A 72,089-nucleotide genomic window follows, 5' to 3' on the forward strand; every position below is an offset into this window, starting at 1 on the left:
TAAAAGACATTTTCTTAAATCACAATAGCTCTAATTTAATGTAATTTAAAACCACAAACTGTACTTTTGTACATTATTATCATTCTTCATAGTCTGGACTTTAAAGTTCAGGTCAGAAATAATAATAATAATAATAATAATAATAATAATAATATGTCAGAACTTAAAGAAAGTTGAATTAATTCTGTTTCATATTCTTGAAAATGAAACAAGAATTGGAAATGGTTATTTGGCTTTTCCCTCTGTCAGTGTAGAACACTACAGTACATGGTAGCCGTTTCACAGAAGGATCTCCTCAAACCGTTAAGAAACCACGGAACCTTTGTGGAACCTTTTTTCTAAGAGTACAGAAACTCTAATTTGCAATCTGTCTATTCAAAGCAAGTGTTGGTATTTTTGAGAAGAACGGTTCCCATTAAGAACCGACTCTTTTATCTTTACAACGATTTTCACTCGAAAGATCCACAGAAGCCGGAGTCGACTCGTCTCTCCTCGGTTGACTCCCAGCCGGAGCCGAGAGGCAGCTACAGAGTTTGTCCCTGTGGCCGCCATTAAAGGATACAGACCCATGTAGCTATTCAAACAGAAAAAAAAAACAGCAAGACATTGATGAGAAAGCGGACAATGTTTCGCCTTTTACACGATTTTGTATTTCGGTTTTTTATTTATATTTAATGAGTATTTTCTAATGTGAACACCTTCTTTTGAAGACCGCGAAAATAGTGCGGATTTTTTTTTTTTTTTGTAACTGAACACTTTTTTTTTTTTTTTAACTGGACTTGACTGCCTGGGCTGCCAATCGGTTAGCCAGCTAGCTAACGTTAGCTAGCTTGTTAGCTAACGCTAGTGGGTTGGCTAGCAAGCCGTCCAGATACTCTAATGCTAAGTGAGGGGGGGAGGGGGAATCACCTCGAACAATTTGGTTTACGTTGTTTTTAATCTTTTTTTTTTTTCTTCCCCAGATAGAAAACGGAACCGTATTTCGCAGAGCCGGGTACTCTTCTTTTAGCACCGCTTATATTTGTTTTCCACCGCGACTAAGTAACTGAGCGAATGTTTGTGAGTTCAACAAGAGACTGGAGGATTTGAATAGTTAGCTCGCTAGCAGCTAAACTTGCCCGAGACGCGTCTTGACGGCTGATTTGTTTGCGGAGCTGCTCTGCTGGAGTTTATTCTCAGCCAGCCTCAGAACGCTCAAACACGCTCCGAAAAGACAAATCTGTTCTGTTGCTGTGAAATGATGGCGCGATTGGCTTCATCCTGAAGATGAATTCTTGTTTTGTACCCAACGGGGCGAGCCTGGAGGACTGCCACTCTAACCTATTTTGTCTGGTAAGAGATTTAACCGAGCTAAAGCTAAACTGCGGCTAAAGCCAGTTCCAGCTAGCTGGCCAGCTACTGAAGATTAGCTTCTTCGAAGTAGCGGCCCAGGCCTGTTGAGCTACTCAGTGCTGTCTGAACAAGTACATAGTGTTGGTTGGTTTGAAAATAAAATACAGCTCTTTCTGTACAGGTTATACTCGCAACATATACTTTTGTTTTTTAAGTTTGGAGATTATTGTTTGTATTACGTGTAAAGTTAGCACCGCTAATCTAGCTGTTGCTAGTCTGTCGGTAGTAAACAATGTCACAACTATCTGGAGTTACAAGTTGACTGTTGTAATTACTCATAAATAACAGTATGACAGAATAATAATTTTAATATGTATGTCTCTGTTCATTATTAAAGCAGATTGAACGTGTGTTATTTAATATCTGGATTTATCAATTTGGCTAGTTGTCTTTCCTGTTAAAATCTAGATGCATGATTTTTAATATATGAAAGACACTCAGAAATGGAATTTCACATTAAATATTTTTGAACGTCCACCTAAAATGCGTGTTGTGAAAGCTTAATAATGAGCTAGATTAAGTATTTTTCTGTTAATCTTCAAATCAACGCTAGTAAGCGAGCTAGCATAACTAGCTATCAATCAGATATAATACGAATAAGGCCTACATGTGTATTATCTGCTCTTGCTAACCTGATTACCTCTATATAGCATTTTTTGTTGTTGTTAATTTCATGTTTACATTTCATGTGATTAGGCAGCATTTGATTCACAGTAAGTTTCTTTTCCGTCTATTCCTCTCGTCTTACAAAGTTGGGTAGTGACCTCTGCACTGCTCAATATAATACCGATGATCTGATCTGATTACTCTGTTGATATTTACATCCTTTCCCAGATAGAAAAAAAGAAATGCATTCTTGTCCAGAGTATTTCCTGGAGATAATTGAAAACTTTTCCAGTCAGATGGTCTTGTATAACTGGATTTAGGCCCTGGCAGGCAGTGGTATGATGCTATGGGTTTCAGGAAAGTATAATCATCCTAACTATAGGGCTGTTTTTTCCCCCCTCTGTGTAATCTCATGCCTATTTTTATATTACTAAATGTTCAACTGCTCATGCACAACCTCCTGTTCATGCATGTTTACTTAAAGTGTACTGTTAGATGGGAATGCATACTTATACCAACAGTCGATACTAGTTGCAGGAGTATGTTTAAATGTTATTGCATGGTGCTCTTGAAGGGTGTCTGGTTTTCAGTGTGTGTTTTTTTTTGTTGTTGTTTTTTGTTTTTTATGGCATTGTCGTTTACTATGTTGACTGTCCTGAGCTAACAGTATGTTTTTCTGTCTCTGACCTCAGGCTGACCTCACAGGCATCAAATGGAAGTGCTTTGTATGGCAAGGCCCCACATCTTCACCCATCGTCTTCCCTGTGACTGAGGAGGACCCCATCCTGTGCAGCTTCAGCCGGTGCCTGAAGGCAGATGTGTTGAGCGTGTGGCGGCGGCACCAGACACCCGGACGCCGAGAGCTCTGGCTCTTTTGGTGGGGCGATGATCCCAACTTTGCTGAGCTCATCCACCACGAGCTTTCAAGTGGGTTCTCTAATGTTCTCCATATCACAGCTCCTAATAATTAACTCACAATATCTCGCGTAAAAAAACACACACACCATCAGTCATGTACACGTATATGATTGTGAGCATTTGTCGTGATTTTAAAAACTCAAATTTGTTAAAAACAAGCTAAAATAAAAAATATTTTGCTGTTCCTCTTTAAATCAGTGTTAGTTAGCCTTGCTCACTATCCCATGAGAAAATCATGTGGCTTGCATCATACTACAAGGGGTGGGATGAGCAACGTGTACATTTAAATAGATGTTAAAGAGGTTACAACATAGACAAGTCTGCAGTTGTAATCTGTGAAGAACTTCTCATTGAGTTTAGCTTGTGGGTATTTGTACTCGCTTGCTACAGTAGTAGGATCACATTTCTCATTGCAGCTGAGCACAGTGACTCCTTGTGAAATGAAGAATATACAGATGCTGAGTGGAGTTATCAGGGACTGCTTGTTACACAGAAGCTCTGATTATTAAACACTTCTGCGTCCACATATTTGTGAACACATGAGGGCGTTTTACATGGGCGGTTACATAGGTGCCTGTCTTACACTTGAAGTGGATATGTCCACTAGGGGGCAGAAAATAAAAAAACCGAATCAAGTTTCACATTTCACTACAGAGCAAACTGAGTGAAGGATAAAGTAGTGTGTGAGAGAAAACTGAGGATTCCAACTACTGGGGGTGTTTAAGTTACTAATAGGTATTAAATGTGACCAGATAGGGGACAGTTGGCAGCTTTTCATATATATTTAAAAAATAAAATAAAAAAAAAAGCGTGGATATCATATATTAAAAGAGAATATATTGCTTAAGTGTTTCACCTTGCATTGATAGGAATTATTTCATGAAGTAATAGCCAGCTGCAGCCCTGCACCACCAAAACATCATCTTGGCCAAATAAAGCAATATGGCATTGCTTAGTTATGTGTAGGCATGCTTTGGTGCCCTCTGCTCGTCAGGCACCCCACCCCCTTTTTTTTTGTGTGTTCATGTTCTTGGCAACACTTTCCAAATGCTCAGTGATCATTTATAGTGCTGGGTTTCTAGTCAGATTTAACAGTAGAACCAAAGAAGCAGTTTAAGAGCATATTTTTGCTATGCAGGACTGTGAGACATGGCATGCAATTTGTAAAGGTGTGTTTAGTTATTTAAGGAGTGGAAACAATTCTAATACCATTAAAACGGTATATCAATTTCATTTATTCAAATAATCATCCTGACACACAGTGGGATGATTTTAATCTAAGACGCACAAAACTATACATATGTGCAGTGGGCCGTTAGGATTTGGAAGGTGCGTGTGTCAGCCTCTTGGTGCATCTCTGACGTGGTACGTTGGCATTTTTTTTTTTTTAAACCATAACCCTTCTCTCTGTTGCATCACAAATAAAGAGAAACAAAACCCCCAAAATAAACTCCTTTATCCGGACAGATAATGTCCATAAAAGACATAAACGTTAGTACGTTTATACCATGTACAGATTTTATTTTAAAAGAAAAATGTTCTTGGGCGCTGCCATATTACTCTCTCCAAGGTTCAGATATCGTGTCCGAGTACAAATCATGACGTCATCTACGTGGCTTACAGAGGCTAGAGGATCTCGTGGACACATCGCTTCTAAATTGTTGTAAACCCTAAAGGTGCCGAGTGTCAACCATTTTTGGTGTAAAAATAAGCCTAGTCGTATTAGGTGACATGCTTTGGTTTGTTTTTATTCACTGAGAAAAGCAGTATTTTTAGACAGCAGTAAGCGTATGAAAGCAGGATTTTTTTTTACTAGTATCTGTGTCAGTGCTGCGTATGCGTAATCTAGCCGAGTGATATTTAAACTTCATAAAAGTCTGTTTCATTCATGTATTTTGTTGCGAGTAAAAATCTCATTGTTACAGAAAATTTCTGATTAGATTTTTAGAATTAGAAGCCTTGATTTGTTCCCTAAACATTACAGCACAGTGAAGTTCTTTCTCTATATTTAACCCATCTGAAGCAGTGAAAATGCACATGTATAGTGTGTGCAAGAGGTGGCGGCGGCGATGTTTTTTAGAATTAGTAGCCTTTATTTGATGGCCCTCTGTAACAAAGGTAAACAGTGTCCTAGGGTGCCGTTAACATCACAGCCAGATATCTGGTTTCAGGGTAAACGATCGTATCCAGGTAAACCTATTTTTTGCAATATCACAACTTTTTAAAATGGATAAATTGTTAGTTTTATTTTGAATTTAAGCATGAAGAGGGCAAATCAGGGCACTTGCTGTGATTGGCAAACAGCATTTATTTTTGGGTTTTGTTTGAGTTTATGTGCAGAAGAATAAACCAGCATTAAGTTAAGCTAGTAGTGTTTTTAAATTCCTTTGTATTGCTGAACTTTACCACAGGAAGCAGGGTGGTGGGTTATTTATTTATTTATTTTTTAAACACATAAAGAGCTTGTTTTTTATATGACCTTGTTTCCAAGTTTGGGCCACATTTTTTATTCTGTTTGTCAATTGCATTTACAAAACTTTAAGAGCCTGGGGGCTGTGTGATTTAATAGATTCTGGAATTGCAACAGCATTGGCACATCTAGTGTGTTTTTCTTTTGTCCAGATCATGACAAAAGTACATGATGTAATGTTTTGGTGGTTGTAATCCTGTTGCGTTTTTTTTTTTCTTTTCCCTCTCTGTCTTTCACACTGAACATCTTGATTAGAATTGCAAAGACATTAACCATGTGTTCACACGAGCAGGTGATGAAGTGACAGATGGCCATACCTTTCCTGTGGGTTTGGTTCACAGCCCTGCAAATTCTGGAGACAACAATCAATTTATTTACCTAATATTACGCAAATTATCTGCGATAGGATAAAGTAGCAATCCAAATAATTGTCAGAAATCCCCAATTTTCAACTAGCACAACCTTCCATATGATGATTTTTGTTGGAATAAGAGCTTATAATCACATCCGATCATCTTTAACCTTATTACAGTATGTGTGTTTTATATCAGTTTATCAATCAATTGATAAATAGACATCTCACACACACACACACGTGTTTTTACTAGGAAAAACACTCGTATTTTTCATATGAACTACATCTGGGACATTGAGTGACATATTTAAATAATATTGGCTGGCTTTTTTCATGGTATATCAGATATATTCCATTCAGCTACTCGTCTTTGACTCATTCAATATCATGCTAGCTGAATTGAATATATCTGATATACCACGAAAAAAGCCATTATTATCATTATTATTATTATTATTATTATTATTATTATACTACACATTCCTTTTGGGTGTTCCACGCATCTTTCTCTTTCAAAATTCTCTCAGAAATTTTCTGTATTTAATGAAGAAAACTTGGCGGCCATGTTTGTTTATAAATTGTCACAGTTAATCGCTAGCATGGAAGTTTTGCGTCTCTGACGTGTGCCATCATGTTGTCTTGACAATATTGTAAACCATATTCAATGCTCATTCTCTATTGGGTAGAGTGACGTAATACATGTAGCATAAGCGATATGCTAACAATATTGCAAGCTATCAAACCAAATGAATGAAACCCACTAGAAGGGAATAGAACACATTTTTATTCCATCGAAAAAGTGTCTTGTATGTATAATTCTTGATTTCTCACTCATGAGGAAATCAATGAATTGTTTTTGATAAATTTGGGTACTTTTTGCTTTTTATATAATAAAAAGAAAGTCACATGTTGGTTTGAAGATATGAAGTTTATCTTCATGTTGAAATACTTCACTCGTTCACTTCACTCACTCATGATGTATACATTCACCATTTGAACATAAACTTCATATTTTCTCACCCTTTCATATATAATGTATAAAATATTTTTTAATGGTGCTTATGTTTTGGAACCAAACTTTTTTCATATATACATTTATTTTTTATTTTTTAAATTATTTTTTAAAGTTCCCACCAAAAGAAGTTTGAAATTTGATCGCTATTCAAAGTTCCAAAATCAATTTTATGCAAAATGCGATATCTGCCACGGTCCTCTGCATTGTATATCCCCTTTCTTTCCAAAACACGACAAGCACCGCTACTGATTTTCCACAGATCGCACCATCTCTGTCTGACCAATCACAGCACACCATTCAAATATGGAAACTGTAATGGCAGCTGCCACTGATTGTCGACATCGTGGAGAATCACCATCTTTTTGTGAGATTGTGAACAAAATAAATTAATAATTTTGATGTGTATGTGGAAGGGTATTATTTTCGCTTTGTTATTGTTGCAGTAGAGAATGTATTCTAATTTGAGTGCACCTGATTTCTCCTGGGATCTTGACATGCCACTTAATAAATAAAATAATATGTGTATAAGTACATAATTAGACAGACACTGCCTAAAAGCAGAGCTCCCAACGAGTGTAAAATGTGCTGGTAAATAATTCCACCTTATTATAAATAAATAGGCGCTGGATAAAAATCCATCTTTCTTTTTATATAAATTTATAAAGATATAAAATTTTTTTGTCTGGTGGTCAAGTGTTTGAGATGTGTTGCCTTGCACTTGTGATCGCGGTCGCAAAAGCCATTAAAAAAAATCAGCTCGCTGCTTTACCATGTTCACTTAAGTGTGGAACTTCGCTCTGTGCCTGGGAGCTCGGCTATGAATTTAACCGTACAAGGTGTCCAAACTTCTGAATTTATTGTTCACAATAAAAAGTTTGTCCTTTCTTTTAAAAAAAAGACAAGTTTCCATGTAAACTTCTGACGGTTTATTAACCTTCCTCAGAGCTTTGTGTATAAAATATATTGGGGCTTGATGAATGTAATTTGGGGAAAATCTGTGGTTCAGTACGAGAGTCCAAGTTCAGAGGCTGCCCTGTGTGTAGATCAGTTTTGTTTCTAGTTATATTTCACACACAAAAAATATATATATATATTGCTGTAATTGACATCAATTATTTTTTAATTTTTTTTTTTTTGGGGGGGGGAGTGTCGTGTGTGGGGGGTACATTGGGGGGGTTAAATCAAAATCTCAATTTGCATATTTATTTATTTATTTATTAAAATATCACAACCTCACAAGGTTATATCAAAGTGAAAATAGTGGTTTACATGTTACCAAATTTGGTAAAGAAAACTGAAGAAAAAAAAATACATTTATCATGGTGGATTTATTGTGTTTTAGATTAGATAAAACTGTATTGATCCCTTTGGGAGGGTTCCCTCAGGGAAATTAAGATTCCAGCAGCATCATTACAGATAAACAGAGAAAAGAAATGGAGAAAAACTTCTAGATAAATTAAAATAAATAAAGTATTTACATGTACAAATATCAAAGAATAAGATATGGGGGACCTGGCGACTTGTCCAGGGTGTACCCCGCCTTTCGCCCGTAGTTAGCTGGGATAGGCTCCAGCTTGCCTGTGACCCTGTAGAAGGATAAAGCGGCTAGAGATAATGAGATGAAGATATGGGGACGAGAGGAAGGGGGGAGAAGTGGGGTTAGGGTAAGTGCGTGTGTACACATGAGTTTGGTTTTGGGACCAAACTCATGTGTACACACACACTTTAGGTCTTTTTTAATTTAAATCATTCTATTTTTTCCAGTGTTTTTTTTTTTTTTTTTTTTTTTTTTTGTACAAGTAAGAAAAATTTTTGCACCATTATACACATTTAGACAAACCTCACAGCAATATGTATAAATTATAGAGTTGATTGTATATAGCAGATTATAAAATGTATTTTATGGGAACCTAGAGGACTGGACAGTGGATATTTGTAAGTGATTGCTACAAATACACGAGGCAAACTGGGTGCAACATGAGACTTGTTGCTGGTTAATGTTAATTGTTTGTAATAAACCTCCCTAACTTATGATTTCCAATGATTACCCACTGCAGTTAAAGAAGAAATGGTTCAATGTTGAAGTTCCCCTGGTTATTTACGTGGCACTAAATGGCTAAACAATTGTTCTGATGCAGTGAGGGGGAAGTTGTGTGCTAAGGTTCAAGCATGTAGACCATAATATTGTGCTGGGCGATTTTCACAATTTCAAAAAAATGTTGTAATTGTGTGGTGTGTTTTATTTATTTATTTTATTTATTTTCATATTTTACCTTCTTCAAAGTAGCCACTGTTTACCTTGATGACGCTTTGCACACTATTAGCATTACCTCATGAAGCTGGTTAAGATGGTCACCTGGAATGCTTTTCAATTAAGAGATGCGCTTTGTTAAAAGTTAATTAGTGCAATTTTTTTCCCTGGTATTGTTTCAACAGCCATATGCACCATTTACATCTTTTTCATCCAGAATTGCATTCGTCTTTTTACTGAGATCTTGTATTGACTAGATTTATGTGTCGTTTGTTTTTGTTTGTGCAATGTCGCCCTGCGGTATTAGGAGGATTGTAACTATAAAGCAAGGTTATGCAACATGACAAAATAATTATAACAAGCAAACATCAGTGAAACAGTAAGTCACTTGTCAGAGTCAGGATGTTTTGGAAAAACAGACAATGAACTTGTGGGCTTTCTTTGTTAGGTAATGAAGACGGTGTGTGGGAAAGTGGTTTGACGTACGAGTGTCGCACACTGCTCTTCAAAGCCATCCACAACCTGCTGGAACGCTGCCTCATGAACCGCTGCTTTGTGCGCATCGGCAAGTGGTTTGTCAAGCCCTATGAGAAAGATGAGAAGCCCATCAACAAGAGGTAACACATCTCTCAGCATTGGGGAAATAACTTTTTTTTTTTTTTTTTTCCCCCTTTCTACTCAGGCTGCTGTATTAAGCATTATGCCCAAAGAAGTCAAATTACGTGAAGCTAATTCACACAGTAGGGCAGAGTTTCTTGTCTGGAAGCTATATCTATATCTCTGTATCACCCCTTTGATCACCCACTTTGTTTATCTTGGTTTTCTCGCTGGACTTTTTAGCAGAATCATCTGGTTTTGGTATGTTAAGTACATGGAATCTGTTAAACCCTGACTCTGGTCAAATTAGCTGGGGAAGCAGGGTTCAGTGTTCGGTCTAAATCAACGAGAAGTAATTTGCTCCCTCAAGACTGAGCTGTTGTGCTGTGTTTACAGTTTTGACAACGTGTCAAAAATAGCCCCTCGGCTTCCCGCTCTGCTCTGGGTGTACTCACTGGGCCACAGTGGCTGCTAACTATGCATGCAGTGGAAAATGTGACTGATTTCCCTGTATTGCTGTTAGTGTACTGTTCTTTGTTTTAAAATAAACCCCATAAGGTGGGTGGTTTTTTTTTTTAAAGACCTTTTACACATTTGCTTATAATATTGGTGTCTTAAGTTGCCTGGGTGTGAGTAATTGTAAGTTTTGAGAATGATCTCCACTAGTACCTTAGGCTGATCACTTGAAGTGGTTTGCTTTCTTGAGACAGACAATGAACAGATGACATGGTATCATGTCAGGCTGTGTTACACACCACAGGGCTGTGCGCAGGCTTTGAAGTGCCATCTGTTGGTGTGGAGTTTGATGGTGAGTTGGTAGTGTGCCTTAATGACACTCCACTGAGTGCTCAGCAGTCATATGAGGAATGCGCATACTTTTCCCATTCAGCATAATCTCCCTGCTCCCTCATTACCTAGGTTATGATTCATGGTCTTATTTTGTGTCTCTTGTGTAAGCAAGGTGGCACCAAGTAGCTTTGCACCTTTTGAAGTGTACTTCTTTGCATTTGACCTTTGATGTAAAAAGAATTCCTTCCATGTGTAAAACAGGTTGTGACGAAGAGTTCAGAATCGTGTGGGAGCAGTTGTTGTGCCCTAGGCTGTTTAGCCTAATATATTACAGGAATTGTAATGCAGTAAAACTGGTTGAGGCTTATAGAGGTTTTAGGACAGTTTTCTGGCCCATTGTGACTTAAATTAATTGTGGGGATTTTTTTCTTTTGATGACATTAATGCCATGATTTAACAAAACAATGACCGAAAACCAGGAAGCTCTGGGTTGTTTTTTTTTCTTGGAAGGCTCCCAGTAAACCATAAACAAAATTGTGGTTTGGATGGTACATTTTCATATTGCAGGCTTCTGCAATATTACAAAAGGTCTGTAGTGCACGAAGTATTAGCAATATATTGTGTAACCTTAACTTGAATTAAGCCCTCAAATTAACCTGAATTATGCACCTAAAAACATATCAAGTCAAGGAAAAATTTGGTCAGAGTTTATCTTTACAAGTTACTTATATAGATTAACTCCAGTTATTGGCACCTTACTGCTTAATGTGTAGGAGCATAATTCACTTTCTCACTGTGGCTATAAAAATTCTAGGAACTTCAGATGTCAGTACTAATTCTCTTCTCTTTTTGTTCTCCTCCTCTTCAGTGAGCATCTGTCCTGTTCCTTCACCTTCTTCTTGCATGGAGACAACAACGTATGTACCAGTGTGGAGATCAACCAGCATCAGCCAGTCTACCTGCTGAGTGAGGAACACCTGACTCAGGCCCAACACAGCAGCAGCCCAGTGCAAGGTGAGATCATGCATTTCAGCTCGGCAAGTTAATGCCAAACACCACGTTTCTCCTCGGCAGGTCAGCTTAAGCCAGTACTTTTTGGCAGAGCATTTATAGCATTGTTTAAAAAAAATGGAAGTGTGTAGGCTGCACGTGGGAATTGCAGGAACTGATAGATAAGCGATTTACACCACATGGTTTAAAACATTTATACTAAAGTAAGAACTTTTATTTCTTGCCCAAGTCTGTCCTTATACATCTACAGTATTTTATTGTTCTATTATGCACTGTTTTGTTTTTAAGGCATTTATTTCTTGTACAGTTTTATTTTACATAGTGTGTGTTTGTTTGTTAATCCTGAAGGAAATTCTTGTGCCAGAAATCGCTCCATAACAATACAGTATGTTAAAATACAACAATACAAGCTGGGGGAAAAAAACAAAGAGGGACATGTATAAAATTTTAAACAACTATTCCATGGTTAATTGGCTCTCACTTGGGGCAAAAAATACTGGTTGCATATCAAAAATAAATGCTGATTGGGAGCTATATTTCATAAAAGCAGTACAGTCTATAAAAGCAATTAATCAAAGATCAAATCGCACAGCTTGTGATTGTCACAGTAATTTGTTGTTTTCAGGTTAATGTAAAAAAAAAAATGAAATAGAAAGGCTGTTTTTTTTTTAAATAGAATTATTGTCTTGCTATGAAATGTGCTAAACATCTAAACACTAAAATGTATAGCCTTCATCAACAAGCAGCAGGCAGTAGATGTGTGTGCAGAGACACTATATAGACAAAAGTATGTGGACTCCCTGAGTATTGAAAAACCCCTTCCAAACCCATGGCTGCTGATATTGACTTGTTCCCTCTTCAGTACTATAACAGCCATCGCTATTCTGAGACAGGGTTTTTTTTTGCTAGATTTTGTAGTGTGGCCGTGGAGATTTGTCCATCAGTCATGAGTACAATATTTCATGCACTGATGTCAGGCAAGAAAGTTTGCATTCCGGTTCATCCCAAAGGTGTTCAGTGGGGTTGAGGTTAGGGCCCTGTCATAATTTGGGGGATGGCCCATATGTGTGAGATGGTCAGGTGTTCACACACTTGTGCTGTGCATCCTAAATCTAGGTGATAATGTTTCTTGGTTCTTTTTGTTGTCTCCTTAAAGGCCTGCAGCTGTCAGTGTGTTGGCAAGCTTGTGTATGTGTTTTTTTTTTTTTTTTTTTTTTTTTAAAACCCCTGAGTTCAAGGGCGTAGTAATGACAGTTACAGCATCCTGCTGATTCTTCTGGGACTCTTTTTTTGCCTTCCCTGCTGCTAGTAATTAACTTGGTACAGGCTCACTCTAGCACTGATGAAGGCTTTTCCAAATACACACAACTGCACTACTTCACTGTTACCTTTGGCTGAGGCTCATTTAACTAACTAATGAGACTCATGCCAATTTGGTTTTTGCTGAGCTTCAGCTTTGTTAGCATGTTAGAATATCTTGCAGCAAGACAATGTATAAGCATGTTTGGATATTTTTCATATAAAAGCACTCTGCATTGGTGATTTGAGGTTTGTTCTTCATTTCAGTAGTTGCTTGTGCATTAAAGTCAAACAAAACCCCCAAAATAAATGCCATTTTGCTGATCATGGCAAGTACCCTGATATAAAACAATATATCCATTTTAAAAGTTATGATATAGCTAAAAAGACTTACCTGGCTGCAACCATTTGCACTGAAACTGGATATCCGGTCGTGACGTTAACGGCACCCTAGAACGCCATTTACCTTTGTTGCACAGAGCCATCAAATAAAGGCTACTAATTCTTTAAAAAAAAAAAACCCTCTCTTTTTCTGTCTGTTTTTTCACTGCTTCAGATGGGTTAAATACAGAGAAAGAACTTCACTGTGCTGTAATGTGTGTCAAAGGCTTCTAATTCTAAAAATCTAATCAGAAATTTTCTGTAACCATGTGATTTTTACTGGCAACAAAATCTGCAAATCAACAGACTTCACCTTTTGTGAAGGTTAAAACTCACTCAGCTTGATAACGCATACGCAGTACTGTCACAGATATGAGTAAACAATCCCGTTGCCATAGCAACATGATTCTTGCCTTCTAAAAAGAGAGCTTTTCTCAGTGAATAAAAACAAACTAAAGCATGTCACATAAGCCTGATTATTGATCATTTTATTTTACATCTAAACACTTGGGTGGTGTAGTGGTTAGCGCTGTCGCCTCACAGCAAGAAGGTCCGGGTTCGAGCCCCGTGGCCGGCGAGGGCCTTTCTGTGCGGAGTTTGCATGTTCTCCCCGTGTCCGCGTGGGTTTCCTCCGGGTGCTCCGGTTTCCCCCACAGTCCAAAGACATGCAGGTTAGGTTAACTGGTGACTCTAAATTGACCGTAGGTGTGAATGTGAGTGTGAATGGTTGTCTGTGTCTATGTGTCAGCCCTGTGATGACCTGGCGACTTGTCCAGGGTGTACCCCCCGCCTTTCGCCCGTAGTCAGCTGGGATAGGCTCCAGCTTGCCTGCGACCCTGTAGAACAGGATAAAGCAGCTAGAGATGATGAGATGAGATCTTGACACTCGAGCATCTTTATGGTTGTTTACAGCAATTTAGAAGCAATGTGTCCACGAGATCCTCTAGCATCAGTAAGTCATGTAGCATGTTGGTGACGTCACGATTTGTACTCGGAGCGCAATATTTGAACCTCAGAGAGAGTAAGATAGCAGCGCCCAGGGACATTTTTCTTTTAAAATAAAATCTGTACACAGTGTAAAGGTACAAATATGAACAAGTGAGTATTCAAACATGTCTTATATGGACATTATCTGTCAGTATAAATGAGTTTATTTTTTGGCTTTTGTTTGGCTTTAACTCCCTAACAAGGTTTGTCCTCCTATAGTCACCCATTCATCATTCGTCTCCCTGGGGGCATTTTAGGCAGTTATATAAGCATTTTATGCTTATAGGCTTAGCCAAATGCAGCTTAGGTCATATCCAATCAAAACAAATTCAATCTCTCAGTATTAACTTCCCACCTTACTATTGCCAGATGCTATTTGGAATGAACATTTAGAATTCTAACAAAATGTGCTGAAGTTATCAACACATCAAAATGCTAATTGAAAACACTTCAATACATATGCCTTGGTTTAAAGCATTACCTACTTGTGTGTACTTAAATTATTAACACTCTTCATGAAAAGGGCAAAACTTATCACATAATGTGCAGTATAGAGAGAAACTATACAAACAGGTTTTAAGAAGTGTAGTGTCCTTTTTGAAATTAAACGGGTTTCAAAACTATTGGAAGTTTCACAATGAATATTTTGTGAGATCTGACCTAAAGAGAGTAACTTTAGAGTCTCTTCCTGTCAAGTCTGAAAAGGTTGGGGACACTTGTAAAAAAGATCTTGGTCCATGCCTCCATGCAGCACACTTTAAGCTCCTTTACATTCTTAGGTTCTGTGCGAGTTACAGTGACACTTGGCAAAGTTCTGGCTCTGTATTTTGAGATGCTTTCAGACAGATGTGTGCTTTGAGACAGGTTATGAAATTATGAGCGTTGAGTTTAACAATAGATTTTGAAGCCTGACAGACACGAGAATTAACTGTACTGCAGTTCTAAAAACTGTGTTCTTTGGGCTCCTTTTCTCTCCTTCACCAATTTCCAAACTGTGTGGGATAGTGTGCTATGTCTCTTGTGTTGAAAGTTTTAAACACCCCCCCCCCGGTAATGGGTGACAAAGGGATTTTGCATGTGTGAAGCCCAGTATTTATACCACAGGGAAACCGGAAATGGTAAAAGGCAGAAAAATGTGTTTCAAGAATAAGGAAATTGTACAAATTGTCAGTGAAATGCGAAGCCAGCCAACTCCCAAATACCACACTTGTGGCCCTTTTCCGCGACCCTTTTTCAGCTCACTTCAGCTCACTTCACCCCGACACGGTTCGCGTTTCGACTACCTCAGAGCAGCACGACTCAGCTCGCTTCAGCCCTGCTTAGCACCCAAAACTCGCACGGTTTTGGAGTGGGGCTGAAGCGAGCCAAACCGAGCCGAGTGGGGCTAGGGGCGTGAGGAGACACTCCCCTGTGCACTGATTGGTGAGGAGGAGTGTCCTCACATGCCCACACACGCCCCGCGAGCATGCTGGGATCTGTAAACACCACAAACCCGGAAGAAGAAGAATTACGAATTACGAGAATTTCTGAAGCCTTATGCGCCTCGCCTCATCTATACGCTCTTGCCAGTATCTGTTGGCGTTGTCGGTGACAACAAGCCACAGCACCAAGACTAGCAACACTAACGACTCCATGTCCTCCATGTTTATTGTTTACTATCCGGGTCGTGAGACTACCGCTTAAAATATCACTGATGTCACTGTTTGCGCCGCCTAACGACATCACGTGACGTCCACCCACTTTCGCTAACTCCACCCAATGTGTCCACCCACTTCCAGCCAGCACGATTCAGCGCAGTTGTAGTCGAAATGCAACTCCAACAGCCCCACTCAGCTCGACTCAGCTCAACTCGGCACGGCTCAGCCCAACTCAGCCGCGTTGGTAGTGAAAAAGCGGCATTGGATGAAAGCAATATCTACCCTCTTCTGCATACATAAGTTAAGGCCCTGGTCACACTACAGCTTGCGATGGGTTTGCGAATACTTGGCGATGGAAAAATTGGTAGCATTACCACCAGTCGTGCAATACATGGCAAATGTTCTCCGAGCTTCGTGAATTGTTTTTTTTTTTTTTAGTGTGTCTCTGCCTTGTGAGTGGACCAAAACAGCATGAAAAATTTCCGTGCATGCACTGAAATTTGGTGGCAATGATTTTGTTGGCAAATTAAGCAGCGATGGGTTTGGGAATACTGCCCGAAATTCAGGGAACCTTCGTCGAGCCTCTTGAGATGTATTTGTCTTGAATCGATGTCCCTGATGCTCGCGGGAGCCTCGTCAACACAGTGGCTTGGCATAACGTAACCTTCCCTGAGACTTTAAAAAGTGCATTTACATTTGGGGATCCTTCAGAGCATGTTGTGCACGTGCTTGGGACCCGTCATTATGGGAAACACCTGATGCTGATTTGAGCTCAATCAGCACATGCATATAAGGATGCTGTTTTCATAGAGACTTTGCAAGTATTCTGTCAGATATGCAGCAGTAGATGGATCTAAGTGCAGGAAGAGAGTTTATTAGCAGACATGATATTTACAAAAACGAAAGTGAAAGCAGCGTCAAAATCATGGCTAGAAACAGCCATGACAGTGATAATGATAATACTCTGCAAAGCCTCTGTGTCCTTATATGCACATGCTGATTGCGCTCATATCAGCATCAGACGTTTCCCATAACAAGTGGGTCCTGTAAGTGAGCGTGGCTGCGCGAGGGCATGACAGTCAAGTGTTCGCCTGCTGTGTGACCACAAATTTTAGCTTGCTTGTACATCACCGTGCATCACCACCAAAATGCCTCATTTTCATCAATAAAGAATCGCAAGCTGTAGTATGACCATAGCTTAAGTCACCCACAATTGGCTAGCGTCACTGATTTGACAGGGAAGAGCCAATATGCCATCCATTCCAACCAGAGAGCATGGCTAATTTTGTTGAAGCCAAGCTAAGAAGCCTTTATTTGTCACATGTACAGTTGAGCACACAGTCACTACGTTTACATGCACATAGAGAGAATCGAATTTCTGCCGTTGTTTGACTGAAATCGAAGTTCAAAATGCCATGTATACACCTTAATTCGGCTGAAATTGAACCGAACTTGATTTCTCGGAATCGAGCTACACGACCTAGTTTATGCGATTTCTGCCGAGCTTCTTTGTGCATGTATACCCTATCAAGCTACTTACTGCCCCTTCCGGAAGTGACGAGTGACGAGACCACAAGCGGGAAACACAACAGCCTCGGTCGGCATGACAACAGTAGTAGCGAGCAGCAGAAGAGGTCAGGAGGAACAAACGAAGAAGAGAAAATGGCGATGTAGAGCTCTCTGAAGTGTGGGTGGAGCACAGAGAACGGCAGGACAAAGCTTCTGGTACTAATAGGCTTTTTATTGTCAGACTTTTCAGTTTAACAGCCTACTTTTATTCTTGAGAGAAAACCGCACGCGCGCGCTGTGTTCTAGTCCCGGGATGAGCTCTCCCCTCTGCCTCCTTAAATAGGGCGCGGTTACTGGGAAGACACACAAACACAGGTTAATTACCGTCAGGTGTAGTTATTCTGCCACTCACCTTCCCTGGCTCCGCCCTCCTGTCACAGACCGGCGCTTGACCACGCCCCCACTGCCACAGGCAAGCAGAAACGTGCACTTCTGGAGCAGTGAGGAGAAAGAGTTTATGCTCATTCAGCTTAAGGAGTTGAATATATTAAAATTCATGGATGGGAGAAAAACGCGCAATGGAGAACACGGAACTGATAACTTTGTTTACACTCTTGAATAGCTCTTCTTCATGACGACAACCGGAAGTGTACCAACACGATGGGGCGTGTTGCGCCACCTGTGGCTCGGGTGCACAATGCACCTCACACAATAGCCCGATTTCATTTGTGTGCATGTAGGATTGGATTTCTCTGGCACCCTGCTGGGACCTTCAGCTCGATTACCGACAGCAGCTCGATTTGGATGTGCATGTAAACGTAGTCATCGAAGTTTAACCTCTGCATTTAACCCGTCTGAAGCAGTGAACACACGTGCGCACATATTGCTGTGGCATCATCAGAATTTGAATTTGCAGTTTCACAATCAAGAAGGATGCTTTTGTTGTACTACTTTCCCTGCCTTGATGCGTAGGTTTTTGAGAGAAAATACTATTATCTGAAAATATTTTCTTTTTTTGTTTTGATTGTTTGAATTAAATTATGGTGCTCCCAACATAAAAGCATTCACCCTATCATCCAGAGATTGCAAGTTTGAATCCCCACAAGTAGCCCAAGAGACCAAAATTTGAGTTGTGCACTCAGGGAGGGAGAGATGGCATATGCTTGCGCTCTCCTGTCAATTACAGGAACACGAGCCAATCATTGGTGTCTGTGAGCTCATATATGCAGAGGGTGGGTGAGTAAAGCTCAGTGTTACGCTGCCCCTGGTGCTGCATGAGCAACAGTTCAAAAAGATGTGGTCAGCTGGTGTGACATACCTCAAAGAAGGCAAGTGATGGTCTTTGCCATCCTTGGTTGGTAACTGGTGTGTTATATAGGGTGGGAATTGGCCAGGGAGAAAATTGGAGGAAACTCAAATTTTTTTTTAAATTTTTTTTTATTTATTGTACATGACTTTTAAAGCTCATCTGGCCAATTAGGATTACTGTTCCGATTGTTTTGTTTGAAAGAACTCCTTAGTCTGCAAAAAACTTGGTGGTTGTTTTGTCAAATTTTTTGCTAACGGGTTAGTAATTAGGCCAAATTAACGGATTTTCCAGGCCTCTCACTAGAATTGTATCTTCTCTCTCATTTCTCATCCGATTCCAGTTCTGATCAATGTTTTGCGTCAATCTTCCCTTGAGGAACAAAACTTAGTCATTTATTTGTTGATTTTCCTGTTGTAAGCAATTTGTTTACAACTTTGTTTACTTTTCACTTAAAGGGATAGTTCGGGATTTTTGACATGAATCTGTATGGCATCCCCATCAATAGTGTCGTGCAAACACACTGACTTACCCCTGACAGCATCCTGTGAGTCCAGTTCTTGTCCAGTTTTGGTCCAGACGAAAGTAGTCCGGCAAGTTTGTTGGGGTCACGAAAGTAAAACGTTTTTCGTCTCAAAACAGTATGTGTTCAAAAGAGTGATATATTTGCATCACAAAACCGTTGTCAAATAAAAAGTCAGACCTCGAAATCGCTTGGCACTATTTTCTCTCCCTTCTTATCACTGCGTGCTGCCGGCTTCATCCAGCTGCGGCTCCAGCTTCAAGGATAAGCTGGAGCCGCATAAGTAGGAGTCCCGGCGGGTGGTTTGTATTCGATTCGTTTATATCCCGACCTTGTTAGCTGTCAGATTTATGTTCATGGACCCGGTAAGCTGGTAAATAATATTTATTTTTTTTCTTTCTTTACCAAATCCTAACAGAAAACGAGAGCGCCCGAAAGGGAAAGCTGAGCCGAGCCGCCTCACGGCTGTAATGCAAATTGCTTTCCTCCTCAGTAAACTACCACTGCTGCCTATGTAGTGCCCTATTTATACAAATAGGAGTCCTATTTGTATAAATAGGGCACTACATAGGCAGCAGTGGTAGTTTCTTTTTCCCTGACATGGAAGCGCACTTGTATACTGAGGAGGAAAGCAATTTGCATTACAGCCGTGAGGCGGCTCGGCTCAGCTTTCCCTTTCGGGCGCTCTCGTTTTCTGTTAGAATTTGGTAAAGAAAAAAATAAATAAATATTATTTACCAGCTTACCGGGTCCATGAACATAAATCTGACAGCTAACAAGGTCGGGATATAAACGAATCGAATACAAACCACCCGCCGGGACTCCTACTTATGCGGCTCCAGCTTATCCTTGAAGCTGGAGCCGCAGCTGGATGAAGCCGGCAGCGCGCAGTGATAAGAAGGGAGAGAAAATAGTGCCAAGCGATTTCGAGGTCTGACTTTTTATTTGACAACGGTTTTGTGATGCAAATATATCACTCTTTTGAACACATACTGTTTTGAGACGAAAACCGTTTTACTTTCGTGATCCCAACAAACTTGCCGGACTACTTTCGTCTGGACCAAAACTGGACAAGAACTGGACTCACAGGATGCTGTCAGGGGTAAGTCAGTGTGTTTGCACGACACTATTGATGGGGATGCCATACAGATTCATGTCGAAAATCCCGAACTATCCCTTTAAATAGTATCTCCTCCCTCAGTTCTTGATGCATTTCAGTTCTGATTGTTTCATTTGAAAGAACTAGTCATTCTGCACAACACTTGGTCATTGTATTGTCAAATTTCTGCTAACAAACTACTAATTAGTTCAACTTCACAAATTTTGGAACTTCTCATTAGAATTGCATCTCCTCGCGATTCTCATCTGATTTCAGTTCTGATCAATGTTTTGAGTAGCTGTTCCCTCAGGGAACAAAACTTGGTTGTTTGTTGATTTTCTTGTAAACAATTTGTTTACAACTTTTGTTTACAACTTTTTTTCATTTAAATCATGTTTCCTCCTCAGTTCTCAATGGATTTCAGTTCTGATTGTTTTTGAAAGAACTAGACCTGCACGAAACTTGGTCATTGTATTGTCAATTTTTTGCTAACAAATTAGTAATTAGGTCAACTTAACCAGTTTTCTAATGACTAGAATTGTATCTCCTCTCATCATGTGAATTCAGTTCTGATCGATGTTTTGGGTAGATCTTCCCTTGAGGAACAAAATTGAACAAAAATCCTTTGTTGATTTTTCCTGTTGTAAACAATTTGTTAAGGAGGTTGTCACATTTCAGTTCTGTTTGATGTTTTGTAGTCATGATTGTTTTTGATGGCAGGCCAGATGAGCTACTACGTTCTTGACGTTCTGGTATATGGTTATTTTTGCTAAATGTGGACGTGTTAACCAAGATGTTTTTAAATCTCCTTAGACAATGGGGGGGTTGTTTTTGTTTATTTTATTTTATTTTTATTTGTGTTTTGTTTTTTATTTTCTTTATTTTTCAGTTATTCTCAGTCCATATGGTCTGAATGGTACACTCACGGGCCAGTCCTTTAAGCTTTCTGATCCGCCGACACAGAAGTTAATAGAAGAATGGAAACAGTTCTACCCCATTGGTCCCAACACCAAGGAGACCCCAGAAGACAAGTTAGATGACTTGGACTGGGAAGATGACTCTTTGGCTGCTGTGGAGGTTCTTGTCGGTATGGCACAAATATTACTACAAATTGAAGATTCGGGACATCTCTCATATGAGTTTAGCTGAAATTGGTTTTGATCTTGTTTGTGATTTCTTTCTCAGCCGGAGTTAGGATGGTGTACCCGGCGTGCTTGGTGCTTGTAGCCCAGTCGGATATTCCAACTCCGGTTGCAACGAGCTCCTCTGGCACTATGATTACCTCAGGAGGACATCATAGTCACGTCATAAACAGAGAATCTGCCCTCTCCTCAGTTACGCTTACTCCTCCAACTTCACCAGAGGAAGCGCAAAAAGGTATGATTGCAGTATAGCCCGAGAAGACGTCTCTGTTTGGCTGCAATTAGTAAGCATTGTTTCCTTTGATTTTAGCCAGGATGATTTTTTTTTTTTAATTATTTATTTTTATTTTTTTTGTATATTTAGTTTTATTTTATTCCTTTGCTGTAGTTCCTAACCCTGCTCCAAGATGGACAAAAATGTCCTCAGCAGCTGATGGCTTCAGTATGGACAGTACTAGTCATCATGGGGGTAAAGTCCCTCGCAAGCTGGCCAGCCATTTGTTGGAAGCAGTGTGGCAGGAATGCAATGTCAACTGTGCTCAGAAGTATGACTTTTAATTTTTCTGTCCTCTTATTCCTGCTGGTTTACATGAAAGGAAAAATCAGGTACATGCTTCATGATGTGTGTTTACCTTTTCACAGGAGAAAGTTCTCAGCTATAGCCAGTGGTCTATGTGAGGAAGAGCTGGACAAAGCTGGTGTTTGGGATTTTGTTGAACGCTATCAAAGGATGCAGTGCAACTGCTCAAGGTATATTCTCAGAGAAATATCAATCCATTAATATTTGGGTTCTCAACATTCCAATATTCATTTTTAATCAACAGGATACAAGAATGTGGTTGTATGTGGGTTTTTTCCATTTATTTGGAAGTGGAAATGTTAAGAAAAGTTAACTGAAGTACAGTTTCAGGATTCCTTTATTTCCAACAGACATAAGAACCTGAAGCAGCGTACAAGTAACGCTCCTGGACTTCCCCTCCCTGCTGGCCAGCCCTCTCAACTCCCCTCCAAATACAAAGTGGCAGAGAAGCCAGAGAAGGCAGAGAAACAGCAGAAGAGGCCTCAAACACCCTTCCACCACCGCAGCTCTGTGGGTGAGGATTTGAGCCTGGAGCCAGATGAGAGAGGCAGCCATTACCGTGCTCTTCACCATGGGGCTGTTGATGCAGGCAAAACTCAAACCTTGCACACATCATCCAGGGACATGGTTGGCTCGCCTCAGCCTCCACCGCTCAGCCCACATCCCTGTGAGCGAGATGAAGAGCCACCAGCAGAGCTGAAACGCTCTTCCACCCCCCTTCATCAACAGTTCTACCCTCCCTCTTCCGAGGCCTGTCTTCTACCTTCAAAAAGCCCTGATCGTGCTTCCTTTGACCCTTTGACCTCAGAGTATGCTACAGCTTACCCAGACTCCCTCGAACCCACGGTGTATGTTGGCTCTGCCATCAGCCCCAACGAGGACACGAGCCACAACCCCTGGAAGTACTTCAGACTCCCTGGCAAAAGAAACATGGACCTACTGCCTCCTCAGCTTCCTGTGGACAAACTGAAGCAGGATAGCCTGGACAGTGCTGTTTCTGTCACAGAGTAAGCACAAACTAATTCAGGCGTGACTTTGCTATGTACTTCTCCATGCTGTTATTACTTGCCTTGTTGTAAGGCAGGTCTACTTGGCTTTGCTAACAAGTGGCCCAGTGACTTTCAATGAGTAGCTCTTGCAGCTAAATGTTTAACCCTCTGGGGTCTGAGGATATTTTCTGGCACTCTGATGATTTTGGCATGCTCTGATTTTGTCAAGTTCAACAAATCTAAGCAGTATTTTCAAAGTCATATGACTTTTTTTTTTTTTTGTATTCAGCACAAGTTTAGTTACAATAATATCAGTGTAGTATGTATGTCATGATTGTACTTTAAAAAAAAAAGAAGATAAACAAATGTTGTAAAAAAGTAGTTTTAGAACTGTGTTGGAATGTGTGAAAAAACATTACCTTACCCATTCTGTTGAACTGTTTTGATCACTTGAGGTGATTTCTGTTCAGTCTTAGGAATATATCAAGCACAAAAACTTAAATCTATGCCATTTGATTTGGACAAATAACTGGCCATCAAAAAATTTGTCCTATTTGGGATGAAGGGTTGGCAGTGGGAGGGGTATTCGATGAGAAGAGAAAAAATTTCCATTCACTGAGAATGGAGTGAAAACCCCTCTCACTGCCAACTCTTAACCCCATCAGGCCAAGTCACAATGGGTAAGGTAATGTTTTTTCACACATTCCATCACAGTTCTAGAACTGCTTTTTAACAGCTTCATTTATCTGGTATTTGACTCTATTCAGTGTGTCTTGAAATTAACTCTTATACCATTTTAATCACTTCAGAGCCACAACCTACTCTGTTACACAGTTACTCTGTAATTTTGCTCCCACTCCAAATTTTACTGTCTAAACTCAAAATGGAGTAAAATTAATTATTTTTGAGGACGATACTTTTAACTCTGGAAAAAATTACTTAGTCATTTTTCCTGTGTATGCACTACAGTGCATGCATATCAACTGATCTGCTTGTAATAAGTAAAAGAAACATTTACACTTACTCCTTGATCTTCGGCTGGATCGAGTTGAAGTTTAAAAAGAAAAAAAATCAGTTAATTATCAGTGTCGCAGTTCAAGATTGAATTGAATCGCTGTTCTGAAATTGAATCGGTGTCCTGAATCATTCGAAGCGCATAAAATCTACGTGCCATCTCGCAACAAGTTTTACCTCCAAATAGCCTAAGCTATGTCTGACAGATTTTATCCTGTTTACGGTGGGTGTTCCCGCCGCGAAAGAGAAACCAATCGAAACAGTGTGTGAAAGTGATTTATCATGCCGTTACCATGTGAATAGTCTTTTATGAATGTGTAAGTGGGCGCTTGGCGCTCCGACTCTAGTGTGACTGAGTAAGGTGACAAGTTTTATGTTTCATCTAATTTAGGCAATTTAAAAACTATATAATTTGGCCATGGGCCAAGTATAAAGTATAAGGAAAGTATAAAGTTTGTCAATATGTTTATCGTGCTTGTATGACGACAAACTCGCGAAGATATTTATCTAAATACATGACCGACTCATTCTAAACCTGTCAAGCTTCACTGGCAAAGTTCTCGACCCCAAAGAGTTAATAATGCACCATAGCACTCATAATGTATTATTATTAAGTGGCTGGTAACCTCAGATAGGCCAAAATGGTTTTAATGTATTCTAGAAAAAAAATTATTTCAAGCATAATTCACATGTATGTTTTGATTCACAGGATGATGGCCTCCTCTGCGACTCTGAAGGTGTCAGAGGAGCGGGTGAAGATGTATATTCAGAAGAAGAACCAGTATCTCTCAGTATCTGTGTGTGATGGAGAGCAGGAGCTGGATGCAGATCCCTATGATTTTGTGGAGGAAGATGAGGAGTTCTCCTTTACTGATAAGGAGAAGAGGCCTGGAGGGGAACCTGCAAAGAGAAACAAAGTTAGTCATGTAACTCTTTAGTTGCTAGTTTTCATTCAGTAATGCAAATCACGAGTAACTCCTTTCAGAGATGCAGCCTAGTCATAGCAGAGTGAGTAAATCTGTGTTGGCATTCTATTAATGTTTTTCAGACCTTAAGTTGTTTCCTTACTTACTGCCATTTTCTTAATTTGTTGGCCCTCAATTTTTAGCCTGAATTTTTAGTCCAATATTTTAGATTTGCCCAAATTCCTTAGAAGTAACGCTATTATTTCTAGATGGGGAGCTCAGTCAAAACTAATTAGTCTCACATGGTAGAGAGCTGGTGGTACATGCATGAGTCAATATTAAGCCTGTAAATCTTGCTCCAGATTAAATGGAGGTTGATATTTTCAAATTCTTATACATGCAGGCCTAAAATTAGCGATTTTCTAAATTACAGGGGTCAAACTAAAAAAAAACCTGTTAACTTGCGAAAATATTGAAACAACCTATACAATGTTTTCACAGTGGAGTATTGCATAGCGTCTGTGAAACATTAGGGACGTTGGGCCAGCTATATTTACAAACATGACATAAGGCAGTGGAACAGTGAATAAACCACACATGGTTATGTTTCACTTTTACATTTAATGTAATTGTTCAACAGCTGTGTAAGATGGTGAGTTAACTGTATGGGATGGTTAACTAGGTAAGTTAATTGTCTCTGACCATACTGCCACACAGTTGCAGAATGATAGTTACTTCCTACCACCGAAGTTTTCCTTTAGAGAGAGAGGGAGGGTCTGACTTTGAATTTTAACCAAACTCAAATTTGACCCCAGTGACTTCTTACTATTCAAAGCTCTTGTCTCAAACCACTGAGACAAACCTCAGTCTGATATGTGGTATTAAGCATCTCTGTTTGGGCAGGCATGGAGGTAAGATTGCAGCACTGAATCATTTACACTGGGCTAAAAATATTGCATGGCGATGTGGTAGCAGTGTGAAAGATGTGGCATCGTTCCCTGAGGAAGGTGGCAGTGTGTGGTTTCAGTGCATTTTGATGTACCCAAATTCATTCTGAAACAGATGCAACAGGGCATGTGTGCCATTATGTTGATATTATGCCAGCTTAACATTTGAGCATAAAGTAATTACTAAAAAATATCAATATTGAGGGATACTTCAAAAATAAACTGTGACAAGATTTTTGATAAGGGCAGCTTGATTGACACAAGTCTAAGCTGTTCAATAGTACTGCGGTCAATGAATAATCTACATATGGATTATATATTTAGAATATTCTAAAAATAGATTTTATATATTTGAAATGTGTCTCAAAAAAGACATTTGATTGTGAAAATTAATATTCAATTGGGGGAAACGAGCAGCACTACTGCGGCTGTCTGCTTTAAGTTCTCGCGTGGGCCTGGGTCGCGTGTGTGTGTGGGGGGGGGCAACTGGGAAATCTCATTAATATTCATGAGGGAGGCAAAGGTGGCTGGGGGAAATCTCATTAATATTCATGAGGGAAGTGCTACCTGATTGGCCAGTGAATGATGGCGCTACCTGGTGTTTAGGGTAAGGGTTATCACAGAACAGCTCACTCAGAGCATTGAGCGGACATTCTGTATACCATGATTATTATAAACCTAATTTATAACCTAACCTATAAACCCAATAATTTGTTTATTTTGTAATATGTGGGTATGTAGATCTTTTAAAAGGCATGTTTATATTGTAATTATACCTATACAAGTAATTAAATCTCTTGTTGTATTGGTTTGCCCTCTTATGGACATAATGCACAAAAATAGGTTTAAACCATTTAAATGTGTGTGTGGGGGGGTTTCTAGAAAGAATAATTATTTTTGGCACATTTTGACAAATTTTACTCTCAACTCAAAATGGAGTAAAATTAATTATTTTTGAGGACGATACTTTTAACTCTGGAAAAAATTACTTAGTCATTTTTCCTGTGTATGCACTACAGTGCATGCATATCAACTGATCTGCTTGTAATAAGTAAAAGAAATATTTACACTTACTCCTTGATCTTCGGCTGGATCGAGTTGAAGTTTAAAAAGAAAAAAAAATCAGTTAATTATCAGTGTCGCAGTTTAAGATTGAATTTAATCGCTGTTCTGAAATTGAATCGCTGTCCTGAATCATTCGAAGCGCATAAAATCTACGTGCCATCTCGCAACAAGTTTTACCTCCAAATAGCCTAAGCTATGTCTGACAGATTTTATCCTGTTTACGGTGGGTGTTCCCACCGCGAAAGAGAAACCAATCGAAACAGAGTTGTACTGTTTTCAACAGTACAATTGGGCACCTGATACAGGTATTAGCCATTGACAGAAATGGAGTAGTAAGTACAAGTGGAGGATAAGCCTTTTAAGGTTTCACCTCTAAAAAGTAGACGGCCTTTCAATTTTATAAAACTGGTGAAATTTAGTTCCTTCTGAAATTTGGTCATTGTGATGTGTTTATTTCTGTAGTATCACACCAGGCCATTTTGTGGCTGGGAAGTTATTTAATTTGAGGGGATTCCCTTGCAGTCAAGCAGACAGGGAAGGCCAATGTGCACATGTGCAGGTTTACCTTTCGGCAGCGTCTTGGGTTTTAAAGCAGCTGGCATCCAGTGTTTTATTACTGCCATCTACAGGTTTATCTTGACCGTGCACTGATAGTTACATCATTCTGTCGCTAAATGAACAGCTGATCACACTGAGGTGCTCGCTGACCGCCAGTATTTATTAGTTTGGTCCTGTGTTTCCTTTCCTTCACAACATCTTTTCTTCTTGCTTTCCGTTACTGTAGTTGGTCTTCCACGTTTCATTCGCACACTCGGGTCCTCCATTTTCTTCTCCTGTTTCAAATTTGTATCCCACAATGCCTTGTGCGAGTGGGGAAAGACCATCATGTGATGCATGATGTAGTATCTTGTATTGTGTCACGGTGAAGCAAGAAATAATGGCAGAGAATTTAGGGCCACATGGCCCTATATTCATTAATTGTTCTATTAAAAAAAAACGAATAAAATTGGAAGTCTGTGATTCTAATTCAGTGGCTTTTGGTCCACTAAACAAAAATAATTGGGTATCAGGGAAAAATTCTTTTTATGACCTAAACCTGAAAAATCTGAGTCAGTCTGCCTTTAATCCACAGTTTGTACTTTTTGCTTAATGCTGCTCATGCGTGTAAAAAGCACTAACAAGTGGGACAAAATACATTGTCCATCTTTCTTTATCAAGTGACTGAAGAGAAATTGCACAATGATTGAAGAAGAATTGACAATTGACACAGTCCATTCTGTAGTACATTGTCATGTGTTTACTCAACACAGCACTGATAAGCTGTAACTCAAGGAGATTATTGTGATAGAAAAGAAAATGAGAGCTTCTTGTTTAATTGCTAGATTTCAGAAATATTATTCATTGTTTGCAATGATTATATTGTTGATGGATTTTAATTTTACTCTTTCAGAGGGATGATGGTAGTACGTCTTCAACTGATGGTGTGTATAGTTTACATTTTCTTATAAATTTAAGTCAGTTTTACACTTTTTTTATTTATTTATTTTTTTAACCCTCCCAATATTTGTAAGCATGCCACTACATTTGATTCCTATTTGTTTGTCACCACAGACACTCATGGCTCAGCCTGCAGTAAACCTCTCCCATCCACCAGCCTAATACATGAGACCGACCTGGCTGTGTCAATAAATGATCTGGATAATCTTTTCAACTCTGATGAAGATGAGCTTACGGTCAGTAGGCCCCTTGCACATTTCTTGTGAATCATAGTGCAGTTTGCCCAGTTAAGCTTTTCAGATCTGCCCTGTTATTAAACATTCAGATTGCCCTTGCTTATGTAATGGATCATCCTCATAAGGGTATGCATAATATCTGTTCTTTTATGTGCTGCAGTGTCATGCAGGTGAGCAATTGTTTTGTGTGCATTTGTTATTCCCAACAGCCTGGAGCCAGGAAAACTGGGAGTGGAGCTGAGGAGAAATTTAGTGGCAAGGAGCCCAAACCAGCAGCAACAGACACGCTGTCATGTTTAAGTATGTCTATTAGACAATGGCAATATTCATGGTCTGCTGTCAAAAAAAAATTACCTTTTTATAAGTCTAAGGTCTGAACGAAAACTACGTGTTTGATTATTTGATGAAGCAATTTAATTTTAATTAAATCTGAAGTATGCCTAAATTCCATATATAGAAAATTAAGATGGAGCAGATATTGCTTTGAAAAGGCATTTGCTCAACATCGTGGTCCTCCCATTCAGAAATGGAGTAAGTGTGTCTCTGTGTCTAGGTGCTGCAGATCTGCACCAGATGTTTCCCACACCTCCATCTTTAGAGCAACATACCATGGGCTTCTCCCCCATGAACATGGGTAGTAAGGAGTGTGGTTCTATGGAAACTGGGCCAGGCTTTACTCTGGCAGATGGGCCATTGCTTATTGGAACTTTTAAAATGGAGGTGGAGGAAGGTCTCTGCAGCCCCAAGCCCTCAGAGATCAAGGTGAGGATAACTGGTGACAGTAACTGAAAACAATATTTATTATTATTATTATAATAACCTTGTGTGGGTTTTTTTTTTTCTTTCAGGATTTCTCTTTTGTATTTAAGCCAGAGCCTAGTCAGGTTTTTGTGGGCAGCTCTCTGTACGCTCCCCTAAAGACACTTCCTAGTCAATGCCTGATTTCCCTCAAGCTGCCAGAGGAGTGTGTGTACCGGCCCAGCTGGACTGTGGGCAAACTGGAGATGCTGCAGCCAGTGCCTGCCATGTCTTTCCTTGGCAAGGACAGGTAAATTACAGTACAGAGAAGTTAGCAGTTGCATTACAAAAACAGTTGGTCAGTTTATTCATCAAAATTGTTTTCAACACAAAAGTGAAATGTTGTGTTACCCTTGTGTCAGAAAATGCACAAGTTAGTTCTTACCTAACTAAGGTCTGAACGAAAATGGCCTGGGAAAAATTGGGGCAGTGATTTAAAAAAAAAAAAAACAGTGCTACTACCCAGCAGTCTTGCATGCTTTCTGTACTTGTTAATAAGCAGCATGTCTGATGTTTATTTTCCCAGTAACATCCCTAGTGTGGGCAGTGCCATGGAGCTGCAAGACTACACACAAACCTACACCCCTCAGACCAACACCCCCTTCCAGACCAACAGTGCCCCGCCTAGTAACAGCGGTGCGGGCATCCTACCTTCACCTGCCACTCCTCGCTTTTCAGCACCCACACCAAGGACACCACGTACCCCCCGGACCCCGCGTGGCCCTGCTAGTGCCCAGGGCTCAATGAAATATGACAACTCTGATCTGTATTCTCCCGCCTCCACCCCCTCCACCCTCAGGCCTCTCAGCTCGGTAGAACCAGCTACAGCGCCTTCAGTGCCTGAGGCCCACAGCCTCTATGTCACTCTCATCCTGTCTGATTCAACCATGAACTTGTTTAAAGACTGTAATTTTGACAGTTGCTGTGTGTGTGTGTGCAACATGAACATCAAGGGTGCTGACGCAGGTGTTTACATTAGTGACGCAGGCCTGGATTCACAATATTCCAGTACAGAAACCTGCTCCTGTGGTTTCAGTGCCGTCGTCAATCGACGCTATGCGAATGGTGCTGGCCTCTTTCTTGAGGATGAGCTAGATGTTGTGGGTAGGGGTACAGATGCTGGCCGAGAAGCAGAAAAGCACCTGGAAGCACAGCGCCGTGCTTCTTCAGTGCACCTCCAAGACGAACTGCTCCTGCTACTACAGGAGCAGTGCTCCAATCCCTTTCCTGCTCTGTGCATGCCAGAGCCCAGAGTCAGCTTAGTACCACGGCCACCTCGACGCCTGGAGGAGAGGGACTACTGCAGCGACTGCTATCTGGCTCTGGAGCATGGCCGTCAATTCATGGACAACATGTCTGGAGGGAAAGTAGATGAAACGCTGGTCAAGAACTCATGTTTGCACCCTTGGGCCAATCGCAACGGTAAAGTTTTTTTGTAATGTATTAAAAATCTAGTTAACATTAGCAGTTTACAAATAATACCATAGGAGTAGCTTAAAATAGAAAAGTTTGTGTGTTTTCGTAGTAGAACCTTGATCTAAATGGTCAAAATTCAGTTTGTTATGAAAGTGGTCAGACCCTTTTGTTTTTTTCTCCTCCCCCCCCAGCCACGGACGTGAGCTTGCTGTTCTCTCAGGATGTGCTAAGGATGTTACTGTCTCTGCAGCCTGTGCTGCAGGATGCCATCCAAAAGAAGCGATCTGTGCGCTCCTGGGGTGTCCAGGGTCCCCTTACTTGGCAGCAGTTCCACAAGATGGCTGGCAGGGGATCCTATGGTATGCTAAGTGTACATCACCCCTTGTGACAAATCTGTCAGTCTGATTGACTGACTAAATTATTTATCTCTTCATTCAGGTACCGATGAATCTCCTGAGCCATTACCCATACCGACTTTCCTAGTTGGTTATGAGTATGACTTTGTGGTTCTGTCACCTTTTGTCCTGCCATACTGGGAGAAGCTGTTACTGGACCCCTTCGGTTCTCAGAGAGATGTTGGCTATGTGGTGGTGTGTCCTGACAACGATACACTGCTGACTGGTGCTAAAACTTTCTTCAGAGACTTGACTGCAGTATATGAGGTAAAAACAAAGTGTTTGGATAATGATTGATGTAACTGCATTTCTCATTTCGGTGGAATTGTATGTGACATTAGTTTATTTATTACTCCTCGTGTAGGCATGTCGGCTTGGTCAGCATAAGCCCATCTGCAAGGCCCATGCTGATGGGATGGTAACAGTGAATACTGCTGGCTTGAAGCCTCAGGCAGAGCAACCACTCAGTGACTGGTTCTTCAAAATGTGCAACAACATCAACAGTGACTCCATAACAAAACTTAAACTCTACGCACAAGTGTGCCGGCATGACTTGGGTATGATTTCTTCATCAAGGGGGCCCCCCTGCTTTGCTTTGTGTAGTTGACTTGTAGAATTTAATGTATCTGATAATTTTCTATTCAAGATGAGCATTTTCCTGGCTCAAACTAAGGCAGAGGTGATGGGTAGAGGCCCCGAGGCACACCAGTATTGTGTTGTGCTGATTACAATATAGTGATGCTGGGAGGGCAGCGAACTTGCAGAATTGCATTGAAGAGAGCAGCATAGGTTTACTGTCTGTGTAAAATAGTAGTAGTAGTAGTAGTAGCAGCAGCAGCAGCCAAAATGTGTAACCTACAGCCTGCTATATGATGTATACGATTACATGCACACACCACAGGCACCATTAGTCCTTCCAAGCTTGAGTTTTCTTCATAATGTCTCTGTACACGTTTTAATGATTTTTATACATGACAGAATGACAGAAACAAAATCTGATGTTTTCTGTATTTTTGCCCCAAGCAATAAAACTAATTTTGTTTGGCATAGACATCAGGCCCCCTCACCACAAGATGAATAGTCAGCTGTTGCCTTGTTGCTTGCGAGTGTGAACATGAGGCGCACACAATTTGTAATATTTGTATTTCCTTTCCTTTAGCTCCATACCTGGCAGCCCAGTCTTTAGACAGCTCTTTGCTCTCTCAGCGGAACCCTTCGTCCTCGTCATCCTCTTCCTCCTCAACATCATCACAACCTGCCAGCTCCAGCAGCACCTCCGCAGGCCCTCAGAACACCTCCACTGCCACCAGCACCTCCACAACCAGCAGTAACAGCAACACCCCAGCACCCACCTCTGCTGCCTCTTCGAGCTCTCAGGGTTTGGGAGGCTTGGGTTCTAATAAGCCCAGTTCTCTCCCTTCCTTTGGAGCTCAAGGAATTCAGCATGCTGGAGCCCAGAACACAGGCACCATAGGGGACAGCACATCCGTCACCAGCCAACCACAGGCTCATCCTGAGCCCCCAGAGAGGTACACTATTCTCATAAAACATTGCTGATTAGAGAATATCAATCTTTGATCCTCCAGTTGATATGAGCATTGACTTTTCACAGCACTATGGAGAGGGACAAGGTGGGAGTGCCAACGGATGGAGACTCCCATGCTGTCAGCTACCCTCCTGCTATAGTGGTCTACATAGTGGACCCATTTAGCTATGAGGAGACGAGCAGAGGCTGTAACTCTAGCATGTGGAGTCTGGGACTCCTCTATTGCTATATGGAGATGCTGCAGTTTTTGCCTCCACATATAAGAAATGCCGTGTCTGTGCAGGTGAGTTGGTCTGTATAGGGTTTTGTTTTTTGGTTTGTGACTATTTATTTTTAAATAAACACTAACATCAAATAGAATTTATTCAGTAAAAATCCCATGCAAATCAGAAATGGAGTAAACAAATACAAAAAACTGATAAATTAAACCAAGGATAACACAAAACACCTTATGTCCATTGTAGTCCCAGTATAGTTTCAAGATGGCAGGAACAAATAAAAAATAAACTAGATTTACCATCAATGGAAAAATAAAGACCATACTGAGCGAATTATGTACATACCAGAGAAGTTACAAACTATTTAAAAAGTGCCTTTTAACAGCTTGTCAAAAGCATTGGAAGGTTTGAACAGACTGTACATGAGGTGCCAGACTATTCCACTGTTTTACAGTATTGTACAGAGGATTTTTGGCCATGGCTTTTGAACTTGGGGATAACACAATTTGTATTGACTAAAATGAGTATTATAAGAGTGTACATCAGTCACTCTAGTAATGTCAAATGAGAGATAATGTGCAGACAGCCCATGAAGAAATTTATTTTATTTATTTATTTATTTATTTTTAAAAAATGATGACATGCTGTTTTGTCTTACAGGTGGTTCCTTGCCAGTATCTACTACAACCGGTACGGAGTGAGGAGAGGCATATGTATGCCCAGCATTTGAAGTCCCTGGCTTTCTCTGTATACACACAGTGCAGGCGACCTCTCCCAAACTCCACCAATGTCAAAACACTAACAGGTTTTGGCCCTGGACTTGCCATAGACACTGCATTACAAAGCTCTGAGGTACGTTGCTCCTTATTTCCCACCACAGCAGATTTTTAGTTTGGCTGGCTGCAGATTTTAGATGGCTTATTTACAGCGTCCTTTTATACTTGACCACATTTGTCCTGGGGTAATAATGGTCTTTTTTGTTTCCTGTGCTAGGTTTCTATTATTAGTGGTGCACATTTAAATCAGGTTCAAGTTGCTTGGCTTCTTCAATATTTTATGAAAGATAATCAATTATATAATTGGCTCACATTACATGTGCAACGCTCCCTGTTACATATACAGTGCCTGCCACGAGTATTGGCACCCCTTATCAAGGTTAGTAAAAAGGGTTAAAGAAAAAAATCAACCTTTTTAATTGAAAATTTGTTCAGAGAAAAACAAATCCCTCATCAAGAAATAATTATTTTCAACAAAACATGAACCACTATTATTGGCACCCCTGCATTTGTCCAACCTCCCTTTGCCAGTAAAACAGCACTGAGCCTTTTCCTATAACATTTTGGAGAAGGAGGTTGGAGATAGAGCAGGTCATCTGAGACATTTCTCTTTACAGAATCTCTCCAGATCATCCAGGGTTCTAGGCCTTCTCTTGTGCTCTTTCCTCTTCAGCTCACCCCACAAGTTTTCAGTGGGGTTCAGGTCACAGAGCTTGACATTTAAGGACTGCCCGATTGCTCGGAGCAAGTGAATTATGTCCCCGACATGCCCGACTGGGCAAGTTGGAATGAGCATATATTACGAACTAGGACCACAAAAATTAGGCTTTTTGATCTTTTATTTCAGTTCCTAAAAGCTGTAACACTTCTCTCTTATCTACTAATAAGCTGGGGTGCCAGGCAGTAGAACACTGCCAAATTTGTCAGGGATCATGGAGGTTGTCAAAGGGGGGGGATGCACAAGAACGCATGTATCAACTTCAAGTATCACATGAATCCTTAGTTTCAGTGGTTAATTAGTGTAGTGTACTTTTAATCTAGGACACACTTAAAGAAGATGTGCAGAACCTTTATTTTTAAATAAATTTCTGAGTGGATAGTATCTTCATCCTTGACTCTTGTATGCTGCATAAATGGGAATAAAAAAGTATATATATTTGAGAGTTAAAATCCGACCGCAAAGTTGGCATTTGAGCTGCCCCGCTGAGCTAGCATGCCTGAGTGCATGACGTCACTGCCGTAACTGGTTTTAAGGCCGAGGTCTTTTACAGCTATAGACCAAAGTCATAAAAATTTATGGTGAAAAGTAAGAAATACCATTACTGACTTGCTCAACTAAGACTGATTTGACTTCATTGATTGTGGGTTGACTCTCATTAAAACAGGATAGGTGTTATAACTTATGCAACATGCATGCATTTTCACTGATAAAACATAAAAGGCTAATTAAATAATCAGATGAACGGAAACAATCACATTCTGAAGCAAATTAAATAATCATATCCTGGTAACTTAAACACACAATACAAGTTACATGTATTAACCTAAATGCAGGTAAACAACGTGTTGGTTTTTTTATCCAAATGAGAGTCGGCGCTTACCCGTCCATGTTCTTGCTTCTTGAAGGGAGATCTTGTGGTCGATTTGTTTTGAAATAATCTGACTTTCAGTTGTTTGTTCAGTTCTCCATTCATTCACTACTTCCACGTAAGGGCAAAATGGTAGCAATATCCAGTTTAGAAATAAGACCGCTGCTCCACTCATTTACTGTTTTCTTCATACTGTGTATTCTGCTATTACTGCTCGGCTCAGGCAATTACTAAAACCTGGGACGGAACGGGATATCACCGGTTTTAGCAACAACTGCAGGGAGGTCACTGCCCGAGCGCTATGCCCCGTTCCATCCCGGGTTTTAACAACCCTCAGCTCACTCTGGGAGGACTGGTGCAACTGAACTCGCTTTCCTTTTTTAAAAAAATAATAAAATAAATACTTTTCTTGTAGTTTTCTTTTTCTTTAATTGTTGGTACTGCACCCTCTTTCAATACGGGCTTATAGCCAACACTCCTCAACAGATCAGAGGTCTCGTATGAGTCTTCAGTAAAATGCACAGAGCAGAGGAGAGACCACTTCATAAGCACCCAATGTGCCTGTTAACTTCTCGCAAAACGCGTCCAAATCTTTGCAGTTTGAACATTTTTGGGCCATGAATGCAACGTAAATCCAGCTTCTGTCATGTTGCTGCACCGACCAGCAACATATCTATGTGGCATGGCGTTAAATTAGCTCAAAATGGAGGATTGGAGTTGCAGTCAGCTCTGTGTTTTAGTATAGCGGAAATAGTGATGAGACCGATGGACTTCCTGCTGTGAAGTTGCGGATGTCAAGGTCCTTCACTCAGACCGCTACCGATATAAATCACTTTAATCTTAAAAATTACTATATTTAGATTTATTGTTAATGCTTAAAACTGTTCCAGTGCCATTATTGAGGTCTCAAGGTATTTATAAATGAAAGTGAGGCCATGGCTCTGCGTATATGCTTTAAGGTTTAGTACTGAAATCATAGGCAAGAATTAAATTACCAGCATCCACCACATCTCACAATGAAAGAGCCCAAATAATTCACAAAATCCATCATTTGTACATTTCGTAAAAATATTGTTCACCACCAGATCAGTCCAACACCCATAATCACAGTTCAGAAAACCCACACTACAGTTCAGCTCTATTCAAATCCAGCAATGTAGTTCACTAGTTTGCAACCTCTTCCCGTGATTTTATCAGAAGTAAACAAAAAAAGTAAACCTTTTAAACAACAAAACCAAAAGTTTAGTCAAGTCAGTTTTGTTTCATTACTCACAACTCTGACACTCCCCCAAACAATCGCGAGTTTGTCGCGATGATGGTTCCAGTTATCCCCTAGCTTTTCCACTTCTGTCGGTGTTGGCATCGGCTGATGGTTTTTAACAAGGAGGTTATGTGATCCGGAGCAAAGTTTCGAAGACGCTGGAGAAGGGGATCCGCCTTAGCATGGTGAAATCGGCGCTAGTGACACTTCTGTTTTTTTCCAGCTGCAGACAAGCGGCGAGAAACGAGTAAACCTTCTTTCCTCCTCATTTCAGCAATGAGGGGTTTGTCGGTTCCTTTCTCCTGCTGATGACCATAGACGACTCCTTTGGTTTGAACGTACGGTATGACTATGGATATTTTAGCTAGCAGGAAAATGCAAAGGCACATAGCAACAGGAACTCGAAGAGTAGCAGACCGACCGACACCTTACAGCATGAGCCATCTCCCTTTTAAATGGGATCACGTCATTTCCACAGAAAAAGGGGCAATCTTTGTCGCAGTGTGATTGGCACATTGAAACATGGGTTGGACATGAGTGTATGTGACAGTATAAGAGGAAGGAGGAAAAAAAAGATGTATTGCATTGCTACACTCTCCCCCTCCTACAACAAGCTGACCTACAGGGGAGGTGTAATCATGGGAACTGAACTAGCAGCTACTCATGCTCTGGAAATCCCAAGAACTCATCCTCATCACTGTCTGCAGTAAAGATCTCCAGTAAGTGCTTCCTCTGGTCTGCAGCAATATTAAGTGAGGCGGCAATACTAAGTGAGGCATCAACTGCAGAAGAATCTCCTCCCTCTTTTCTGTTGAGACCTGGTCATTGACTTCCTTTGTCAATCATGCCATCTTCCAGGTCTTCCAGAAGAAACCCAGGAAATTCCTTGTCACTTTCTTTTTTGAATTTTTTTTTTTTTGATGCTCTTCTGCATCAAGCTGTTGGGCGGAAGGGTAGCAAGGTTTGATGTTACAAACATGAACAACTCTGAGATCTTCCCCGGTATCCTCTTGGACAATTTCATAGTTCAGAGGGCCCAAACTCCTCACTATTCGATATGGGCCTTGTCATTTTGGTGCCAGTTTGGCAGAGAAAGCCTTCTCCGCTTTGGAGTATGGGTGACTTCTCAAACAAACTCGGTCTTTATTTACATACTGGCAGTCCCTCCTCCTTTTATCAGAGATTTTCTTCTGCCTTTGCCGAGCCTTAGTTAACTTCTCCATCACGGTCTTTCAGATCACTTAACTCTGCCGCTGTTTCATAGGATGGATCGTCAGGGGTCACCATTCTAGGTCGAAGCAGTACATCCATCGGTCCACGGAGGGGACGAAGGTGGTTCAACTCCGCTGGAGTCACCCTGGTGGACTCATGGACTGCAGAGTTCAAGGCAAATCAAAATTCAGGGAGATGTTTATCCCAATGCTTGTGATTATCACCTACATAAGAGGCCATCATTGTCTTAAGAGTGCAGTTGATCCTCTCAGTGAGGTTGGTCTGTGGATGGTAAGTGGTGGTCAACTTCTGAGTTACACCCAACTTCTCACACCTTCTCTGAAACACAGAGGAGACAAACTGACTGCCACAATCGGATAAAATGTAATCGGGCACACCCCATCGAGTCAATTTCTTGAACGAGCACCTGGGCAACTGACCCTGCTGTGGCCTTCTTAAGGGCAAGTAATTCCACCCACCTTGAATAATTGTCAACAAAGACCAGCGCGCATATATATATGCGCCCAGATGAACTCTTGGGGAATGGACCCATCAGATCCACACCGAGCATCTCCCAGGTTCTATGGATCAGTTTGCTCCAGTCTACTAGACATTTGTCAACTCTCAAGTTTATTACATTGGCACACTTGACAGGTTTGAACATACTGTTTAACCACCTGATTAAGCTTAGGCCAGTAAACCAAATTCTGCAGCCTCTTAGAAGTCTTAAACTGTCCAAGATGGCCAGCCATTGGGTCCTCATGAAAGATGTTCAGGAGCTGAGGACGCAGAGAAGTAGGAATATACACCTGGTAAATGGTCTTAAATGGAAATCTGACCACTCTGAAAACTTTGTCCTCCAAGATAGTGAACTTTTGATGTGGAATTGATGATGACACTTCCTGATTCCACTATAGACTGATACAGCTGTTGGATCTGATCGTCTGCTTGTTGGGCCTTCCATACAGCTTCATCTGTGATGGACAAGTGCAGATGATCTTTTGGTTTCTCAGAAAGGAAGGCAGAACAAGTAGGAATCCAAGAGCTAAACTGGTCACAAGGGGCTCAAGAAAGGGCATTGGGAGCAGTGTTGTATTTCCCTTTCCTATATTCCACTGCAAAGGTAAATTCTTGGAGTCGAAGAGCCCACCTGATTAGGCGGGTATTAGCTTTCTGGGTTTTAAAAATCCAGACCAAGGAAGAATGGTCAGTAACTACTGTTTAAAAAAAAAAAAAACTTCCTTTCAAGGTAATAGCTCCACTTCTCTTGGGCCCATACAATGGTGAGACGCTCTTTCTCTGTGGTGGTGTAATTTTCTTTCAGCAGAGTTAAGTGTTCGGCTTGCAAAGGCCAAAACCACCTCAGTTCCAAGGCCAGTTTGTTGCACCAATACAGCTCCTAGGCCCACATCACTTGCATCTGTATATACCAAAAATGGGAGATGGAAATTTGGATGTCCAAGAATGGGTGAAGTTAAATGAGCCTTCAAGGTATCAAAAGAGGATTGACATTCAGAGGTCCAAAGGAACTTCACTCCTTTTCTCTTAAGAGCATTAAGAGGCTCTACGACCATGGAAAAGTGTGGCACAAACTAGTGATTCCAACCTGCTATTCCCAGAAATCTCTGAAGCTCTTTAAGGTTTCTGGGGATTGGGAAATTCTGCACAGTCTGAATCTTATCTGGATCGGCCTCAATCCCAGCTGCTGAGACAATATGACCCAGAAACTTGAGAGATGCCTGGAAGAAATGAGTTTTCTTCATGTTGACTGTGAGATTCACTTGCCTCAATTTATCAAGAACTGCCTCAATGTCATGGAAGTGGTGGTGTTTGGATGATGAATAGATGATGTCATCCAAATAAACAAAACAAATCTTTCCTCACAGCTTTCCCAGAACTCTCTCCGTTAACCGTTGAAAAGTAGCAGGGGCATTTTTTTTTTTAAGCCCAAAAGACATGACCTTGAACTGGAAAAGCCCTTGACTACAAATAAAAGCAGTATTGTCCTTTACTGTCTTCACTTATCCTAAATTGCCAGTATCTACTATTCAGGTCGTGTAGAGAACACTTTTGCACCACCAAGAGACTCCAGGGTCTCTTGCACAGTGGGTATTGGGTAAGCATCTGTGTGGGTGATTGAGTTTACCTTGCGGTAATCCACACAAAAACGGTATCCACCAGTTTTCTTTGGTATCAACACGACTGGAGAAGCCTAAGCGGAAGAAGGTTCAATGACCTCAGCAACCAGTATCTCATCATTGAGGTCCCTCATCACTTTTTGCTTGGTCGGGGATAACCGATATGGCTTCTGCTTGATGGACATCTCATGGGAAAGATAAATTATATGGGTCAAGATGTTTTGTTTATCCCAAAGATGTAGTACATACATCAGCAGTCTTCTGTAGCTGTGCAAAGAAATGCTTCTTTTCTTGTTTGTCCAAACAAGCATCTTGGCAAGCTAACTGTAAAAGATCTAAGCTAGTTAAAGGATATCTGTCCTCACACAAGGGATCTATAGAGGTGAAGAGTGCCATTAGTGCTTGCCAATCATGAAGGTTAGTGGTGTCTCTTTGAAAAGCAAACCGGATATCAGCATCAACCTGAAACCAGTAAGCTTGGTTTTGAACATCAATTTAGAGACCACTCAGAAAAAGGTAATCAAGACCCAAAACAGCCTGAAAAGCAAGCATTTGAGGTGCCAGGACTGCCACTGAAATGTGGAGCATGACTGTCTAAAAAGTGATTTCATCTTCTCCCCATCCCAAGGTCTTGTGTGCCTCACCATCTGCCAGATAAATGGGGCCAGCAGTCCATGAGTTGAGTGCTTCAGCTGGCTTCTTCAAGCTTAGCCACAGTTTTTCGTTTATCAGGGTGTAAGAGGAACCAGTATCCACGAGTGCATACCCCTTCCATGTATCAACACAGACAGAAACAGTCAACTGTTGAGGAAAGGTTTGAGAGAGAAACTGAAGATGCGGAACTGGATGAACCTTGCTAACTGTACTCACAGTGGGCCGAACATTCTGATTGGGGTTACTAGGCCCAGACTGAACATGGGAAGACTTGCTTGTTTTTGCCAGTATTAAGTTGGAGACAACTGGCTGGAGAATGAGAGCTCTTACACCACCAACAAAAGAGCTGTGGATTATTCTTAGTATTGGCTGGTAAGGCAGAAAGGAGAGTTGTTAATGTATCATTTTTCTGAGGAAAAACTGTTTTTAACCTGTGGAAATTAGTAGACCTGTTTACGCTATTCGTATAGTCTTTGAGTCGGTCCTTTTTCCAATTGCTGCCCTGGACGAACTAGAGCATCCACAGAGGCTGCTCCGCAGCTGACTTGCTAACTGAGGGTTGATATTCTTCAATATCAGCTTAATAACTTCGTTCTCAGTTATCTCTGGTTTCCAACGTTTGCACAAAGCTCAATACATCTATGCAAAATCTTGAATGCTCTCACCAGCCTGTTGAACTCGTGTTCTTACTCTTTCAGCTAGCTCATCATGACGGTCTTCAGCTAAAAAGGCAGCAAGGAACATGCGCTCGAACTCCCAAGTTCTTACTTCCAGCCGAGCTATGTCCTACCAGTTTCGAGCGTTGCCATGGAGGACGTTTCTTAAAGTAGCCATCAGTTCCTCATCAGAGAGGGGATGTAGTGCCAAGAAATCATGACATTTTTCTAGGTACACAAGTGAATCTGGACAGTCTTCTATTCGACCAAAACAGGGGACCTGGATTTTAATGGGTATGCTGCCCCCTAGTCAGCTCCTAGGTTCCCCTTGGAAGGGAGAGTCACCCAGGGAAAGAATATCCTGTGTGGCTGTGCCGGACTGTAAGGTGGAATGAAGCTGCTGCTGCTGAATCCTTACTCTAAGTGGAGGGGCAGTGGTGGTCTGAACAGTAGCATCAGCCCTGGCAGTGGTTTGAAGTGTTGGCTTCAGAGTGTGCAACTCCTGTGCAAGCTGATCCAGTCGTTGAGTGCAATGACCAAGTTCTGTCTGAAGAGGACTCACAAGGAGACTATTAGCCGATCCAGAGCTTATTTGTTGGAGACACTGAGTCGTGCCGTCTTGAATATGTTCCAGCATAAAAGCAATAGGTGAAAGGACAGCGTTGATGTCCTTAAGCACTTCTGCATGATGATGTTTCAGCTTCCAATTCAACAGGTTACCCACTTCTTGTGGAACATAGTTACATTGCCTTGTAATTAGCTGTTTTAGTTCATCTAGTTTTTGAGCAGCAGTTGTAGTAGCATGCTGAAAAAGAGACTGAAGTGTCTCTGTAAACACACTTTTTCCTGTTGCAATAAAGCTCCTTGCAAACTTTTGATTTTGTGTCCTCATGATTTCCTGTAACTGAGTAAGCTTGTTGTTCACTATGAGGTTGTCTACTTGATTATCCTCCACATCAAGGTCATGAGGAAGAGAAGGAACCACATTTGCTGGCATCGTTGGAGCAGAGCGAGGAATAGATACAGTTGGTGATATTGGTGGAGCAGGATTTCCCATTAGATCCATATCCAGAAGTGTATAGAGGGTAAAGGGTTTTGCGTGAACATAGAAGTGGTAGGTGCAGCTACAGGCTCAAGAGAGCCTTCATTTCCTGAACTGGGGGAAGCTAGAAGATCCACCAAGACTGAATCCATGCTGTGTGGTGAATACTGTTTCCTTCTTGAAGTCTTTAAATAGATTTTAACAGGTTAACCACTGTGTTGAAGAGTCCCATCTGGGGTGCCATTTTTGTAACACTTCTCTCTTATCTACTAATAAGCTGGGGTGCCAGGCAGTAGAACACTGCCAAATTTGTCAGGGATTATGCAGGTTAAGTCAAAGGGGGGGGGAGAGAAATGCACAAGAACACGTATCAACTTCAAGTATCACATGAATTCTTGGTTTCAGTGGTTAACTGGTGTAGTATACTTTTAATCTAGGAGACACTTAACTCATTCCCTACGGCAAGCCGCTGACAGCAGCTCGGCGAATTTTCCCATTCCCTACGGAAAGCCAGTACTATCGGCTTTGGTGACATCATACGGAATTCCCTCGGAAACTCCCATAATAAAGCAGTACATGTTAATTTGACCAATCAGAGCTGTAGAGGACTGCACAGAGACCACATTTGGATATTATAATTAGCGGGAAACCCACGTAGGGAAGGTTTATTATAGCAGGGATAGACTGCTATAATATTATTATATTATTATAATATTATGACTGATGCTTGTGAAACCTACCTACTTCAGAATTATACAAAAATAATTCCATATTTAGAAAGGATAGGTTTCAAGGACTCGGTAAATGTATACTTTTCTACCTCTAAAATAATTTATGGAGATACACATTTAACTGAATGTACCTATTAAATTCGTGATTTTCACAAAAAGTATTCCGTCAAAACGTGACTGAAAAAAATTGAAGTATTTCGTAAGGAATGAGTTAAGGTTTAGTACTGAAATCATAGGCAAGAATTAAATTGCCAGCATCCACCACATCACACAATGAAAGAGCCTAAAACATTCACAAAATCAGTCATTTGTAGGTTTCATAAATTTGTTGTTCTCCACCAGATCAGTCCAACACCCATAATCACAGTTCAGAAAACCCACACTACAGTTCAGCTCTATTCAAATCCAGTAATGTAGTTCACTAGTTTGCAACCTCTTCCCATGATTTTTATCAGAAGTAAACAAAAAAAGGAAACTTTTAAACAAAATAACCAAAAGTTTAGTCAAACAAGTCAGTTTTGTTTTGTTACTCACAACTGACACTCCCTCTCCCCCCCAAACAATTGAGAGTTCGTCGCGATAATAGCTCCGGTTCCAGTTATCCCCAAGCTCTTCCACTTCTGTCGGTGTTGTCATTGGCTGGTGTTTTTTAACAAGGAGGATATGTGATCTGGAGCAAAGTTTCGAAGACGCTGGAGAAGGGGGATCCGCCTTAGCACAGTGAAATCAGTGCTAGTGACACTTCTGTTTTTTTCCAGCTGCAGACAAGTGGTGAGAAACGGGTAAACCTTCTTTCCTCCTCATTTCAACAACAAGGGGTGTGTCGGTTCCTTTCTCCTGCTGATGACCGTAGAAGACTCCTTTGGTTTGAACATATGACTATGGATATTTTTGCTAGCAGGAAAACGTGAAGGCACACAGCAATGGGAACGCGAGAAGAGTAGCAGACCGACTAACCGACTGTCACCTTACAGCATGCACCATCTTCCTTTTAAATGGGATCATGTCATTTTCCAAAGAAAAGGGGGCAGCCTTTGTCACAGTGTGATTGGCACATTGAAACATGGGTTGAACATGAGTGTATGTGACAATATAAGAGGAAGGGGGAAAAGATGTATGTATTGCATTGCTACAAAGCATCCCTCACTGTCTGCCATTATGTCTTGGCTGTTTTCTTAGTCTCAGTTTCATTTATTGCTTTGCAAGTTATTTTATATACCTCTGCTGTTGTAGTATCGTATGCATACTGTTTATAGACCCCTTGTGCATGACGTCACGCTTCATGTGATAATTCCAGCTGGGGTCAGACAGACGCCGTCTTTCATGCAAGTAAGGCTTAATCTGTTTTCAGCATAGTTAATTTTTGCACTGTTTTTGCTTGTTCAAACAGAGAAATGGATAAAAGGCTTGACAGTCTCCCCGCTATCAAGAAAAAGTTAACAAATAGAAGCAAATGCTTCAAGAACACCGAGGAAACGAGTGGTTAAAGTATAGGAAGAGAGGAATTAAGCCTAAAAACTCCAGAGAAATTCGATTGTATTTAAAATGTATTTTACAAAAACGGAAAGCTGGAAGTGAGTATGGAAGAGTTTGTTTAGGGATCTTGTGTGGGGTGTTTATCCTCCCCCACCCCCCACTCACATTCGAGTCAGCTCCTTCATGAAAGTGTTTTGATTTTCTTACAGGTGAAGCAGCTTCCTTATTTGACACAGAAAACCCAGATTGGTTTCAAACAACTCGGGCATAAAAAAACTCAACAAGGAGTGACATGCACAATGTATCATGAAAGAATAGAACAGATTAAGAGCAGAGAGAGCTGGAGCCTTGTTTCTCTTATCAGAGGAACACAGTCCTGTGCAAAATGTTTATATATCGGGGGTTGTTAATCATCCACCTCTAGGTTTAAAAAAAAAAACTGTGCTGCGTCATGACAGACTGGCTACACTGATTCAGTAACAGGTTGCCAGGTTTGTATAAAACACCATACACACTAAATTTTAAATTCAACTCAAACATTATCCTGTCTGTCATGATGCAGCGCGTTTTTTTTTTTTTTTTTTCTTTAAACCTAGAGGTGGATGATATATTAGGGCTGTGCCGATAGACGATGCCATCATCCATCGACGATGGTGGTCATCCATCACGATGGAGAGCCACCATCGTGGTATCACGCCCCCTCCTGTCATAATCATGCATATATGGTATCATCTGGGCCTATTTAACCTAAAAAGTTAGTTTTTTGTTAGTTTAGTTAGTTAGTTTTGTTTAATATATAAATATATTATATAACATATATAATTATAAATACATAATTATATAAATCATTATAAAGTAATATCCTATTACCGCTTGTTCACGTAGGCTATGGTGCAGGGACGTGCTAGTGAACATAACATGTGGTTACACAAATACAGTATGCTACTAATAATAAATTTTGACTTCATTTTTTAGCCTACACTATACTTTTAATGTAAAATTTGTCATGTTGTTCAAACAAATAGCCACTATTAACGACTTCAGTCGGGAAATATTGCACCCCAAACGGCAGTGAAGCGCAGACTTCGGCAGAAGTCAAATAACTTTAATCTGGTAAATAGCCTACTTTCAGAGACAAAATGGTCCACTCTAAGCCATAATGTCAAACCAAATGGAAGAATGAAGGTGATTCTGACAAATGTAAAGACAGTAAAAAAAAAAAAAATATATATATATATATATATATATATATATATATATATATATATATATATATAAATCATGATTTTAAAAGCTGGTGCAATAATTAAAACACTAATAAATTGGAAAAATTAGCGCGTTCAAGTGCGCACTAAAGGCCGAAACGCATCTTCAATTGATATGGTGTAAATAAACAATGAGTAATAGCTTAAGTGTAGTTTCTTCTCATAGTTTGAATACTAGTCTTTCATTGTTAGAGCAAATTAATATCTTACCGTGATCAGTGAGTGCTCGGGGAGGTTCATTTCCACCTGTGCTTTGCGCAGCTCATTTCTCCGAAGCCAGCTGTGCGTAAACGCAGTGTTGACTGCTCGGCAAACTCCAAACACTCGGTCTGTACTGGCCCTCTGTTGCACAAGCGAGTTGGTTATGGCCAGGTTCAAATTGTGCCCAAAACAACTTAACCACGGCCATTTCAATTGCCTGATGGCTGTGACAATATTCGCCCCGTTGTTATACAGGCGATATTTTTCTCCTCTATTTTCCATTCGGCAAGTGTCTCGCGCAATGCATCTTCTAAATTGTCCGCTGAATGTGTCTCTGGCATGAAACTCGTCTGCAGGCATTTGGACTGCATTGCCCACTCTCGGTCCACATAATGTACGGTAGCTGACATATAGGGCATCATGTTGCAGCTGGACCACATATCCGTTATCAAGGCCAAATATTCCACATCACCTAGCGCTTTTTCTTCATGTGCCAAAGCCTCGGATGAGTATCTAATACTTTTAATAATAATAATAAATTTAATAATGTGGTATTAAAATCCCCCCCGCCCACGATATGATCGTCCATCACGATGTTTGCACTGTAAACATCGTCGATGCCAATTAAGGGGACATCGCACAGCCCTATGATATATAACCAAAAAAAAAGTATAAATATTCTCAAACACAGTACTGTCATGATACACTTCCACAAGCATGTTTTGTGAAGATCAGACTTTGATAGATCCCTGTTCTTTTAAATAAAACAGGGTGCCCACTCACACCTTGTCATCCCATTGATTGAAAACACCTGACTCTAATTTCACCTTCAAATTAACTGCTAATCGTAGAGGTTCACATACTTTTGCCACTCACAGATATGTAATATTGGCTCATTTTCCTCAATAAATAAAGGACCAAGTATAATATTTCTCATTTTTTTAACTGGGTTCCCTTTATGTACCTTTAGGGCTTGTGTGAAAATCTGATGTTTTAGGTCATATTTATGCAGAAATATAGAAAGTTCTAAGGGGTTCACAAACTTTCAAGCACCACTGTATATATTGCTTGGTTAGTGATCGGTTGTATGCTACTTTTCACGATGCATTGTGGGATACTGTGCATCGTGAAAAGTAGCATACAACCGATATATAGGGTGTAATAATTCTTACTATATATTCAGACAACACTACAAAATGTCAAACTCGCTATATAGTCCACTATATCGTGAGTGATTAACCTGATTTTCGGATACAGCGTAAGATAATTTAGCCTCAGTGTCACCTCATATATTTGTTCCCCAGTTAAGCAGGAAGTCATGGGTTACAGCTTGAAATTGTACAGTTTAAATGGAGGAAACATGCTTCAGTTACATTATGTTCACCATAACTTCCAGGGGTGGTGTTAATAGTGGCACATCATCTGTTTTTGTTGAAAATAATTATTTCTTTGAGGGATTTGTTTTTCTCTGAATAAATTTTCAATTAAAGGTTGGACCCACCCCCCACCCCGGATTAAGCTACTTCACCAAAAGGTGGATTTTTTTTTTTTTTTTTTCTCCTCACACCCTTTTTACTCATCTTTACAAAGGGTGCCAATACTCATGGAAGGCACTGTAACTGTCCGATTCCATACTGTTCTGATGTTTGGCTAGAGTTTGTCTTTAAATTTAGTGGTTTAAAAATGTTTATTATGGGTTAGGGTTATTATATTGTTTTTGTTTCAAAGTTTCAGATAGGCTTATAATTTACAGTGTAAAATGAAAATGTTTTCTACTAATTCACATAATCAGAAAATAAGATTGCTTGAGAACAACTATTGAGCAGAATATTGAGTTGAATATTTCTTTTTAACGTCATCCAGAGGGCAGAGTTTGTGCGTCTCTACACACCACCGTTCGTCTTGGCTCCAGTGAAGGACAAGCAGACAGAGCTGGGTGAGACCTTTGGCGAGGCAGCGCAAAAACACAATGTACTCTTTGTGGCCTACTGTTTGTCTCACGACCAACGCTGGCTGCTGGCCAGCTGCACCGATCAGTACGGAGAGCTACTAGAGACTTGCATCATCAGCATAGATGTGCCCAACAGGTCAGTGCTTAAAGAAATTATCTTTCCTATATATGGGTATCTGTATTTAACTCTGTGTAACTGAGAGAACTTTGTTTCTTCCCACAGAGCCCGGAGGAAAAAGGGCTCAGCCCGTAGACTTGGCCTTCAGAAACTGTGGGAGTGGTGTGTGGGCTTGGTGCAGGTGACCTCACTGCCTTGGCGAGTTGTGATTGGCCGACTTGGTAGAATGGGTCATGGGGAGTTGCAAGGTACATCACCTTTTATTTCACATACCTTAGTTCTCTGGCACACGTGGCTTTGTTTTTCACTCTTTTTAATGCATTGTCCATTTATTTTCTAACAGATTGGAGCATCCTGCTGAGCAGGCGTAACCTGCAGTCCCTGAGCCGCCGCCTGAAGGAGATGTGCAGGATGTGTGGCATCTCGTCAGCAGACAGTCCCAGCATTCTGAGTGCCTGCTTAGTTGCCCTAGAGCCTCAGGCAACATTTGTCATTATGCCAGGTGGGATCTCTGTGAAGTATTCAAGATGAAAGGAAAATAAATGCTTAGAATCTTGCAAGCTTTCCCAATCAGCCAGAGTAGTGCAAGTATAAAAATCTGTTTGCATAACCAGGCCAGAGAACAACAATGGTATGTTAAACCCCTGTGAGAAAACGCTGCAAATTATGTATTTTCTTAGTTGTTTGTCTCTTATCAGTTAATTGATTAATACCAGTTCCAGGAGTCTATAGACTAAAGGCATGCAGGAAAGCAAAGTGAAACCTTATTGTTCAGAATTGTTTTTTAAATTGGTATTTAATTACCTCTGCTAAATAATTAGCCATGACACTCCTCTGGCTATTCCCTCTTTTTATGTCCATGTGAAGACTCTGTATCAACTGGATCCGTGTTTGGCCGTAGCACTGCTCTGAACATGCAGACATCGCAGCTAAACACCCCTCAAGACACCTCTTGCACCCACATACTGGTGTTCCCCACCTCTGCTGTAGTCCAAGTCATCGACACACCCTTTAATCCTATTCATGGTCAGTCTGATACGCAGTAATGACCTTCACAGCTTTAGCTGATGATCTTGTTCCATTACTTAATCGGTACTCTGTTCTCAGATGCATCAGACGCCATGGGTGGTATGGATGGAATCCTGGACCTGCTTGTGTCAGAGAATGATGTGGATCCTGATCTCATTAATATATTACCCAATTCTCCTACCACTTCCCCAGTGCACTCACCTGGCTCACACTACCACCATGGAGGAGATGGCAGCAAGGTGCCCTTCGTAACTTTGTTCATAACACAATACTGAGCTTAAGTTATGTGTTTGTGACAAACTACCTGTTATAGTCATTAATCGAAAAGGGTTGCCAACACATAATTGAGTTCAAAAGGTATACGTGGTCATGAGCTGTTTTTCTTTCATCAGTTATGAAAACGAATACACTTTGGACAAAAAAACAAGTAATCTTCCTTCGTTGCATGGCATTTAGCAGACGCTCTTATCCAGAGCCACGTACAACAATTGCAGAAGTCAGGTACAAGAAGTGCTGAACTTCGAGACAAGAAAGTTCTAGTGCTAAATGAACAAGTGGCAGAATAACACTTAGTGTAATATTCTGTTGAAGTACCAGCAATCAGCCAAAGAAATGAGCCAACCATACAAATGAACTGACAAAGTACAACTAAATAGAGAAAAACTAAACTTCAACGGTGAACCCCAGGCTAAACAGTACACAGCCTGGGCTGGTCAAGACTGATACGCGGTTACACAGTGGACAGGGAAGCAGAGGAGAGCTGCAGCCTGAGATGGTGAGTCTTTAGTCTGTGCTTGAAGGTGGTCAGGGAGTCTGTGGCAGGAGGTTTTTTTTTGTGTGTGTGGGGTGTGTAATATTTTATTTATTTATATATATATATATATATATATATATATATATATATATATATATATATTAGTGCTGTCAAGCGATTTAAAATATTTAATCGCAATTAATGTCGCGACTGTCATAGTTAACTCGCAATTAATCGCAATTTAATCGCACATTTTTGTCACATGAAAAACCATTGTAATTCTCTTATCAGCATAAAAAAGTGAATGGGCTTGCTCACCATTCGAACTACGGGGGTACTCGGGGGATCCGAGATCCCCTGAAACAGACATGAGATCCCTTGAAAACATGATTTGGGAAATGTTGGGGGGTCTCTAAAATATTGGCAAAATGATGTTTATTGACAGCAATTGTGTGTAACGGGAAGCATTTGCATATCCGAAGTGAGCGCGCGATCTCTGATCGCGCGCTCTGAGACAAGCGCAAGCACCCCCCCAAGGGAAAAAAAAGGGACCCCTCCGAAAATATCGGCATAGTTCGGCATAAAAAAAAAAACATTGGTACAACCAGTGTTCACTGGTTGTACCAATGTTTTTTTTTTTTGTTTGTTTTTGTTTTTTTGTTTTTTTTTAAATTGCAGAGCATAACACGTCTTGTCACAGCCACTGCAAAGTGGGGTTGGAGCCGCCGATGGGAAAACGATTGGAGCACCGTGGCTCTTCGGGGGAGGGCAGAGGACTCTGGCTGTGCGGGGCGTGGCATCATGTCACAGAGCGTTAATCTCGCGATAAAAAAATTATCCCCGTTAAAATTGAGTCAAGTTAATGCGTTAATAACGCGACATTTTTGACAGCACTTATATATGAGTGATTCCACGCTTATGGGTACTGAAATGGGGACATGAACTTATTTTTAAAAATTCACCTAAAACCATTTCTTTTTTTACCATCAGGTCACAAAACATGTAATCTTTAATGAATGATATGTTAAAAGATAACTTTAATTTTCTGAGATGTAATAAAAACATTTATATGCCAAAGTCAAGCCTATGAGTTCCAAAATGATGTCTGTTACATTACTTCTGTTACGATTGTCCATCTCGCGTCTGTTACAAATTAATTACAATCTAGCTATATACCATGTTAATCTTATTGAAAGAATGTGTATGTTTATTCTACTACACATGTTTATTAATTATATTTGCTAAAACATCACCTTCCTATGTTTCAAGAAGTAATTCTACATTGTTAAAATTGAGAATATATATGTCCACAACACTTCTGTTACGTTCTGACTTTGGCATATAAATATGTTTTTATTACATCTCAGAAAATTAAAGTTATCTTTTAACATATCATTCATCATAAAAAAGAAATGGTTGAATTTTTAAAAATAAGTTCATGTCCCCATTTCAGTACCCATAAGCGTGGAATCACTCATACACACACACACACACACACACACACACACACACACACACATATATATATATATATATATATATATATATATATATATATATATATATATATATATATAAAATTATTATTATTATTTTTAAAGGGTGTTATATAATCTCCTGTCCGTCAGGTCTTCAACTGTCACTTCCGGCAGAGCTTCAACTGCATACCGGGGGAGGATGGGGGCATTGAGTCCGAGTGGACCATGTTCCGTACCTCCACTGCTGAGGCAACCGTGCAGAGCTGTGGCTGCAAGGTTGTTGGTGCCTGTCGTGGCTGTAATCCCTGAACCCAGTGGTGGACACCTGCTATGAGGGGAGCCGTCAAGCTGAAGGAGGAGTCCTATCGGGCTTGGTGAGGCAGCTGACAGATACCGATGGGCCAAGCAGAACGTGGCTCTGGCGGTCACTGAAGCAAAAACTCAGGTGTGGGAGGAGTTCGGTGAGGCCATGGAAAGCGACTTTCAGTCAGCCTCGAAGAGATTCTGGCAAACTGTCCGGCAGCTCAGGAAGGGGAAGCAGTGCTCTGTCCCGACTGTTAAGTGGGGATGGAGTGCTGCTGACCTCAACTGGGGACATTGCCTGTCAGTGGAAGGAATACTTCAAGGATCTCCTCAGTCCCACCTTCATATTGTCCAAAGAGGACGCAGAGTCTGAGGGTGCTTGGGAGGACTTTCCCTGGGAGGACTTTCCCATCACAGGGGCTGAGGTGGTTCAAAAGCTCCTTGGTGGCCAGGCTCCAGGGGTGGATGAGATTTTGTCCTGAGTTCCTGTTGGGCTGTCTTGGCTGACATTCCTCTTCAACGTTGTTGAAGGGGATAGTGCCTCTGAATTGGCAGACTGGGGTGGTGGTTCCCCTTTTTAAAAAGGGGGACCAGAAAGTGTGTTCCAAATATAGGGGGATCACACTTCTCAGCCTCCCCGGGAAAGCCTGTGCTGGAGAGGAGAGCCCGGTCGATAGTCGAACCTCGGATTCAGGAGGAACAATGCCGGTTTTCATCCTGGTCGTGGAACACTGGACCAGCTCTTTACCCTTGCAAGGGTACTGGAGGGTGCATGGGAGTTTGCCCAACTGATCTACATGTGTTTTGTGGACCTGGAGAAGGCTTATGACTGTGTCCCTCGAAGTGCTCTGTGGGGGGGTGCTTTGGGAGTATGGGGTTCGGGACCCACTGCTGCGGGCCATTCGGACCTTGTATGACCAGAGCAGAAGTTTGGTTAGCATTGCTGGCAGTAAGTCGGACTTGTTCCCGGTGCATGTGGGATTCTGCCAGGGCTGCCCTTTGTCATCTGTTCTGTTCATAACTTTTATGGACCGACTTTCTAGGCGCAGCCAAAGGGCGGAGGGTGTCCGGTTTGGTCGCATCAGGATCGCGTCTCTGCTTTTTGTGGATGATGTGGTCCTGTTGGCTTCATCAATCTGTGACCTACAGCATGTACTGGGATGTTTTGCAGCGGAGTGTGAAGCGGCTGAGATGATCAGTACCTCCAAGTCCGTGGCCATGGCGCTCAGCCAGAAATGGGTGGAGTGCCTACTGTGGGTCAAGGGGGAGTTGCTACTGCAAGTGGAGGAGTTTAAGTATCTTGGGGTCTTGTTCATGAGTGAGGGTAGGGAGGAGCACAGGAGTTGGACAGACGGATCGGGGCAGTGTCAGCAGTGATGTGGATGCTAAACTGGTCTGTTGTGGTGAAGAGAGAGCTGAGCCAAAAGGCAGAGCTCTCAATTTACTGGTCCATCTCTGTTCCCACCCTCACCTATGGTCACGAGCTGTGGGTAGTAACCGAATGAATGAGATTGTGAATACAAGTGGTCGAAATGAGTTTTCTCTGCAGGGTGGCTGGGCTCTCTCCCTTAGAGACAGGGTGAGAAGCTTGGTCATTCAGGAGAGACTCCAGAGTAGAACCACTGCTCCTCCACATCGAAAGGAGTCAGTTGAGGTGGTTCGGGTACCTTGTTAGGATGCCCCCTGGACACCTCCCAAGGGAGGTTCTCTGGGCATGCCCCACTGGGAGGAGACCCTGGGGCAGACCCAGGACACACTGGAGAGATTTCATCTCTTGGCTGGCCTGGGAACGCCTTGGTATTCCCCCGGAACAGCCGGTGGAGGTGGCCGGGGAGAGGGAAGCTTGCGCTGCTACCCCTGCAACCAGGATAAGTGGCAGAAAGTGTGTGTGGGTGGAGGTGGTGTTTTTTTTTTTTTTTTTTAAAATATATATAAAATGTGTGTGTAGTGTTTGTGTATGTATGAAAAAAAAAAACAGTTGAATCAGTGCTGATGCATACCTGCATTTCCATTTGAATGAAATGTATGCCATGAACCATTTTAAAATGCCAAGTAAATCAGATATGAACAGATTTATTATAAGGAATTATCAAATATCTTGCATGCTTTTGATAACTGATGAAAGAAACCGTTTCAGCAGTGCACTCACTATAGAGATCTTGCAGTCACGTGACCGGAAAGTTAACAGCCGCCATCTTGTCGGTAAAAAACACAGCTGAATACTGCTGCACTCGTGTACAGAATGGATCAATTTCAACCGACGGACTACACGGCTAATTTTTCTAATGAACAGATAACTAGATATATGTCTAAAATAAACAATCTACAGATTAGTGACCCTTATGGCTTACCGGACGTAGTTTTCACGACCGTGTCAGTGGATATGGAACTGCCAGAGGTGGAATACCCAGACGTGTATAATTACCTCATCAACTTTCCCTCGCTGTTCAGTGGTGAAGCACTGCGTGCTTATAAATCTCTGGACAGTTATCTTTACAGAAATTCAGGATTTGTCAACCCCCCTCAGGTGTGGCATCTTGTAAACAAGAAAATAACAATCCTCATTGGACGGGTAAGTCACTTAAGTATTGAGTATAGCACTGACCAGCCGATTATAGAATAAGGTAATTCCAGCTGTAATTCCAAATCGTCCGTCTTGTTTACCATGGATCTGGCGTTGGAGAGGTAGACGCTTAGCAGTGGAGATTTGAGTGGCTGTTTTCTGAGCTTAGTCAACAGGCCAGCTCTGCCTGCAGCCTCGCTTTTGCTTCCGCTCCTGACGCCGCCTCCTTCGCTTTGCTTCCGATAACAATCCACGGAGACCCAGCTGGTCTCGCTATCTCGTCCGAAATGTTGTGCATGCGATGGAAATCGCTACAAACCGTCACTTTCTGCTGGAAACCAATGTCCAGTAAGTCCATATGGTTGTAGTGGATATTGAAGTCTGATACAGACGAACAGCACGCAAAAATACACACACAAAACATAAACGTGCACAGGTAGGGAGAGCTTGTAGCCGCAGCCGTTGTAGTAGAATTGTATATAGTAGGGTTTTCCAGAAGAAAAGGTAGAAGTAGAAGGCGGAAATATGGCGTTTGACTGACAAGATGACGTCTGTCGCAATCTGGATCGTCTGTGACGTCACATGCAAGTGCTCCATAACCTTGGCAACTAAAATTTAATGAATGAGCTATGATGTTTTGCTCATGGGTTTGTGTCTCCCCTTCAGGGCCAGAGCACAGACCGCATGGAGTCTCATGACGAAACTCCCAACATCCTGCAGCAGCCGATGGCACTGGGTTACTTTGTGTCCACAGCCAAAGCAGGACCGTTGCCTGACTGGTTTTGGTCCTCCTGCCCTCAGGCCAAGAACCAATGTCCCCTCTTCCTGAAGGTTAGGCATTATGCATGTCTTCTCTAGATTAAGAACTTCATGTGGCATTGTAAAGTGTTGGTATCAAACTTTTTACGAAAATCGAGAGGCTTTACATTTAGTTTATTGATTGGGGCACTCTTCAGACACACCTTTGGGGTGAGTTTATTCAAAGAGCTACTGGCTCTTGTGTTTTACAGATATGATGAGTATCACTGGTAGGTGTTTGTGACTTGTGATATTCTTTTTCAGGCATCTTTACACCTGCACGTCTCCTCGGTGCAGTCTGATGAGCTGCTGCACAGTAAACACTCCCATCCTCTCGACTCCAACCACACCTCAGATGTGCTCAGGTAAATTATTTTCTTAATGTTGTATTCGTTGTGCCTTTGGCACAAATAACTGTGGAAATTTAGTACTGCTTTTTCCCAAAAAATCAGAAAACACTGGACTTCAGTAACTTGACTAACACCACTTATGGTTTAAGTTTCTATAAAAGCCCGAAGTAGCCAAAGATGGTTCCTGGGCTTTGCTCAGCTGAACAAAAGGTATAGGGAGGATATTCAATGGTGCATTGTACCTAACTAGAGAGTACTGTTATTGTAACGATCTGGGGTTGGATAACTCCCTTGCTTTGGAATGTCAGTTGTTTGTATTATATGTGAATTATACGTTATAAATTATCTTCTCCCCCCATAAATGTGTAAAACTGTTCATGAGAATGAACTAAACATCACCAGGTTCCTTGCTGTAAAATTACTTAAAGGGCATATTCTGGACCAATTTTGGGGGTTTTTTTATATGAAAGTATGTTCCTTTACACACGTATCCAGAAGGGTAATTTTACACAAGGCCATCTATCTACAGCAGAAAAATAAAATAAAATAACAAAACGCGTCTGGAAAAATCCCAAGGGAGTCTGGAGTCAGAATCGTGACGTTATCTGCGGAAGCGCGAGCAGGCTGAGAGAGCTTACGCAGTTTCAGTGCACAGCCTGTGTAGACCAAGCGCTCCCATTTCTTTCTCATTGTCTGGTCTTTTGGGAAACGATGAGTACTAATCCCATCAAGATTGGTGTTGCTACACCCTCCTACGATACATCTGTTAACCATTTTAATAATTACGTGATAACGAAGAAATTTGCAGAAAACCACCAGGTTGTTTTCCCTTAAACAAACCAGCGCTGACGTACGATTCAGAGGGAGGCGTCCCGCACACGACGTCACGAAAATCAACGTTTCCTGGGAAATTCAAATGCAAAGTTTTTTTCAGAGGTGGACCAATTCACCTCAAATGGCTTGATTTCAACTGAATTTTTCTGGTATTGCGCAAGGTAAAAATAAATTTGCAGAGAATGCAGAATGTTACAGATATTTGACCAAAGTTTAATGTAAAATAGGAGAATTACATTCATCTTGCTCCTGAATTTACCCATGATATGCGCTTTAAGTAATTACTTCACTAATACAGCTTGAAAATCCAAAATTATTCTTGAGCTAACAGGCTATATATTATAATCTCTACGAACAAATAAAAATATTTTGTTATACGTTTTTATCCCCCACTGACCGAAAGGCCCAAAGGGGGATTATGCTGTGGTGATGTCTGTCTGTCCGTCCGTCCGTCCTGGGAAGGGTACTCACCTTCTGAAATCAACTCGTCTCACAATTTTTGGAGGAATCTCACAAAACTTGACAGGATTCTTTGTTCTATGTCAGTAATGCGTATATTGCAATTGCCTTCAATACAGTCACATTTTACCAGTTATTGCATAGTTGCCAGCGGGGGATATTGTGCTCTCAGAGCACTCTTATTAAAAGAATTTAGTAAATCTCGCCATTAGTATTCCCCAGAATGGGCCAAAATTTACAATCACTTAAACGGGGGGGGGATTGATTGTACCTTTTTGGTCAAAAATCTCCACCCTTTTGGCTACTGGCCAACAATATTTGTAATTTCCTTGTGAATCTGTGCATTCCTGATAGACTGTGATTAAGGCAGGTGAGGTAAAGTTTTCATGTCTGCCTGTTATATAGGTTTGTGCTGGAGCAGTACAACGCCCTCTCCTGGCTGACCTGTGACCCTGCCACGCAGGACCGCCGTTCTTGTCTCCCTGTGCACTTTGTTGTGCTCAACCAGATGTACAACTTCATCATGAACGTGCTGTAAAATCATCACTTTCTGTGCTGCACTGCTACTGCAGACCATAGCACACATCATACAGTCAGTCTGGGCACTTTGGAAGTGCAGGGATACATTAGCATTGCCAAGAGTCCATCTCAAAAACAACTGGAGCTAAAGGGACTAGTCTACTGAAATGTTTCTTTTTAATGACCTGATATTTTGGTCTGGGTAAGATCTTTTTGCAAATGAAATGCCTGCATATATCTTATTTATTGTACGTTTTTAAATGTGTAATTTCTTAATCTTTTATAAATATATATATATATATATATATATATATATATATATATATATATATATATATGAAGGTACACATTGCCTTCGTATAAAAATTTAAAAATGCTCTAATATGTATGTAATTGTCTTAATTGCAAGGCAAGAACTGACAAGTGTATTTGCAGTAGGTTGCTTTTAGAGAAGTATTTTCTGAGAGTGGACAGATGATTTTTATTGCCATGATGTACAAATGAAGTATGCTGAAGCTGTTCTTAGCCTTGTGTGGTGGAAACTGCAGGATAGGCTGTAGTTGCAGAATATCTGTACAGCGATTTAATGTGTTCAAATAAGAGAACAAGAGATACATTGTCAAATTATATATTTTATATCAGATTTAGAGAATTGTGTGTGTAAATATCTATATAAAATGTGTACATACAATCTTGTGCCGCTATGAATGGTGCAGCCAATTTTAGGAATAAAGTGCGTCAACCTAAAATTATTGTGGTTTTCCTCATGCTATAATTTTATTCTCTGTAGAGCTTTTTGAGTAGATATTGCAGAATGCCTGTCTTTTTAGCATCAGACTTTTGTTGTAGCTTTTAAATTTATTCCTCTTATTAATTCTATTCATATCATATTGTTAGCAAGCCCTGATTAAGAGTTAAAAGCCAGGACACAGATCCTTCTTGTTCAGTGTTTTGCAGAAGTCTACAATGGTGTAGTGCTTTTGGAGTAATTATGAATAATGGTGTTTGGAAATCTGCACTTAACTCGTTCACCCCCCCTGTAAAATGATATCCTGGGCGTTGAAGCCTTTGTTTGTTTGTTTTGTTTATTTGTTTTTTAAATTAAGCAGCCTTTATCGCCATCGTGTGGTATCTCATTCTATGATGCCAAGAGCTGCAGCGAGTCCATAACTTGAAGTAATGCAACTTGCCTGTAGCTCCATTATTGCTCTCCATTACGATGCCTGAACCAATGAATCTCGATGCATTTTCTTTTACTGATTTATGGCCCTCTGTGGGTTACTACCAGCATAAGCCCATAAAGCCTTGATTTGTGTGCCTTGTTTATGTATCAAGTGTAGTACTTTGATGTTTTAACTATGTAGTACTGCAGACCTTTGTGTCTAGTATTTAGTCAAATACTGTAGTTGTATCCCAAAAATCAGGATATTATTATAGGCCTACTAAAAGGCACGGTTATAGTCAGTGATTTTGTAAAAGTTAGCTGAAGCGACACTATATGACCAAAAGTGCAGTACCAGTAAAAAGCTTGGACACATCAAAACTATGAAATAACACCTATGGAATTATGTGGGGGAAAAGTGTTTAAATGTATTTTTCAGGGCGGCACGGTGGTGTAGTGGTTAGCGCTGTCGCCTCACAGCGAGAAGGTCCGGGTTCGAGCCCCATGGCCGGCAAGGGTCTTTCTGTGCGGAGTTTGTATGTTCTCCCCGTGTTCGCGTGGGTTTCCTCCGGGTGTTCCAGTTTCCCCCACAGTCCAAAGACATGCAGGTTAGGTTAACTGGTGACTCTAAATTGACCGTAGGTGTGAATGGTTGTCTGTGTCTATGTGTCAGCCCTGTGATGACCTGGCGACTTGTCCAGGGTGTACCCCGCCTTTCGCCCGTAGTCAGCTGGGATAGGCTCCAGCTTGCCTGCGACCCTGTAGAAGGATAAAGCGGCTAGAGATAATGAGATGTATTTTTCATATTTAGTTAATCTGGCCGTAAGGCCAATGAGCTGTTGCCATGGTGTGGCGTCCGTCCGTCGTCCACAATTCAGTTAAATCATATCTCCTCTGTCAATTCTCCATGGATTTCTGTTTTGATTTTGTTTGAAATAACTCACTCTATACAAAACTTGATTGTTTTTTGTCAATTTTTTTGCTAACAAGTCAGTAATTAGGCCAAATTAACAAATTTTCCAGGCCTCTCACTAGAATTGTATCTCTCTCATTTCTCATCCGATTCCAGTTCAGATCGATGTTTTGGGTAGATCTTCTCTCAGGGAACAAAACTTGGTCATTTGTTTGTTGATTTTCTGGTTGTAAACAATTTGTTTACAACTTAATTTTCAGTTAAATAATATCTTGTCCCTCAGTTCTCAGTGGATTTCAGTTCTGATTTGTTTTATTTGAAAGAATCTGACCTTCTGCACAACACTTGGTCATTGTATTGTCAATTTTTTGCTAACAAATTTTCTTCTGACTAGAATTGTATCGCCTCATTTATCATGCAAATTCACTTCTGATTTGATGTTTTGGGTAGATCTTCCCTTGGGGAACAAAATTTAGTCCTTTTGTTGATTTTCTTGTTGTAAATAATGTCGTGGAGGTTGGTCCTCTGACATTTCAGTTCTGTTTGATGTTTTGGTAGTCATGGTTGTTTTGATGGCAGGCCAGATGAGCTACTACGTCCTTGATGTTCTGGTTTAGATTCTTCAGAGTAGGCACTGTTTACCTTCATGGCTTTGCACACTATTGGCATTATCTTAACCAGCTTTGAGAGTCATTTGGAATGCTTTTCAATTAACAGGTGTGCCTTGGCAGCAGTTAATTAGTGGAAATTTTAAGCATTTGAGACCATCAGTTGTGTTGTCAAGATAGTGTTGGTACCACTGTAGTATTTGACAATTTTATGTCAAGGACCACTCAACTAAATAAAGTGAAACGACAGTCCATCATTACTTTGACAATCCAGAAAATTGCAGTAACTTTGAACGTATCTGCAAGTGCAGCTGCAACTACCATCAAATGATGTGATGAAACTGGCTCTCATTTGGACTGTTCCAAGAAAGGGAAGACCAAGACTTACCTCTGTTAGAGATGATTAGGGTTACCAGCCTCAGCAATCGCCAATTAACAGCACCTCAGATGAGAGCCTACATGAATGCTTCACAGTTTAAGTAACACACATCTCAACATCAGTTGTTCAGAGGACACTGCATTAACCAGGTCTTCATGGTCAAATTGCTCAAAGAAAACCACTACTGATAGAGGCCAATAAGAAGAGGAGACCTGCTTGGGCCAAGAAATACAAGGAATGGACATTAAACCAGTGGAAATCTGCATGTTGTTCTGATGAGTCCAAATTAGAGATTTTTGGTTCCAACCACTGTGTCTTTGTAAGTTGCAGAACAGGGGAACGGATGGTATCTGCATGTGTGGTTCCTATTGTGAAGCTTTGGAGGTGGTGTGGTGTTATGGGAGTGCTTTGCTGGTGAAACTTGGCAATTTAGTCAAAATTGAAGGCACACTTGACCAGCATCATTACCACAGCATTCTGCAGCAACATGCCATCCCATCTGGTTTACTCTTAATGGGACCACCATTTGTTTTTTTCAACAGGACAATGATCCAAAACATCTCCAAGCTATGTAAGGACTATTTAACCAAGAAGGAGTGTGAGTCAGATGACCAGGCCTCTACAATCACCTGACCAAACCAAATTGAGATGGTTTCTGAGGAGTTGGACCAAAGAGTGAAAGAAAATCAGCCAACAAGTGTTCCACATATATGGGAACACCTTCAAGACCATTCCAGGTGGCTACCTGGTTGAAGCTGGTTGAGAGAATGCCAAGAGAGTGCAAAGCTGTCATCAAAGCAAAAGGTGGCTACTCTCTGAAGAATCTAAAATAAATCTTTTGATTTGTTTACACTTTTTTTTGCTTGATTGCTGCATAATTCCTTATTTCATAGTTTTGATGCCTTCAGAATCACTCTACAAAATGGAAAATAAAAGTAAAGAAAAATATTTAATTAGGCATCTCAACTTTTGAATGATGCTGTATGTGAACACCTGACCATCATATTCATATGTTCTTGTTGAACATCTTATTCCAATGGTATCCTCCACTCATCTGGGAAGGCTTTCCATTAGATTTCCATTTGGGAATTTCCTGTCCTACCACAAGAGCATCAATGAGGACAGGCATTGGTGTTGAGCAAGGAGGCCTGGGGTGCACCTGGTGTTCTGGTTCATCACTAAGGTGTACAGTGAGGATGAGGTCAAGGCTCTGTGCAAGTCACTTGAGTTCTTCCACTCCAACCTTGGCACACCATATCTTCACAGACCTTGCTTTGTGGTCCTATCTTTGTTTTTGTTTTGTTTTTTAAATCTTTTGTGTAGTCTACCTTAGTTTTCTACCATTTAAAACAACCATGGTCTAAATTCCAAATTTCTACCCCCTAAGTCACAGGTCACTCCAGGACCTAACCCTGGTCTTGGAGAAGGCCTACACCTTGTGCTGGGACCAGACTACATGAATTCAGCCTGATTTTAACATTATTTTGGACACCCTTCCAGAATCAGGCCCAAATATGAACTTCAGGAGCAATGAACGGACCTTGTAGTGTGACATAATCAAAGAACACAAATGTGGCATCTGGGACACCCCACAGCACCCTGATGGAAAAGACTAGCATATCAAAACATTTTTGTATTTTCTTAGCTAGTTTAACAACTGTGTTCCTTGATGGACAAAATTGACAATTTCCTGACCCTCCTCCCCAATGACATGCAAGGATGTGAATGATGATTGGTCAGAGCCAAGCTTGTTGTGTTCCCAGTCTCCCAACCAAGACACCACAAGAATTTATGGCACTGTGATGGCCTAGTTTGATACGGTGACCATCATAAAAGACAAATATATATATATATATATATATATATATATATATATATATATATAATGTGTGTGTGTGTGTGTCAGCCGATCCTGGTAGTGTTTCCTGCTCTAACACACCCACTTCAACTCAGAAAGGCCTGTTAATTATCTTAATTAATTGCAGGAGCTGTGTTGGAGAATGAAAAACAGGTTGGATTGTGTAGGACAGGTTGGGAATCTGTGCACAATGGACTGCGGTTAGAGATTCAGCTGTGGCCGGTGACAGCAGATGGCGCTGTTGTGCCTGCTTTAAATATCAGGTTTATTCACCGGTAGACACCCGGTTAAAAGGAAAAAAGTGAACACTCACCAGCCACTTTATTAGGTACACCCATCCACCTGCTGTTTTATGCAGTTCTCCAATCAGCCAATCCCTTGACAGCACCACAACACATCAAATCAAATCAAGTTTATTTGTACAGCGCTTTTAACAATAAACATTGTCGCAAAGCAGCTTTACAGAATTTGAACGACTTAAAACATGAGCTAATTTTATCCCTAATCTATCCCCAATGAGCAAGCCTGTGGCGACGGTGGCAAGGAAAAACTCCCTCAGACGACATGAGGAAGAAACCTCGAGAGGAACCAGACTCAAAAGGGAACCCATCCTCATTTGGGCAACAACAGACAGCCTGACTATAATATTAACAGTTTTAACAGGTATAACCCTCAACTGTCCTCATGGGGCCGTCCTTCACAGGAGTGGGGCGATAAAACTCCGACCAGACACAGGGCACCAGGATGGACCAAGCAGGTCCGAGGGGCAGAAGAGGCCAGCATCTCAATCCTAGGATCAACACATAAAATCATGCAGATACAAATTAAGAGCTTCAGTTAATGTTCACTTGAAACATCAGAATAGGAAAAATTGTGATTCCTGTGACTTTCACTGCAGCATGGGTGTTGGTGCCAGATGGACTGGTTTGAGTATTTCAGAACTGCTGATCTCCTGGGGTTTTCACCCACAACAGTCTCTCGAGTTTACACAGAATGGTGCAAAGAAAAAATTGCGTGAGCAACAGTTCTGTGGGTGGAAACGCCTTGTTGATAAGAGAGGTCAGAGGAAAATGGCCAGATTGATTCAAGCTGCGAAGAAGAATACAGTAACTCATATACTCGCTCTTTACAACTGTGATGAGCAAAAAAGCATCTCAGCATGCAACATTAGAATCAAGAACAAGTTCCTATTAAAGTGGCAGGTGCGTGCATATAATGTGTATGTATATATATATATATATATTTTTTTTTTTCACTATCCACATTAATTGGGTATGAGCAATCGTGTGCTTTGACTGGCTACTCTACTATTAGGTTTCTTCTTCTTCAGGGGTTTTTTGGTCGTTGGCAAACCAACGTAAGCAGAGAAAAGCAAAATGGTGGAACGTGATGCTGAATGAACCGAGGACGAAATAAAAACTACTTGAAAACAAAACCCCCAAAATTATCAAGTATTTAAAATAAACAGAAATAGCTAAAAGTATATATTTTTTCAGATATCACCATTTCACGCTCCAGGCCAGGCGGTGGCGGTAATGCACCTTTAAGTTGGTTTGCCAACTGCCAAAAAAAAAACCTGAAGACCCCCCACACACACACACACAAAATACAAAAAGAATAAAAATCAACAAAATATGGAATAAAAGTATTTAATGGTAAGAATATATCTTTTTTATTTTTCAAGAATTATCGTATTTTTCACAAATTGCTACTGCCAGTTCGTCGGTTTGTCTAAACGGAGATGGTTTTGTAAAAAGTTTATCAAACTTGGTAAAAATAAAAATGCTCTGGTTCTCAAAATCCAGTGAATCGGGACAGAATAAAACAGTTATTCCACTCAATCTCGTCATACATGGCTTACAGCCAACTTGGCTCTATGCACCTCGTCGGCTATCAGCTCACGTACAACTCAGTTTCGTGGAATAACTGTTTATGTGCAGCTATACTCCCTGCAGTCAGTCACTCTCTCTCACATAATATATATTTGTTATGAATCAACAAAATTAAACCATGCACATCTGTGCATTTCTCTCACATGAGAGAAATGATGCATTTATTTGGTTATTGATTATATAATTGAATTCCAAATCCCGCTTTCTGTGAATAGTGTCAGTGTGTTTTCGTTACTCGGGTGGCTTCAGTAGTTGAGGGCAGCGTTTTCAGACATCAGCCCTCTGACAGCTGAGCGGACCCGAGAGAGCACAGCCCATCGACCGCATGTCACTCAAACCTCCGGCCCGCTGTTCGCACAGAAACTCGTTAGACCTTAATAGGCGGGTTCATGGCCTTGGCTCCGACCCCGGGGGGAATATTACCTTTGGCTTCTCGCCGTGCCGTGGGCTTGGAGAATGGACTGATAGAGGAGAAGGAGTAATCCGACTCCTATAATTGCCTGTCTGGGCTGACATTTGTAGTTAGGAGAGAAGGGAGGGCCTCCCGGACCGCAGGGATAACAAAATCATTATCTGCGCGTAATGCTACTCTGCTACAGGGATATGTCTCGTAATTTAACGTTGGAGAAAAGAAAATGTGACGCTAATGGATTATGTCGCACAGAAGCATCTGGCTCCCTGCAGTCCATAGCCCTGTAGTCTGTCTATTGAGCCTCTTTATGAGCCTGTTATGAATGTATCTGATTGAGGGACTAATTTATCTCAACCGAACCGATCGCTTCAAAAGAAACATTTTTGCTGCCCTATGAAATGTAACCCGCTCTCTTTTCCCGATTATCTGGAGAGGGAAAAGCTTTTTCTTCACCCTTAAGCCATTGACTTAACATCTGGGTCTGTATTCACGGTGCATAAGCGACCTCTGAATGGCCGCGCTCTCTCTCTCTCTCTCTCTCTCTCTCTCATGTTACAAGCCCCCGCGCGACCTGGCGTTAAGTGGCTCAGGAAATTGCTCTGACTCCCCCACATCAGTCAGCCTATAATGGCGGCATCGTGTTGCCGGCGGAAAAAAAAATGAATGGCAATAAAAAGGGGAGATGATAGCTGTCGAGGGTGAAGAGGGAAGTGGAGTTTTATTGAGCTTGGCTGCCTCTGGGTGGATGTGACCTGGCACGCTTCAGGCAGAAATGTGCTTTGAGCTGATAGATTAGGACAAAATGGCCGCAAAGCAGAGGCGCGGGAATTTAATGAATCGCCTACAAATTTTGTTCGCAGTGGGGGAGACGCGGGCGGACTCAACTCAACAGTCACGGCTGTTTACAGGAGAGAGAGGATTAGACGACGTTTTTTAATCACGTCTGGTTTCAGTGGTTTGTCCTGAACGTCGACAAGCATTTTCCTGAAAGAAAGTGGCCTACTTTCAAGACGGAATTGATTTTAGGTCGATTCTTGTTGCAGATTAAAAAGCCTGAAGCTTAGATACAGGGCTCAGTCTTAGTGCTATGTTTGGGTTGTGTTCTTCAAAGAAAACAATCCACCTTAAACCACTTGCATATCAAGTCATGGTATATGGACATCGGTGTTTTACTGGGAAATACACCACTCATATTTTTCATAGGAGCTCCGTACAGGACATCTCATCTCATTATCTCTAGCCACTTTATCCTGTTCTACAGGGTCGCAGGCAAGCTGGAGCCTATCCCAGCTGACTATGGGCGAAAGGCGGGGTACACCCTGGACAAGTCGCCAGGTCATCACAGGGCTTGACACAGACACAGACAACCATTCACACTCACATTCACACCTACGGTCAATTTAGAGTCACCAGTTAACCTAACCTGCATGTCTTTGGACTGTGGGGGAAACCGGAGCACCTGGAGGAAACCCACACAGACAGAACATGCAAACTCCGCACAAAAAGCCCCTTGCCGGCCACGGGGCTCAAACCCGGACCTTCTTGCTGTGAGGCGACAGCGCTAACCACTACACCACCGTGCCACCCCTGTCCAGGCCATGGAGAACGAAAACTGAGACATAAACCTCTATATGTCACTCGTGAGGATATCGATGAATTGTTTTGATAAATTTGAGTACTTTTTGACTGTGTCTATATAATAATATATACATTTAGGCACTGCCTAAAAGCGGAGCTCCCATCTGTTTCTGGGTTGTAGCTTCTTTTGTTTTATTTCTTTACCGCTATAGTTACTATACTGTTTCTTTATGTTGTACAAAACGTCGGGCGACAAGTTACTCACTACTATACTGTCCCGACTACTACTCTACTTCACTAGTTGTTGGGTTTCCTGTGGTGGCAGGCACGCACAGGGCCGAAACCATCATAAAACAACTCGATGGGGTTACTCACTATTCAGCTGTTGGGTTTCCTATGGTGGGAGGCACGCACAGGACCGAAACCATCAGAAAACAAGTCAATGGGTTTCTTTATATATCCACACTCTATGCCTATGGGGCTCTGCAGGCGCAGGCCGAAAAAGAAAGTCAAACGTTGACTTAAAGGTATGAAGTTAATGTTCTCATGTTGAAAAACTCGCATATTTCAGACAAAATACATCACGGACATATTTAAATAATATTGGCTCGCATTGAGTGGTCTATCAGATATATTCCATTCAGCTAGCATGATAATGGACAGGTTGAAGACGAGTAGCTGAATGGAAAACATCTATCACAAAAAAAAGCCATTATTATTATTATACATACACATTCGAAGGAACAATTATAGATTTTACAAATAGTTAAGAACAGAGGGATTACTTACCAATATCTAATGCACTCACTAGCGCGGAAGTTTTACATGTAATACGCATCTTATGGCATTTCCAATTCACTGCGACAGTTTACTGAAGGTGCCGCTGGCGAACAAAGAAATGCTTCTGCGCATGCACAGCAGAAAACTTTCTCACTGAATATTCACATCAGCTCCGACGTGTAACGTCATGTTGTCTTGACAACCACGCAATATCGTAAACCATATTCAACACTCATTCTCCACTGGGTAGAGTGATATAATACACAGAGGATAAGCGATATGCTAATAATATTGCATGCTATCAAACCAAATGAACAAAACCCACTAGAAGGGAACAGAATACATGTCTTTATTCCATCGAAAAAGTGTCCTGTGTGTATAATAATTCCTGATATTTCACTCCAAAGACATCACTCCCAATGTTTTCCCACTGACTAGACGCGCGTTGCCAAAATGGTGAATCGGTTCAAAGTTAAAATTCTTTTGATTAACTTGTGTCTTTTTTTGTGTGGATGTGCCCATATAATATAAAGAACATTACATGGTCGCACAAAGATATGAAGTTTATCTTCTTGTGTTGAAAAATATTTTTCACTCGTTTGCTTTGCTCACTCATGAATATTCACCCCTTTCACATATCCCACAATCCATTGCACAGTTGGGAACTTCTGGTGGCCAGGCCCAGGCTGCTGATAATGGTACAAAAATCAATATTGGATTATATAATCAGTTTCAATGTTCAAATATTATTACAGGTTTACATGGTCTCACAGATTTTTTCAAGATTAATACTGCTCAAAATGATTGCACATTTACAATTTGTCATCAATGTAAATGTACACTGTTAATGTTGGCCAGAGTTATAGTGCTGAGTAGTTGGAACATGTATTGCGTGTAAACAGTCCAAAAAGTGAAAGGGCTGTATATAAGGATGACCAATTAAATGCTGACGAAAAATACCATGGAACCAGTAGCTAGACATATAAAAGCAATCTAAAAACATCACATTTCAGCTTGCAGCCAATATTTGAACATCAAAACTGATGACAAATTTGCATTGATGACAGATTGTAAATTTGCCATAATTTTGAGCAGTATTAATCTTGTAAAAAATCTGAGAGACCATGTAAACCTGTAATAATATTTGAACATTGAAAGTGATTGATTATATAGCCAATACTGGTTTTTGTACCGTTATCAGCAGCCTGGGCCTGGCTACCGGAAGTTCCCAACCGTGCAGTAGATTGTGGGATATGTGGAAGGGGCGCATATACATTCACCGGTATCCGGTGGTTCAGATCCCAGTGTATTAGCCTCATCTTCAAGTGTTTTAGTCCCATCTTCATGTGGTTTACCCCATGTTTAAATGTGAATAAAGTTGATCAGCCATGTGTCTATGATTGATCATTCTACATTTAAAGAGAACAGAGCTTTTTTTAAAGGAAAGTCTGAACTTGAAGTTTTTGACTGGATTTTTCATTTGACTTATGTAAACTATAGTGACTTAAGGTAGTTGAAGAAACTCTGACTAGCTAGCTGAATCAAATCAAGGGTTTGCATGTTAAAGGCTACATTCACACTGCAGGCTGAAGTGACTCAAATCCAATCTTTTCGCCCATATGTGACCTGTATCCGATCTTTTATTGACAATATGAACGACACAGATCCGATTTTTTCAAATCCGACCCAGGCCGTTTGGATATGTGGTCCTAATTCCGATTCCTATCCGCTCTTTTCATATGCAACTTCAGTCTGAACCGCCAGGTCGCATTCATCCGACTTACACGTCATCAACAAGCCACAAACGTCACTATTCTGTGCTGAAGTAGGCGGCGGGTCTCTCAAAAAAAGTTACAACAACATGGCGCATAATCACGGGCGCAGATAGAGGGGGGGACGGGTGGGATTCGTCCCACCCAGATTTAAATTCACCTCGCTCGGTCCCCCCCACTTATAGGGAGGAAAAAACGTCTAAGCTGTCTTTCTTTGCATAAGGCAAACCTCACGGAAAAATCAAAAGACTAATTACCATTCGGTTTATTGAGGTGCACAGCAGTGTATACATAGTTGCAACAACTCACATAAAACAAAACAAAGACTGATATTCGGTTGGTTGAGCTGCGCAAGACTGCACAGGTTGCGAGCTCGAGCTTGGTTGCTATGGTAACCAACAACAAGTTTGACAGGCATGTTGGGGTTGGTTTGCTGGCAGCTTTGTCCCCCCCAGTTTTTTGTCCCCCCCAGTTCAAAAAACGTATCTGCGCCCCTGCGCATGACATCAATGCGAGGGACGCTTCGGGCTGTGAAGGTTCTGAATCTTCTCATTGGAAGGACGCAGAGGTTAGGGAGCTGATTTCCATTTGGGGGGATACTGCTATTCAAGCTAGATTGGATGGGTCATACCGCAACCGGGTGGTTTTACTTCCGTAAACACTGGCCATGCTCACTGCATGTGACGTCGTCGTATCCTGCAATGCGCATGCGGAACACTTTTAGGTCGCTTTTCGTTCATACTGAGGATCACATACAAGTCGCATATATTTGTTAATGTGAATGACCTCACAAAAAAATCGGAATTGAGCATTAAGCCTTGCAGTGTGAACGTAGCGAAAATCTATGCTCGCTCAAGAGAGCAGTTTCAGAGCACATGTGATCGTCATTCTAAGAATGATATGGTTCACCGGTAATAATTCAGCACGATGTCGAATTCTCATCTTTAGTACCATTTGACATAAATAATTGCCAGTAATAATTTGGAGCAATTTTGAATTCCTCTTGTCTTTAGTATGTTCAATCATGTCACATATCCGATGTTAAACAAACACAAGCAATCATCCAAAGTATGATGAAAAATCGAACTGAAGTGCTTCAAGAATTTGTTGCTGACAGTAATATATAGATTTAGGCACTGCCTAAAAGCAGAGCTCCCATCTGTTTCTGGGTTGTAGAATTTTCTTATATCATAGCCAGTCTCATCTCATCTCATTATCTCTAGCCGCTTTATCCTTCTACAGGGTTGCAGGCAAGCTGGAGCCTATCCCAGCTGACTACAGGCGAAAGGCGGGGTACACCCTGGACAAGTCGCCAGGTCATCACAGGGCTGACACATAGACACAGACAACCATTCACACCTACGGTCAATTTAGAGTCACCAGTTAACCTAACCTGCATGTCTTTGGACTGTGGGGGAAACCGGAGCACCCGGGGGAAACCCACGCGGACACGGGGAGAACATGCAAACTCCACACAGAAAGGCCCTCGCCGGCCCCGGGGCTCGAACCCAGGACCTTCTTGCTGTGAGGCGACAGTGCTAACCACTATACCACCGTGCCACCCCTTCATAGCCAGTCTCTTTTGTTTTATTTCTTTACTGGCTAGCACTGGCCACTAGGCGGTGTGTATGACTGGTAATTACTAACACTGGCCACTAGGCGGTGTGTCTCATCTCATCTCATTATCTCTAGCCGCTTTATCCTGTTCTACAGGGTCGCAGGCAAGCTGGAGCCTATCCCAGCTGACTACGGGCGAAAGGCGGGGTACACCCTGGACAAGTCGCCAGGTCATCACAGGGCTGACACATATGGCCCTTTTCCACTACCCTTTTTCAGCTCACTTCAGCCCGACACGGCTCGCGTTTCGACTATCTAAGAACAGCACGACTCAGCTCGCTTCAGCCCTGCTCAGCACCCAAAACTCGCACGGTTTTGGAGTAGGGCTGAAGCAAGCCAAACCGAGCTGAGTGAGGCTAGGGGCGTGAGGAGACACTCCCCTGTGCACTGATTGGTGAGGAGGAGTGTCCTCACATGCCCCCACACGCCCCGCGAGCACGCTGGGATCTGTAAACACCGTAAACCCGGAAGAAGGAGAATTACGAATTACGAAGTCTTATGCGCCTCGCCTCATCTATACGCTCTTGCCAGTATCGGCGTTGTAAGTGACAACAAGCCACAGCACCAAGACCAGCAACACTAACGACTCCATGTCCTCCATGTTTATTGTTTACTATCCGGGTCGTGAGACTACCGCTTAAAAGATCACTGATGTCAGTGTTTGCGCCGCCTAACGACATCACGTGACGTCCACCCACTTTCGCTAACTCCACCCAATGTGTCCACCCACTTCCAGCCAGCACGGTTGTAGTCGAAATGCAACTCCAACAGCCCCGCTCAGCCCGACTCAGCCGCGTTTGTAGTGGAAAAGCAGCATTAGACACAGACAACCATTCACACTCACAGTCAATTTAGAGTCACCAGTTAACCTAACCTGCATGTCTTTGGACTGTGGGGAAAACCGGAGCACCCGGAGGAAACCCACGCGGACAGGCCCTCCACACAGAAAGGCCCTCGCCGGCCACGGGGCTCGAACCCGGACCTTCTTGCTGTGAGGCGACAGCGCTAACTACTACACCACCTTGGCTGTGTGTATGACTGGTAATTACTAACACTGGCTACGAGGCGGTGTGTATGACGTAATTACTAACACTGACCACTAGGCGGTGTGTATGACTGGTAATTACTAACACTGACCACTAGGCGGTGTGTATGAGTGGTAATTACTAACACTGGCCACTAGGCGGTGTGTATGACTGGTAATTACTAACACTGGCCACTAGGCGGTGTGTATGAGTGGTAATTACTAACACTAGCCACTAGGCGGTGTGTATGAGTGGTAATTACTAACACTGACCACTAGGTGGTGTGTATGACTGGTAATTACTAACACTGACCACTAGGCGGTGTGTATGACTGGTAATTACTAACACTGACCACTAGGCGGTGTGTATGAGTGGTGGTACACGGACACGGGACAAACCACAAAAAATCGACTCGATGGGTTTACCATTTTTTCTTAGGTATGGTGCTCCGCTGGAGCTCTGCTATTAACTTTGACATGAAATCGACATGCATGTAAACAACAGAATCAAAACCACTTGTCTTTCAACTCTAAACACTGAGAAATTACTATTATTGGTGTCTTAGAAGGCAAAATTATGATCAAATTTAGTTCAGTTCACTGATGGGGCTAAAACACCTGAAGATGGGGTGAATACACTGGGGGCTAAATCACCATAATTCCATTCACCACTCAAACATAAACTTCATATCTTCATCGAACCATGTAATATCCTATATTTATAATCAATGCATGAACCCCTTTGTACAATTGGACACATGAAGTTCCAGAGCATTTTTCTTTGTGTCTGAAGGGGTTAAGTTTGATTTATCTCTCTTTTTTTTATTTAAACTTCTTTCATCAACATAAAGGTCTGTTTTCATTTTGGTAAACAGTTTCCTGAGTCAGTGGTATTGAAGCTTTACTCAACCTCTACCTGACTGCAGCAGCACTTAGTCCGACTGCTGGGTTTCATGTGACATCACATCCGCCTCATTAGTTATTCAAAACTTTAGCTGGTGGTCTACCAAAGTTCAGCTGACAAAGCGTTTGTACGGAGAAGGT

At 41.3% G+C, this 72,089-nt stretch overlaps 1 protein-coding gene across 2 annotated transcripts; it reads left to right on the forward strand.

The window, feature by feature from the left end:
- The first annotated feature begins 505 nt into the window (after positions 1 to 505).
- On the forward strand, positions 506 to 57,799 carry med13b (mediator complex subunit 13b). 2 transcript variants are annotated; one of them, XM_060943764.1, is made up of 30 exons: positions 506 to 1,332; positions 2,691 to 2,925; positions 9,456 to 9,624; positions 11,262 to 11,407; positions 21,035 to 21,232; positions 21,331 to 21,522; positions 21,652 to 21,832; positions 21,930 to 22,037; positions 22,218 to 22,874; positions 24,580 to 24,787; positions 28,238 to 28,268; positions 28,399 to 28,520; positions 28,730 to 28,820; positions 29,074 to 29,282; positions 29,369 to 29,568; positions 29,845 to 30,740; positions 30,926 to 31,093; positions 31,173 to 31,396; positions 31,494 to 31,686; positions 32,289 to 32,658; positions 32,742 to 32,958; positions 33,554 to 33,745; positions 47,758 to 47,981; positions 48,069 to 48,211; positions 48,307 to 48,465; positions 48,831 to 48,989; positions 49,071 to 49,231; positions 54,757 to 54,921; positions 55,153 to 55,253; positions 56,937 to 57,799. In XM_060943764.1, the coding sequence occupies exons 1-30, from the start codon at positions 1,267 to 1,269 to the stop codon at positions 57,067 to 57,069; spliced, it is 6,318 nt and encodes a 2,105-aa protein (XP_060799747.1). In that variant the 5' UTR covers positions 506 to 1,266; the 3' UTR covers positions 57,070 to 57,799. The 2 variants fall into 2 exon arrangements, with proteins under 2 accessions (XP_060799747.1, XP_060799748.1); XM_060943765.1 differs by having other exon boundaries at positions 21,676 to 21,832.
- The last annotated feature ends 14,290 nt before the right edge of the window (positions 57,800 to 72,089 follow it).

This window comes from Neoarius graeffei, chromosome 17 (genome assembly GCF_027579695.1).
Source record: "Neoarius graeffei isolate fNeoGra1 chromosome 17, fNeoGra1.pri, whole genome shotgun sequence".
Lineage (NCBI taxonomy): Eukaryota > Metazoa > Chordata > Actinopteri > Siluriformes > Ariidae > Neoarius > Neoarius graeffei.

What these genes read in the sequence shown, in the direction of transcription:
- med13b (XM_060943764.1), top strand. Translation starts at nt 1,267, where the DNA reads ATGAATTCTTGTTTTGTACCCAACGGGGCGAGCCTGGAGGACTGCCAC. An exon ending in ACCAGAGGAAGCGCAAAAAG is followed by an intron (nt 21,523 to 21,651) that starts GTATGATTGCAG and finishes TTGTATATTTAG; the next exon opens with TTTTATTTTATTCCTTTGCT. An exon ending in AATGTCCCCTCTTCCTGAAG is followed by an intron (nt 54,922 to 55,152) that starts GTTAGGCATTAT and finishes ATTCTTTTTCAG; the next exon opens with GCATCTTTACACCTGCACGT.